Source organism: Amphiura filiformis, chromosome 5, assembly GCF_039555335.1.
Source record: "Amphiura filiformis chromosome 5, Afil_fr2py, whole genome shotgun sequence".
NCBI lineage: Eukaryota > Metazoa > Echinodermata > Ophiuroidea > Amphilepidida > Amphiuridae > Amphiura > Amphiura filiformis.
In genome coordinates this window covers 55,151,482-55,223,570 of record NC_092632.1, presented here as the reverse complement: position 1 = coordinate 55,223,570, position 72,089 = coordinate 55,151,482, and the positions used below count along the sequence as shown (strand labels likewise).

Sequence of the window (72,089 nt, the reverse complement as noted above, 5' to 3'; positions counted from 1 at the left end):
AAGGATTTGTAGTAACTGGATTGGTCGCCCATTCCTTTTTAAAAGGAATTTTAATTCTCCCCTGTCTCTTTTCCCTGATAAAGGGAGCGATATACCAATCATTGGGGCCCCTGTATCCGTACCTGGACGCAAAGCGTGACCAAGAATGGGTGGGTGCATGCGGCTCTGGACAGCAAGGTACCTGAAGCCTGGACTGTCGCCCATGATGTCCAGTGTAGTCCGGTCATTTGAGATGGCTTATACCCCTCCTGCAAAAAAAAAAAAGGGGGGGGGGGGTAATCAATTTTTAACGGGTACGGCCCCAGAATTATTTGAGGTGGCTGGTTTTAGGATATGAAGGAGTACCGATCAAGATCAAGGAACTTTTTAGGCTTTCTGGTTGAAAATCGCCTGAAAAAAAACCCCTCAAAATGTGAGGAATGAGCAATTGGAATGAGCAATTTAGGGGTCTATTAATCAACTTATATACTTACGTATATTTCGAGGGTCTTCGGAGCTAAAGGCTAAAGTTTCTACATTATTTTACGGCATTTTGATGATAATATTCCAGAAGGGGGGTCTTTGGGCAGCCAAACCTGAGCCTATTGACAGACACATACCATCACTTTTAAAGTTGACTGAGTGCCCCACCCGGACGTAGGCCTACTGCATTCGCGTAAAGTTGATTGAATTTTGGGCAGACAGTTAATTTCAACTTGAAACAGCAGTTATGACCCAAAAGTTTCCCTTTCTGGTTTAGTTACGCAGTCTTGATGGAGTGGAATATGTAGCAGAAGATGGCGTAGTATATACACAACAAGTAGCCTCCTGGGGACTAGACCGAGTGGATCAGAGATACCTACCACTAGATAACATATTCACTCCTCCAAGTAAGAATATAGGCCTAAAGATAAATCTACATAATTTTTATTTATTTATTTTTGTTAGAAAATGCAAAATCTGGGACGGTCGAGCCCGGGGGTCGAGCCCGTAGAAATGGTTGCGTATTTTTGTTCGTCTCCTCAACCTATTAAAAGTATACAGTGATATAGTTCATCGGAAAGTACACTACAAGATTCTTATTGCGGCCGCCTGCATATAGGTACATGGTCGCCATGGTACCTAACTAATGCACACAAAGTACCTATAATACATGTAGTACCAATGCTGCTACTGCTCATGATCTACCAGCAGTGGTACTGCACACGTACTACACTGCACTGGTACTCCTGTGGTACTGCTTAGTACCAGCAAAGTACCTTGTTAACGCCGTGTACAATTCAAATTATACCTGGCTAGGCAGCCTAAGAATTTTGTTGTGTAAATAATGCAATGAAAGATAATTGGCTTCTAACATAATGATAAAGAACAGTTATGGCTGTCCCCCAGTTTAAGGGATGAAGGGGAGGGGGTCGGGGACGAGCATATTTTGCGCGTGCGAAAAATGTCAATTGCAGACTGTATTCGCCCCAAATGAAGGTGTTTTCTGCTACGTGATGGGCCAGTGCTGGCAGCGCACAAAATTGCAATGGCCAAAACAGAGGTTTTTATGTGCAAAAAAGTAAGATGTACAGGGCAGTTGCTTGATTTGTTCTTTTAATATCTGACGTCCCCCTGGGGGGGGGGGGGTTAACGTGTCCCCCGAATCCGTCGTTCCCTCAGTGCAATTCCCCCTCATCAGATTTCACCCTGGCCCGCGAAAAAAATGTTCTAGTACCGTCACTGAGCTGGTCGCAGGGCTGAGGAGTAGGCTAATATTTTCTGAACTCCACATCGGTAAAAAGCTGCAAAATATATTCGAAAATATAATATTTTCACCCATTCCTTATGCAGGGACTGGATCTGGTACGACTATATACGTCATCGACACAGGAATACTACATAGCCACAAGGACTTTGGTGGAAGAGTAACGAATCTCTACGATTTCGAACCAGGAGTAAGTTATAAGGGGAGTGGGGAAGCAGGAAGCAACGGGGGAAGCAACTTTCAAGGGCAAACTTTGATGACGAAAATAATCAAAAATGGGGAAAAAGTTGAAGAGAGAATCTAACTTTCATTTCATTATGCATGTTATGTCAGATTCGAATAGCCCTACCGGCGTTTTGTTACAGCTGAGACAAATATATACTAAATCTCAGGTTAGTTTCGCTTGTTTATAGTCGTTGCAATCATATGAAATAGTAGTTTTTATCTGTTGTTGACAAGCAGCTACAGGTACATTTTTCAATCCATCACGACAAATCTATAGTTCAGTACGTCTCAGTTTAAATCAGAATTTCTGTTAAATGTCCCAATGGGTCAACAGGGCTACTAGACATCGATTAGAAGTTGATTTCCGGTTGTGTGTGTGTGTGTGGGGGGGTCCAGGCACCGCCTCCATTATAACATTATTAGCTATAGGCCTATTTATATTATCATTTTGGGGAACGTGACGTCTTCCGAGAAATACCATAGAAGCTTGCAGAAATGTTTCATTTTGGTTTAAGGGGGTACTACACCCTCGATAAATTTATGTCTATTTTTGCATTTTTCTCAAAAACTAATAAAACAGTGGTAACAAAAGTTATGTATATTATAGGGGCAAGAAATTCAATTGCTACAATGGAATTTCAGTGACTCAAAACAAGCAGTTCGTTATTTATGATAAGAAATAAGGTACCGTTAGGATGTACCTCATTTCCTATCATATATACTGAACCGCTTGTCTTGAGTCACTGAAATTTCAGTGTAGTAATTGGATTCCTTGCCCCAATAATATACATAATTTTTTTTACCAGTGTGTTATTATTTTTTGAGAAAAATGCAGAAATGGTCACAAACTTACCACAGGGGTGTAGTACCCCCTTAATTGTTCAGTAACAACTCCACTAAATTCTAGTTTATACATTTCTCCAAGACAATTTTTAAAACCGTCTGATATTTCCTGCATTTTCGTTATGTAGAATAACGGCGCAGACTGCAATGGACACGGGACACATTGTGCTGGTACTGCAGCTGGTAGTACATTTGGAGTCGCAAAGGGTGCTGATATCAAGAGCGTACGTTTCATGGGATGCACAGGGTCTGGTTTATGGACTGATATGCTAGACGGTAAGTAGACTACTTGCCGTTATAGACGAATCCAATTTCACGCATTCCTACACCTCAATAGCAGCCATAGCTGGGTCCCCGTCGGGTATATATATATATATATCCCACCTAAAATATGAAATGATGCGTCCTTGGCGGGGATTTTAAACTGCATTTCATCACCCGTGTCATGTAGAGAATAGAATGATGAAAGTTTACAACACAACCGGTCCGCTAGATTAACATTCTAGAGCTTTCTAGCATGCTAACCACTACACCACGGGTACTTGGCATGAGCAGGACTGTATTTTTTGAGGATTAGATGATGAAGGTAGCGCCGAGTTAAATATAAACCATTTTATTGCAAGTTATATTCTTGAGAAATTTTCACTTACAAAACACGTAATATTTGTGACAAAGGATAGATTGCACTATGTCACGTGCAGCGAACTACTCAATCATGTGATTAGAATGAAGATTCTGATTGGTCATTTAGTTGTACGTAGCTTTTATAATAAGCTTTGCGTTAACTAGCTGCACGTTATGACCCCGACGGCTTGCCATACATGTACGGTGGCACGCCCAAGGTTATAGCAAGCCTTCGAGGTCATAACGTGCAGCTAGCTACGTTAACATGCTATGGTAGCTGTGCTTCTGGAAACACGTTTGAGCGGACACTAAACGGGTGTCATGTAAAATATGATTGAATGTCATTATCACATTTTTAGCTATTTCAGTATTTGGCTATGTATGTGTTCTTTTTTTAAGGACTGGATTTGGTTGTGGCTGACATTACACCCACAATGCAGAAGGTGGCCTCTATGTCTGTTGGTGGTGGCAAAAACCCTTTTGTAGACCAGTATGTGGCTGATGCAATCGCTGCTGGTGTAGTAGTGTCGGCTGCAGCAGGCAATTCCAATGCCAACGCCTGCAATTATTCACCATCTGGGGTGCTAACGGTGAGTAACCATCATAAACTATGTGCCCACAAAGTTCTGATACTTCTCAAGTCTTTTAAGACTTAAAAAGGTGTGAAGTCTTTTAAAAAAAGGTTGTGACAAAAAGATTTAAAAAATTTGTTTTAAGGGGTGTCAAAGGGGGTATTTGTAAATATGGTCTTAAGGGGTGTATAAAGAGGCATTTAAGAAATTAAGAACTGAAAGCTGGTTCAAGCCACAGGGTCAATCTTTGTGGTTTGAGAATGGCTCTTGTAATGATGGGACTATATTAATCAGTTTCCCCTGCCTGCCCATTTCACCCAATTTCACATAGTCCAATGTGGTATTTGAAAAGGGTCCCCTTTTCATGCAGATTTCAAACATCAGTGATTAGGGTTGGTAGTGGCTCAGTGGTTACGGCCTTGGACTCATAATCTGAGAGCTTGCTTTACGTGCTTGTGTTCGAGTCCCTGTCCCGCCACCGTGTTGCGCCCTTGGGCAAGGCACTTTGTCTCGCTTGCTTCACCCCACCCAGGTGCAATGCGAAGCTGTTAGGGGTAGTCACAGTCGTTGTACTGATGAACCCTGCACCATTTGTAGGCAGCAAACATGGTTCCGACATATTCTAATAACGGCGGAATAAATGTAAAGCGCTTTGAGGCTGTTTACGGCATAAAGCGCTATATAAATATCTACATTTTAAAATTTTTTTTATTTATTTTGACACAGAAATGGGTAGGTGTTTCAGTTGAAAATATGAGGGCCTGCTCAATGATGACAACACATGATAGTATGTACTTTGCTTCTTTTTTTAAAATACAATTCCTTCAGGCCATTACTGTAGGTGCAACCGATGATAATGACAAAAGAGCATCATATTCCAACTATGGTAACTGTGTGGATGTGTTTGCACCAGGCACCTCTATTGTTAGTACATGGATAGATAGTGACACATCAACATATACACTAAGTGGTACATCCATGGCATGCCCTCATGTATCAGGTAAGATTTATTTGCTAGCGAAGTCACTCCCTGGTAACGGGATCACACACCTTTTGGAATTGATAGTACATCAGTGCCATAGACTTTGTGTTGCGATCATTTCCATTGTGGTGCAGAACTCAAAAGCGTGATCCAGTTGACATAGTGATAATTGGATTACACGTAACACTTTGCTGGCGAATACCGAGGGTAGAAAAGTGGAATTCTTTGAAAACCTTATTGTCACCGTTCCCTATACTCAAGACAGGATATACTCCCTGCTCAAAACACAGTGACCGCTCCAACAAAGTTTGGGGTTTTAGCAATTCTTGGGGTAAAGCATGATTTGGCGTACTATAGAGTGAGTATTTTAAAAAAAGGCCCTGGGGTACACGCAGGGCTAGTAGAAAGGACATTTCATGCTCATGGTTATATAAAAGTATATAATTTACATGTTTTAACTTTTTTTTCTTTCTTTTGATTATTACTACACACAGGTGCCGCTGCTTTACTGTTGGAGCGTGGTGTAGCCCCATCTAATGTCCCCGATGAAATGGTAGCAACTGCAACTGGGGTAGTCACTAATCCTGGATCGGGCAGCCCTAATTTGATGCTTTATGTTAACTAAGACAGACACCAGATGTCATTAAATGTGCATGCAATTTAGCTTTTAAATTAAAGTAACTTGTGATGTGATGGCCTGTTATTATCCATCGGCAATATCGTAACTGCAAAAGATGCTATTTTCACGATAAACGCATCATCAAGTCTAAGCTTCTTAAGGGCTGGGGTATGAACGTTTGGACAGTATTTATTTTGGGACATCAGAGCACATCAGACATATCGAATTGCATTCTGAATACGAAGAATGTCATTCTGATATCAAATAATTTTGATTTTTGAAATTCGCAATTTAATACACATTTTATGGCAAATCATTAAAATTGATATTTTTGATATTTAACAGTACTTGAAGTAAACTTTATAAATCTGATGATTTATACTTAAAGTGTATGTAGGTGGGATGAAAAGCCGACGATCAATTGAAAATGTTGACCTTTTTCAGTATTGAAGATATGGATTTTTTTTCCCAAAACACCAAAAAAAAATAGGTCTTTTTGGGAAAAAAATCCATATCTTCAATATGAAAGGTCAAAATTTTCAATTGACCGTCGGCTTTTCCTCCCTGCTACATACACTTTAAGAATATATCATTAGATTTATATAATTTACTTCGAGGACTGTTATATATCAAAATTTGAAAAATATCAAATTTTTATAATTTGTCATAAAATTTGTATTATATTGTGATTTTCAAAAATGAAAATTATTTGATATCAGAAAGACATGCTTCAGATTCAGAATGCAATTCGATAGGTCTGAGGTGCTCTCATGTCCTACAAAGAATACTGTCGAAACCCAATAAACGCTCATTTTAGATCCCTTAATAAAATGCTTACAAACCTTTTTAATTCCGAGGATGTAAACTCATGCCAAATAAAGACTAAGATACAATGGATAAATTTGACTCAATTGTAAAAGATACAATGATCTACTTTTATTTATAATCATTCAGCAGTAAGAAAATAAAGTCAGTAAAGACTAATTTGTGTTTATTAGTGCTACTTGTGTGACAATTTTAAGAATGGTTTTGTAGCTTTTCCATTGTTAAAAATCCACTGTACAACTGTGCACCGTAACTAGCAAAGATATGAATTAGGTTTCCCTATTCTTACATAATAATAAGATAGTAAAATAAAACTGGAGAGTGCTAAAATTGCAAATTGTAACATGTTTTTGTTCCGGTAAAGTAATTTTAGTAGCCATCCAATCAATGGCACAGAAACAGCTACAGGAATGATGATTTGTAATTATTTGATACTTTTAAACTAATTCACACAAGGAAAATGAAAACCCACTCAGAAATTTTCGTGACTCATCCGAGTTCACTTCTTCAGCTGTTGTGACTGCTGGTTGACGTTAGCGGTACTGGAGTCACGTGATCGATCTTGTGATATCGATCTATGTGACTCAGAAGCATGCTCCAGAAGAAGGATGATTTGTGTTATTTCTACACAGTAATTGGATAGTGTAAATGATGTGAACGAGCTGCAACGCAGAGACGTTCTGCAACTTTCTCTGATATTCCTTATTGCTTTGAGTTTACAGAAAGCATAGGAGAATATACTGTATGACTTTACATCTTTACATATAGAGAGTTGATATATCCATAGATAATGATAGAGTATCAATCATATATGCATGCCATCTTTCCCCCATATACCCTCAAACCCAGTCAGTAAATAGTAGGTTGTTCTGGTATAATGGTACTTAGCACTGCACAGTATACATTACTACATATATATATTATAGCCACCGTATAGCCTTAAATGTATTGCATCCCGACTTATTATCATGTAGCAGGTCGTACACACAGGTGATTAAACTGGGATTTATGATGTTATTTTTATTCTCTTTTTATAGGAAAAGACTGTAAAACAACAGCTGAAAATAGGCCTAGTTGTATTGAAAAAAAAATTGGTAAAAATCTAAATTGGGTGAGAAACTCTTAATTCTGATTAAATCAGAAGTGGCATCTCTGTTAGTTATTTGTATTGCTTGTAACAAAATGTATGATGAAAAAGCTTTTGAAAAATTTTGTCAATCACTCCAAAAAACGAAATGTGTGCAGCCTACAAGATAGCCTAATATTATCTAATTCTCATAAAAATGACATTTGATGTCAAATGTCCAGAGACTGAATAGGCAGAGTCAAAGTCAAAGCTACTAAAAACTTACTATTAGCCTTGACTTTAAAAACAGCTATGAGGTATCCTCACTGGTCAAAACTAAAATATGTCTCATTCAAAAAATACCCTTCAAACTTTATTCTCAAGAGAGACCTCATTAAAATGTGTATACAAAATCAATCTTGACCACATTATAAATATTAATAAATAGTAAATACAAGTGTCTCTTGACACTGTAAAAGAAAAGAAAAATCCACATTGGGCCATTCCATTTAAAATCCACACTACCCCTGTGGAAGATTTAGCTAAAGTCTGACACAGAGGGAGTATAAGTTTCAAATAGAATAGACAGTTGGGTTAACTTCCATTTGAAATACTCACTCCAGTTGTGTAAGATATAAGTAAAGCCATAATACAGGGGGAGTGTAGGTTTCAAAATGATTAACCCTGACCAATTACATTTGAAAAACATACTCCTCCTGTGGAAGATATTTCCAAAATCTTCCACAGGGGTTGTGTGGATTTCAACTGGAATAGCCCATTACCACAGGTAAGTCATACAGTACCAGTAAATCTTACTCACTTAATCTTGAATATGTAAAAAGTTTCACTCCATAAAAATATGATCAAATAAATATGTCACATCACATTAGGGCTGTTGTCGACAATTTTGTAGACAAAGCAATGTTTCTGATTGTCGACAAGGATTAATCAATTGTTTACAATAACTAATCATTTAGAAAATTAGAGAAAAGCTTAAGATATGCTTAACATTGCCATGATTTATCATGAAATAACTGCATCAGTCTTCTATTTCATTCGTAAGTGGTGCAGATCATCTTTCCGTAATAAATTCCAATAATCGGATGATGCATAATTGCGTATATGGGATATATGGTAATATTTTGATGCATAAAACGATGCATAACATGGTCTCTGAACTTAATATTTTGACTTTATTGATGTATTGCTTTGTCGACAACTTGTTCATGTCGGACCTTGATACATGACGATTGTCGACAATGTAAATTCTATTCGACAACAGCCCTACATCACATGCATAAAGCTATCAATATTGGATAATCAATGGTTTTCTTGTTTCAGCATTTCCATTCCACATAATATCTTGCAAGTTACATGATCTGTTAATGTTTTTGTCATATTAGGCTATGGCAAGTTCAGTTATGTCTTCTGCCATCATGTAACCAAAACTATGTAACTATATAGGTACAAACATTTGGCGATGACATGTTGAATGGTCAATTTTTTTATTTTTTTTTTCATGCAAGCTTAGAAGGGTGAAGATAAATTGAGACAGTGTGTTCATAGTACCCAATAATCTCAGATCTCTTCAAATAATTTATCATATTTGATCTTAATATAAGACCTAAATGTTTTTACAACTACCCTACACTACAAATCCAACACCAGCTATTACAATATACAACTTTCATTCAAGAAAACATCCTATCAGTGGCAAACCCAGGGTGAGGGTGGGTGGGGGATGGAGATTCGCACCCATCTCAAATGGCAAACCCAAGGTGAGGTAGTTGGTTGGAGATGGAGGTTCGCTCCCATCTCAAATCTGCCAATTGTAGGCAAAACACAATTAATCAAATCCTGTATTTGCCTTCATCCAACATAGAAATTCTATGGAAGAGTTAAATATGGTTTTGCACTTTGGATAGGATAAAGAACTTATGATATGTAAATGCAAGTGAACTCCACCCAGACTAGTTTTGCCAGGAAGTGGATATCAATATGACATATCCCAATCAACCTGCTGGATTGAGCATTGAGCCCAATGCAAGCTGGTTCATACAGGCAAATGATCAAATCAAGATGATGTAATATATCTAGTCAAATACATAAACACCTTTCCATGCTTTCACAGGGTCAGGCCTACACTACAGACCCTTTTTGGCCGTAACTTAGCTAGGACCCAGGCCCAGGTCTTCCATATAATCCTACACCATGTAACCTTTATAAATAATCTCCTTTTATCTACCCAAAAAACAAATAAAACATTATCCAATAATTACAAAAATATACAACAGAACAGCAATTTCAGACAAATTAAAAACAAATTAAATAGGCCATATATATACACAGCAGCAAACAGTACAAGTGAGTTGTTAAGTTGAACCTATCTACAATGGGAGATACTTTGATGTTTAGTGGCATGTTATTTCAGACCATACACAAAAAGGCCCATCACCAATTACGCTGCTGCTCCTAGGGACAACTGAACTTGACAAGTTATTTCTATCGTTCAACATAAACCCTCTCTTGGTGGAATGTAGAGCTTCAAACAATCAGATTGGTGACAGACCATCCAGTGACTTGTTAATATGTGACACGATCTGGTCCATGGGGGCCAAAGGTGGCAAATTTGAAACTAAGATAAAGGCAAAAATATGGAGTAAAAAAACAACAAAATACATAAGAAAATACACATCACAAAACCTCATAACTTTAGAACCAAGTATGCTAGACATTTGGTGTTTTCAGTATATGATAGCCTAATGTTACTACAAGGTATTAATTATAGTAACTCAATTTTCAAAAATGCCTCCTTTGGCCCCCATGGAGCAGATCGTGTCACATATATAAGAGGATTTTGAACATGATTTGTTTTTGGATAGGGTGCCAGTGGAGTGAGCCAAGATGATGAGTGGTGGCAAGGGATTTGGAATACAATGCGAGCAGCTCCATTCTACAAGAGCTGGAAATGAGCAATATCAATAGACTTGTGAGATAGAAGGGCATTTGCATACACGGGCGTAACTAAGGGCTGTGAGAAGTCTTGCTCCCTGGGAGATGCTGGCCACCATGATTTTTAAATTTTTAGTCTTTTTTTTGTGCTTTTTAGCCAATTTTTGACAACTTTCATCAAATGTTGCCGCTTGAAGAGTTGCCTTGAAATTTCCCCCCTATAAAAGTCCTTGCTACGCCACTGTTTGCATAGTCTAATTTTGAGGAGTGCTCGCATTGCATTACTACAAGTTTTTTGATTGATTTGTAACAGCACATATACACAGATATTCCAAAGAAATTAAACAAATAACGTAAGGAGGTAATGTGTGAAGACATTCATTGTGGAGTTAAATATAAACACTTTTCTGATTGTTGCTGAAGGTGTTATTTCAGTGCTACCAATGGAAATTGTGGTATTGAAAAGGGGATGCATGTTATGTGGGCATGAAGCTAATAGCAATAAAGTTTTAGAATTATTGTGTTTGAGCTTGTTTGAGGTATATAAAACAAAACATTGACTGCTCTTATTTCGGAAATGTTGAAAACTACCACGGTACCACCCCAAGATGACCTTGACACTTAGGCATACTAATGCCAGAAACCTTGCCTTACACACTTGTACGCCTTCCAGATCACCACAGAAAATTGCAAATACTGAAATATCAAAAGCAATACTAAAATACCAAAAGCAATAAAAGCAACACTCAAATACCAAAAACAATACAAAAGAATAAAGAAAATTCAATATCTTATTGCACCAAATGATTACAAGCCTAGTAGGTAATAGTATCTCCAACGGACAAGGTACAAAAAACACACCAAGGATCAAAAGATGATACAAGAGGATACCTAGAACATATAAAAGCAGAAAGACTTGGAACCAGGTATACCAACTTGATGTGGGGAACAAGACAAAGACATAGAAAGATAATAACTATTGCAGTATGCAAACCATGGAAGTGTACTAACATTGCAATAGTAAATATCCAAAACCACAGAGAAAAGTAGACAAAAATTAACAAAATGCAGCCAAAGTCTGCTTTACCCTGGGGGACAAACAACAAAAATATGCAACATCAAAAATTGAAGCTAGCTACATGCAGGTAGCAAGCACAAAAAAACATATTCAATTTCATGATAACTAATTATATCATGTAAACCTCTTCATCCAATATCAGTCCCAAGAAAATGCTGCATATGGAACATGAATGAGTATTGCATAATAACACATGTCGTCACTGGGCGGGAAAAACCTCATATGTACTTTTTGCCTTTGAACATGGATGTGAAAACCCTTCAATATAAGGTCTACACCCAGGGGCGGATACAGGATTTCGAGAAAGGGGGGGCACACTCCTGAAAATAACAAAATATAATAAATGGCCACGGCGGTCATCCCGGAGCGCTTATGCTTGCGACGGGGGGTGTCTGAGGGGGATGTGGCCCCCCTCAGAAGTGAGAAACTTTTGGAAAATGAAGACACAAGTGAAGCCATTTGGTGGACCATTTTGTCAACATTATGGTGTAAAATTTTAGTTTGAAAAAGCCTAAAATTTGCAAAAAGACGGCCCAGTTGAAGCCATTCGTGGACAAGTTTTGACCTCTTTTGTAAAATTTGCTTTATATGTACCCATGACGTTTCGCGACATGGGGGGGGGATGTCTGAGGGGGATGCCCCCTCAGAAATGAGAAACATTTGCAAAATAAAAACCTAATTGAAGCCATTTGGTGGACCATTTTGGCACTATTATGGTGTAAAATTTGAGTTTGAAAAAGCCGAAAATATAACATTTGCGAAATGACAGGCCAATTGAAGCCACCTTTTTTCACTGTTATTGTATAAATTCAGAGTGCTGGGTGTGAAATACAGAAGCAGCAGACAGTTGTTTATACAGGCAGGGGTGTCTGATGTTCCCCCTCCGAAATTTGGAAATTTTATGAAATGAAGGTCCAATTGAAGCCATTTGGTGCATCTGTTTTACACTATACGAGAGTATATCATTGCTTTTTAAAACAAAACAGGGCCCGAACTCAATTTGTAAAATGTTACACTGACACTTTAATAGGCCTATAAGACTTGGAGATTCGGCATGGATCGAAGTCAGCATGGAGTCCGTATTAATACTGACTTTGGTGACAAAATGTGACGGGCCCTGCATCATCGACGGGCCATCAGAAATCAACAAGTACTGCCTAAAAGAATCCAGCCTATATTAGGCCTATATAGGGCCTACTTTTGATATACCAGACTGTGAGCTACTGTGCGGTTTATTTGGCATGGGCCTACTAATTATAATGCAATTTAACTTTTCCCTTCTCCTTTTCTCTTCTCTTTTTCTCCTTTTTTTCCTCTTTCTCTTCTCTTCTCTCTTTTCCTCTTTTTTTTGGGAGAGGGGGGAGGAAGGGGCGCCGCCCCCTGAATCCGCGCCTGGAGAGAGTGCCACCCGGTGTATGATACTCACTACAGATTTATTAGGCTATAGGCCCAAGATTTTTTTTTTCTTTCTTTTTACGTTGTGCCGTTTTCTTTTTTCTTTCTTTTCTTTTCTTTTTTCCCTTTCTTTTCTTTTCCTCCTTCTCTTCTCTTTCTTTTCTTCTTTTTTTATTTTATTTTTTGGGATCCGCCAAAGGGGGGCACGGGCGGCTGTGCCCCCTCTAAATCAGCATGTCTACACCTACAAGGCTTTATCCATGTTCAAGGGTCAAAAGTACATATGAGGTTTTTCCCGCCCAGTGATAATGTACTCTTCCAAGGCCAATGGCTGTACTGGGTATCTCATCCCATGTGGTCAGTTTGGCTGGATGAGCAAATCCACAAGGTCAGCTAAGGTGCCATATTCTTTAATGTGGGGGATGATTTTCTTGTTGGTTTAATTTAAAATGGATAGTATCCGATACGGTACAAAATTTTAAAACAAACCAAATCCAAGAGTACCAACTTGTTTCATTCATGTGGATACAAATCAATTTCTACCATGACATTTTAGAAAGAAATTAAGATTTCATGTGTACAGTTAACCATTTGACAACCATGTACTGCTGTACAGCCAAGGTCAAAGGTTTTACTGTCCATATTTGGCATTTTTATTATACTTAAAGGAGGATTTCGTGATCCTAGCATCCTCTATTTATGACATTTTTCAGTAGATACCACGAAAAAAAGCTTATTCCCAAAATTTCAGTTGATTCCGATTTTGCGTTTGCAAGTTATGCATGATTTAGTGTATTACACTGCTCCATAGAGGTTATGCAAAAGCATGATTGCAATCTACCGCGACAGTTCGTCTCACACACATAACAAATGCATTACGATCAAATAGGTTGACGACAACGTTTGATTGAATGCACTGCACTGCGCCATGATTACGGTGAAGGACACCGGTTCAAATCCTTTGTTTGGAGCCAATCAATAATTTCACGCACAACCTCTATAACCACTGTTGTAATTTCGTTCTGGTATACCATAACTTAATTCAAATTTGGCGATATTTTTGCTAAACGAATTAATCTGCAAGAAATATTTGGTACATAAACATTATGTAGCCAGGGGTATCCAGTGGTATAAAAATCTCAACTTTTTTGGAGAAAAGTGGGGGGATGAGGCTGTGGATCACGAAATGCCCTTTTAATATAATTAGGCAATAAATATATATATATCATGTTACTCCAAATACACAATTCAGACTATAGGTAAATGAAATAATTCATGGCCAAGCTCGAACATACCTGTAGCGTCCATGTAGTGTACTAAGCGTGTACGCAATGTAAGGCGCATGCATGCCTTCCTCTGTACCGCGCTAAGTGCATGTGTGTTTATCACGGAGCCACTAGCGTTCTGAGTGTTCAAACTTGGCCAAGAATTACCTAATTTACCTGTAGTAAGTCAATTATAGTATCAACAATTTCAAGCAAGGTGACATTCCATAATTCATGTACACGAGAATTGAGCAAGCCCGTCAACAAGAGGCTGTGTACATCCCCATACACCTACTGAAGGACTTTATCGGTCATATGATAGATTAGGTCCAAGCCATTTCTCTGTCTCACTCACATCCACCTGTTTTCGACTGGAATAGTCTTCAACCTACAATAGAGAAAATACATCACAAAAATTATGACCAATTAAAATCATCCACAAATTGACTCATGGGCTAATATTATATAGTTGATTATCTCCAAGATTGGCCAGTATGTATTTACCACTAAATAAATGCAGAGTTCTTACAGTCCAGCAAGGCCCGTAGAGCTAGCACAGTGAACGCTCGCGGGCAACCCAACCCAAACCTCCACGCGGTGTCGGATGGATCACGCTAACTTGGGCAATGGGGAACAGGCGTGGATGCGAGGAATTCAGCTGGCCGGAGGTTCATGTTGAGTTTTGACCACGGTCAGCTATTTCCTTGGCTGACTCGGCCTGGTGTGGCTCTGAGAAGATACCGTTTGGTTTGAAAGGAAAGGCAATGGAATCACCGTACAAGGCATGTTCAGAAGACAACGCAAAAGCATACGTTTAGTAACGAGTACATCATAGCATAACTAAGGTGCAGTGAAGCAGAGATAGAAATCGTAGTATTGAATGGGATCGAACAAAGGTATTGTTCACGAGAGAATTGTACAGCTGGTGGTGCACATAGCCGTAGCAGCTGAAAGCACCAACCCTCTTCAAAAAACAAACAAACAAACAGAGTTCTTACATTTTACCAATTAAGACTTCATTGGCAAGTTCCACAAGTAGCTCAGTGACTACGCAATGCGTAATATACATCCCCTTGTATTCTGTAGTTCGGTTTATGCTAGTTAGGTATGAGATGCCCTCTAAATGACCTTTGACCTCATAAATGTGACCTTTGACATCCCCAATCAATTCATGAAGTCATACTCTAACTGTGATCCAATTTGTAAAATGAACTCACATCTCTTGACATTACACATGTCATATAGTACCCTAGAGTTATTGGGACCAAGACCCATTGCAATCGATCATAGCACATAGGACACTGGACAAATGAACAATGCGAACTTTTGGTGCCCTGAATAAACAATGACATCACTTATCTCCTAAATTACCTTTGATCATACACTGCCCCTGACCAAAGGGTCATTCATGCAAGTACCATCAACATTCATGAACTACTATACACTGTAAAGCATTCAGAACATATTTGTAAAATGACATTAAATGGCCCCTAGATGACCTTTGAGCTCACCGGACATCACACACACCATTGCACCATGATCATTTAGCCTAAGTCCTGCAAAGCATGTAGGAGAAATTGTTAAAAGCTTTTTGCACATACGCAGAGCCACATACCCCCACACAGGCAACAAAAGTCATTTCAGAGTTCCCTGATGACAATAATAGAAACTCATTTCCATGTAACTTTAACAGACAATTTAAAACACCCACCTGGTCTTTAGTTACTTTTCCTACTGCAAAATAATAAGATTTTGGATGAGCAAAATACAGGCCAGACACTGAGGCTGCTGGAGTCATGGCCAGTGATTCAGTCAGTTTGATACCGGTGAGTCCTTCTACATCCATAAGTTTCCACATGGTTTGTTTCTCAGTGTGGTCTGGTTGGCTGGGGTAACCTGGGGCTGGTCTTATTCCCTGCAGAAATGAATGGTTAAAACAGTTTTAAGCAATTTGTGAGCTAACATATAAGAATCCAACATATACTTAAGATCTCACATATATTTTCTGACACTCTGTAAAAATACATTCTATTAGCAAAGGTGAGTATAAAAACATTTTACTCAGTATTTAAATTTTTACTTTAAATGAATCAGATTCTTCTTGGCTTTACTTCTACTTTCCATTTACCTCATATTTGATTCTATGCAGATCATGTGCATCTAGAGCCTCGGCTTTGTCATAGCCCCAGAATTCCTTTCTTATTCTCTCATGAAGCTCCTCTGCAAATGCCTGTAATATTAAAGAAATTAATTCACAAATTAAGCCAAAATGATTTACAAGACTACTTGACATGTATTATGATCACCAATTATTTCTTGGATGAAATTGTATTTGTAGATATATATTCAGCAGTAGCATATTCCCAAAATAAATAGCCACGTTAATGGAACTGGCATCAAATGAAATGTACCCAAAGTCTGGAAGAAATATATTTAACTTTTTTTTTAAAGGGTACTGGCACTAAATTTATATCAAATTCAAAAAATCAAAACTATAAGTTCATTTCATTCTAAAACAAAATTCTATAATAAAATTTCTTTCAGATGAAAGTTTTTTTTACATTTTGACAAAACACTGCGTAGCCGTAACATATTTCTTTATGTGTGCTTGTTTTCACACCATCTTAGTTGACTGAACTACTTTAAAGTTACTTCAATTTGGTCTCATTGGGTCGGTTTCTTGAAGCATGACTGGTGGTCAGGTTCAAGCCCAATTAGTCCTATATACCAGTGCTTACAATTTCACATCATACATCACCTAGAAAGATAAATCAATCAAATGGATCCACATTGGTAGGGCTAGCCTGCTGGCTTGGGAAGCCTGACCACTAGCCAAGCTTTGAGAAATCCGACCATTATGTCCATGCCTCCCTCCATGTTAGATTACATAAGACCCAGGTTTATAAGTATGGACAACATCATAGGACTACCATTTCCAGAAAGAGAGATGAGGGTTGAGACAGAACTGTTTTTGGTAAAAATATGCCTCATATATAGTACTCACTTCTGCTAGCCTATCTGCTACAGCCTTGGCCATGATGCTGCTATAATCATCCATTTCCTTCTCATACTTGGCACACATTTCTGCTACACCAAATCCTACTGACACAGCAAATGCACCAATATAATCAGCTACACCGCTATCCTTGGGTGCGATGAAATCTGACAGGCAGGCATAACCCTCAGTCACTCCAGACTCCTTCTCTGCCTGTAGTGAAATTAATACAGAGTTTGAAATCTTCTGAAAGGACATGCATGGTCATCATTCTTCTGCTGCTGTTTCACAAGCCTTGCTCAAATAAAATGATTACATAGCGGGTAGACAGCCTAATATGTCTTATGTTTGATTGCACGGCTAGTGATGCAAGGCAAACACAGGCTTAAATTTTTGTTTTGATTTTTTTTTTTAAATTTGCAAATTAGATCATCATCATAATAACAAAGATGTAAATTGACCCCCAAAGTATCCTGTAGTTTTTAACCATGGCCTACCTATCGTAGAATATCTGAAATTCTATCCATTCAAGAGATCCGGAAGGTCTGAGGGCTACTTTTACACATTAACAACCCATTACTAATTTAAGTAAAAAGTCATTTTTTTATTTGGTGCTACAGTGGTTAGTGACAACCTGCTGGGAAGTTGCGGATGTGGCATAGTGCACTAGTATAAGTCATATTTTTTGTACTTTGCTTTACATTCCATTCAGTTTTTTTGCATTAAGTACCAGCTTCATGTGATTGTGTTAATACCTGTTGTCTGAGTCCATAGAACACTGCAGCTGGTTCTCCCTCCCTAGGAATGGCATTTTCTGTAAACACATGAATATCATCTCCTATACTATATGCTGGGTAAATGCCAAATACTCCACTGGCTTTGAGTAGTTTCTTGTCAATGATCTGACGTAGCATAGTCTGGGCATCATTAAACACACGCTGAGCCTCTTCACCTAAAAGAGTACCAAAATCATTCAGACATGTTAAAAAATGATGTTTTATGATGAAGTAACTTGAATGGTATAATTGTGATCAATCAGGTAAATTGTAACTCAAGTTGATTATGAGATATGATCTGAACAATTGTTTCATTATTGGCAAGGCATCTCAGCATACTTAAACTAAATATACAAATACAAAGTAAAAATAGAATTACACAGTTTGTAATTAAAGGTGCTTGACCAGATTGACAGTTCACCTCCCCTTTACCCCACCAAATGGTATCAGGCCTGGAAAAGGGTTCTTTATGCAATATGAACAAAAAAATGGAATTTCAGGCAAAATATGCAAATAAGCTTATAATATTCATAAATATGCAAATAATGTGACATAAAACTGAACAGCATCTAGGCTATCATACTCTATCATCCTACAAATTCCTGATAAAGAACGCTGATATCAATTGTTAATACAAGACAAATTAATGCATGCTTGAATCATATTTTGAACTTTGTTCTCAAAATTACAAAAATATAATTCATAGTAGGCTGAAGATATGCATATTAACTAACACAAAGCCCATTCCAAAGGTGACCACCAACACAGTAAGCTGATGTACACCCTGTGTCTGTGAGTGCGAGTCAAACCAAGGCAAAAAAAAAGAAAAGAAAAAAAAGGCAGGGATTAATTTCTTTTTAGAATATTAGTCCCACTAGTCAGTGAATGATGAAGGTACAGCCTTGTTTGTACCTAAGCTTGTAGCCCTAGTGCTTACCAACTGTCGGGTCCTTGAATATCTTGGGATAGCCTCTGTTGGGATATTTCCCTCTCAGCTGCCATACATCAAAAAATGGTTTCCAATCTATATAAGGCACTAGTCTGTTTAGGTCATAATCTAGCAAAGATTGAGTGCCTATGAATGCCGGTTCAACTGTAAAGCAAACAACAGGTGTTAACAGTTTACTGCTAAATGGAAGAGTGTAAAACATATCACACTTCACTTGTATTTAGTAGGTATGTGCCATACATTTATTCAAAGTAAGGTGTTGGGTACAGATGTATCCCCCCCCCCATCACGAAAAAAGTGCAGAATCAAGATTACCAAAAAAAGAAGGGGGAAAATAGGAAGAAAAAAAGGCTAGTTGAAAACATTTTGAAAATCAAGATTGCCACTATCTGCCATACGTTGTACCTCAGAGGTATCTAAATAGGTGGGATGTTTTAATCATTAAAAATGCATGGGACAATTTATATTATTGAGGATGGTATGTATTATTTGACTTAATATATGTGACATGATCAAGAGGAATGAGTCGCATGTCGGCTATTTTCCTTTTGAAGTTTTTTACATCATTTTCTGGCAGTTAACAAATGCTACATTTTGATGCAAACCCCATCAAAATCGGATATCTGGTTACCGAGTTATGAGCAATTTATCACTGGCTGAAAACAATATAAAACAAAAGAATTTGAACACTGTTTTTGCCAATATCTCAGAAACAATATTAGCGACATCCGACTCATTCCTCTTGATCATGTCACATATGTGACACGATCTGGTCCATGGGGGCCAAAGGCGGCAAATTTGAAACTGAGATAAAGGCAAAAATATTGAGTAAAAAACAATAAAATACATCAGAAAATAGACATCATAAAACTTCATAACTTTAGAATCAAGTATGCTAGACCTTTGGTGTTTTCAGTAAATGATAGCCTATTGTATGTATAATGTAATAATTACAGTAACTCAATTTTCTAAAATGCCTCCTTTGGCCCCCATGGACCAGATTGTGTCACATATGTCAAGGGGGGATACAATAAGAGAAAGCTAGTATTAGTATATTACACATGGTTTTACCTGGTGGTTCCTCAGTCTGCCAACGGATGTCAACTTTAAGTGCTCTGGCATCTTCTAAAGACAGGTATTTTCGATCCTGAAATATAAGACATACTAGGCATCAGTTTTACAAAGTGATTCCATTTAACCAAATAAACATTGCTTACATGCCAAATTTTTAGGGAGGGTTGGTAGGTCAGCCATTTTTTTTAATGACACATTCCTGCACATACAACAATAAAACTTCAGCCACATGGAAAGATATGTGAAAGAATACATACTCAAACAGGCCTTGCTGTTTGAGGCGAGCGATCGCTCTCAGACACCACCACTCATCCAAATTCAATTTCTAGTTAGCGATTTTCCACTTGCCATAGACACTAAATATTGTTCGCAGCGAATCACACAAAACTGAACTACATTCAAGTTTCAGCACTTTCAATGTATTCGATTTATCGTAATAAATTTGCCTTAATCCCTGAAAATGAAAGAGAGGGTGTCAAAATTAAGTGTTTCATATTGGTATGAATAGTCTTTTAGACCAAGAGTGATTCAACCACTACATACTAGTGAGTGATTCAGCTCTGAGAGTGATTTGACCACTCACCTAGCATGGTGCTAGCAAGTGACTGACCACTCACCTTTAAAAAATCTAGATGGCAAGGCTTGCTCAAACTCATGAAAAGCAAGTTTTAATCTGTCTCTGTGATCAAATAAATAAATGATTATTAAATGTTGAAGGACAGTAGCATAGCCAGCTTATCCAGACCAGGGAGGCACAAGGGCAGCCTAAAGATTTCAACACTTTATGAAGGGTGTCCTCCCAAATTGCGCCAACATTATAACAATTTGAATCTAAAGTGAGCAAACTGAGTATATCTGGGTTCAAACAGACCAATAATCCAGGCATGAGAGTGGCTTCACTTGCAAAAAGCTGAAGTAGTACCAAAAAGCTGAAAAACAGCGTGAAATTGGCAAAAACAACCCAAAATTTGGGCTGGAAATAAATAAAAAATGCGTAAATTTGAGCAGCCAAAAAGCTGAATCAGCTTGGAGAATACTAGTATGTGGTGGTACATCTGCCTGTACCATGGAAGCATGGGCTCCCATACCATTAGGCTATGTTTACATACCTTGAGTGAGTCATAGTGCTCTTCTCTTATCTCATCATACTCTTCATTGATGTCTTCCATTAACTCTTCTTTCTGTCCCTCATCCATCAAAGATGAACACTGGAAGCATGGGCTCCCATACCATTAGGCTATGTTTACATACCTTGAGTGAGTCATAGTGCTCTTCTCTTATCTCATCATACTCTTCATTGATGTCTTCCATTAACTCCTCTTTCTGTCCCTCATCCATCAAAGATGAACACTGGATGCATGGGCTCCCGTACCATTAGGCTATGTTTACATACCTTGAGTGAGTCATAGTGCTCTTCTCTTATCTCATCATACTCTTCATTGATGTCTTCCATTAACTCCTCTTTCTGTCCCTCATCCATCAAAGATGAACACTGGATGCATGGGCTCCCATACCATTAGGCTATGTTTACATACCTTGAGTGAGTCATAGTGCTCTTCTCTTATCTCATCATACTCTTCATTGATGTCCTCCATTAACTCTTCTTTCTGTCCCTCATCCATCAAAGATGAACACTGGATGCATGGGCTCCCATACCATTAGGCTATGTTTACATACCTTGAGTGAGTCATAGTGCTCTTCTCTTATCTCATCATACTCTTCATTGATGTCCTCCATTAACTCCTCTTTCTGTCCCTCATCCATCAAAGATGAACACTGGAAGCATGGGCTCCCATACCATTAGGCTATGTTTACATACCTTGAGTGAGTCATAGTGCTCTTCTCTTATCTCATCATACTCTTCATTGATGTCCTCCATTAACTCCTCTTTCTGTCCCTCATCCATCAAAGATGAACACTGGATGCATGGGCTCCCATACCATTAGGCTATGTTTACATACCTTGAGTGAGTCATAGTGCTCTTCTCTTATCTCATCATACTCTTCATTGATGTCCTCCATTAACTCCTCTTTCTGTCCCTCATCCATCAAAGATGAACACTGGAAGCATGGGCTCCCATACCATTAGGCTATGTTTACATACCTTGAGTGAGTCATAGTGCTCTTCTCTTATCTCATCATACTCTTCATTGATGTCTTCCATTAACTCCTCTTTCTGTCCCTCATCCATCAAAGATGAACACTGGAAGCATGGGCTCCCATACCATTAGGCTATGTTTACATACCTTGAGTGAGTCATAGTGCTCTTCTCTTATCTCATCATACTCTTCATTGATGTCCTCCATTAACTCTTCTTTCTGTCCCTCATCCATCAAAGATGAACACTGGAAGCATGGGCTCCCATACCATTAGGCTATGTTTACATACCTTGAGTGAGTCATAGTGCTCTTCTCTTATCTCATCATACTCTTCATTGATGTCCTCCATTAACTCCTCTTTCTGTCCCTCATCCATCAAAGATGAACACTGGAAGCATGGGCTCCCATACCATTAGGCTATGTTTACATACCTTGAGTGAGTCATAGTGCTCTTCTCTTATCTCATCATACTCTTCATTGATGTCTTCCATTAACTCTTCTTTCTGTCCCTCATCCATCAAAGATGAACACTGGAAGCATGGGCTCCCATACCATTAGGCTATGTTTACATACCTTGAGTGAGTCATAGTGCTCTTCTCTTATCTCATCATACTCTTCATTGATGTCCTCCATTAACTCCTCTTTCTGTCCCTCATCCATCAAAGATGAACACTGGAAGCATGGGCTCCCATACCATTAGGCTATGTTTACATACCTTGAGTGAGTCATAGTGCTCTTCTCTTATCTCATCATACTCTTCATTGATGTCTTCCATTAACTCTTCTTTCTGTCCCTCATCCATCAAAGATGAACACTGGAAGCATGGGCTCCCATACCATTAGGCTATGTTTACCTGCCGGGAGCTCATCATCATACTCTTCATTGATGTCTTCCATTAACTCCTCTTTCTGTCCCTCATCCATCAAAGATGAACACTGGAAGCATGGGCTCCCATACCATTAGGCTATGTTTACATACCTTGAGTGAGTCATAGTGCTCTTCTCTTATCTCATCATACTCTTCATTGATGTCCTCCATTAACTCCTCTTTCTGTCCCTCATCCATCAAAGATGAACACTGGAAGCATGGGCTCCCCATACCATTAGGCTATGTTTACATACCTTGAGTGAGTCATAGTGCTCTTCTCTTATCTCATCATACTCTTCATTGATGTCTTCCATTAACTCTTCTTTCTGTCCCTCATCCATCAAAGATGAACACTGGAAGCATGGGCTCCCATACCATTAGGCTATGTTTACATACCTTGAGTGAGTCATAGTGCTCTTCTCTTATCTCATCATACTCTTCATTGATGTCCTCCATTAACTCTTCTTTCTGTCCCTCATCCATCAAAGATGAACACTGGAAGCATGGGCTCCCATAACATTAGGCTATGTTTACATACCTTGAGTGAGTCATAGTGCTCTTCTCTTATCTCATCATACTCTTCATTGATGTCTTCCATTAACTCCTCTTTCTGTCCCTCATCCATCAAAGATGAACACTGGATGCATGGGCTCCCCATACCATTAGGCTATGTTTACATACCTTGAGTGAGTCATAGTGCTCTTCTCTTATCTCATCATACTCTTCATTGATGTCCTCCATTAACTCTTCTTTCTGTCCCTCATCCATCAAAGATGAACACTGGATGCATGGGCTCCCATACCATTAGGCTATGTTTACATACCTTGAGTGAGTCATAGTGCTCTTCTCTTATCTCATCATACTCTTCATTGATGTCCTCCATTAACTCCTCTTTCTGTCCCTCATCCATCAAAGATGAACACTGGAAGCATGGGCTCCCATACCATTAGGCTATGTTTACATACCTTGAGTGAGTCATAGTGCTCTTCTCTTATCTCATCATACTCTTCATTGATGTCTTCCATTAACTCCTCTTTCTGTCCCTCATCCATCAAAGATGAACACTGGATGCATGGGCTCCCATACCATTAGGCTATGTTTACATACCTTGAGTGAGTCATAGTGCTCTTCTCTTATCTCATCATACTCTTCATTGATGTCTTCCATTAACTCTTCTTTCTGTCCCTCATCCATCAAAGATGAACACTGGATGCATGGGCTCCCATACCATTAGGCTATGTTTACATACCTTGAGTGAGTCATAGTGCTCTTCTCTTATCTCATCATACTCTTCATTGATGTCTTCCATTAACTCTTCTTTCTGTCCCTCATCCATCAAAGATGAACACTGGATGCATGGGCTCCCATACCATTAGGCTATGTTTACATACCTTGAGTGAGTCATAGTGCTCTTCTCTTATCTCATCATACTCTTCATTGATGTCTTCCATTAACTCCTCTTTCTGTCCCTCATCCATCAAAGATGAACACTGGATGCATGGGCTCCCATACCATTAGGCTATGTTTACATACCTTGAGTGAGTCATAGTGCTCTTCTCTTATCTCATCATACTCTTCATTGATGTCTTCCATTAACTCCTCTTTCTGTCCCTCATCCATCAAAGATGAACACTGGATGCATGGGCTCCCATACCATTAGGCTATGTTTACATACCTTGAGTGAGTCATAGTGCTCTTCTCTTATCTCATCATACTCTTCATTGATGTCCTCCATTAACTCTTCTTTCTGTCCCTCATCCATCAAAGATGAACACTGGATGCATGGGCTCCCATACCATTAGGCTATGTTTACATACCTTGAGTGAGTCATAGTGCTCTTCTCTTATCTCATCATACTCTTCATTGATGTCCTCCATTAACTCTTCTTTCTGTCCCTCATCCATCAAAGATGAACACTGGATGCATGGGCTCCCATACCATTAGGCTATGTTTACATACCTTGAGTGAGTCATAGTGCTCTTCTCTTATCTCATCATATTCTTCATTGATGTCCTCCATTAACTCCTCTTTCTGTCCCTCATCCATCAAAGATGAACACTGGATGCATGGGCTCCCATACCATTAGGCTATGTTTACATACCTTGAGTGAGTCATAGTGCTCTTCTCTTATCTCATCATACTCTTCATTGATGTCCTCCATTAACTCTTCTTTCTGTCCCTCATCCATCAAAGATGAACACTGGAAGCATGGGCTCCCATACCATTAGGCTATGTTTACATACCTTGAGTGAGTCATAGTGCTCTTCTCTTATCTCATCATACTCTTCATTGATGTCTTCCATTAACTCCTCTTTCTGTCCCTCATCCATCAAAGATGAACACTGGAAGCATGGGCTCCCATACCATTAGGCTATGTTTACATACCTTGAGTGAGTCATAGTGCTCTTCTCTTATCTCATCATACTCTTCATTGATGTCCTCCATTAACTCTTCTTTCTGTCCCTCATCCATCAAAGATGAACACTGGAAGCATGGGCTCCCATACCATTAGGCTATGTTTACATACCTTGAGTGAGTCATAGTGCTCTTCTCTTATCTCATCATACTCTTCATTGATGTCCTCCATTAACTCCTCTTTCTGTCCCTCATCCATCAAAGATGAACACTGGATGCAACAAAAAATAACTGTATCTTAGAAACAAACAAATATATTATAGGAGGAGCCAGAAACCTGATGTAACAATTTAACACGAATAACCATCATAATAATTAATATACTAGAAACAATTTGTTGAAAAGGAAAAGGGTAATCACTTATGGTGCTATGATTGCCCTTGCTTCATTTGGTTTAAAGTTTATTTTGATGAAAATCAACCCTATCAAACGCTACAATATCATTAATCTAACAGGTTTACAATTCACATAATTGTTTTAATTTGATTCTAAATGGGTGATAAAGTGTTTAGCCAGAAAATGGATGTTTGGGAAATAATACATCGCATATACAAAAGCTATGCAGCACACAAGAAATGCCCTTCTCACGTCACTTTTTAATTTTAAAATTCACAAAATAATAACATTTCTCGGGCTATTACATTAAAATTTGATATTCTCAAAATTTAGCAGTCCTTGAGCTCCGAAACATAACTTCCTTTGGCAGACGGATTGTGAAAAAAAGTTTTGCTTGGTTTTTCTACATTTAAGGTTATTAATTATTTTAAACTGTTGTGATTTGGTAGTTCACAGCATCTTACGAATGGTAGTGAGCTTTGGCAAAAAGTGCATTGCTCAATTCATAGCGAGTGTGTAGAAGAATGAAAATATCACAGATATACTTTTATAGGTGCTGCGGTTCTTTAGTTACGTTGTAAAGAGGACTGAAACAACAACACTTTTGTAAAACGTACATAACTCATTTACAACAATAAATTAAGCAAGTTTGCAAAGTATACGATTTGTAGAATGAACTTTTGCAAAAAATCAAGGTGTTGTTTTTCAATAATATATTGATCTAGATAATGAAAATCAATTTTTAGGTTGCTTCGACCAACAATACCTTGTCTACCCTTAAAGACTTTTGTCAGTAAATAATGAATCATTTTTAAAAACATGGCCAGCAAATGATCCCACTCTTCATTCAGTAGAAAGGACACTTTGTGGTATATATTTTTAGAAATACTTACAACTACAACACTCTTGGAGGCATCTAACACATGAATGGTAGGCTGTGAATAACAAGGAGCAATCTTCACTGCAGTATGCGTTTTTGATGTTGTAGCGCCACCTATCAGTAGTGGTAATTTGAAACCGAGACGTTCCATCTCTTTGGCAACATGAATCATCTCATCCAAAGATGGAGTAATCAGTCCAGACAGACCTACAATATCTGAGAATCAATGAAAATAATAGATTGAATGTTGGCAAGCATAATATGAGAGGAATGAAGACATGGGAGAAGATTTACTCTCAACTTGAATTGAATTGTTTTAAAAGGGGCATTGTGAGATTTCACAAAAATTGCACCTGCAATTTTGGTCAAAGTCCAGCTTTTAAGGTTAGCCAAAGGGTTTTCATGCGCTTGATTTCAGAGGGGCGTAAGTTCATAACAGAAACAGCCATTCAGAAAATGAACAAGCGTACCGGGACGTATAAGCCTACTTTAACAATTAAAATAGAATATCGATCCACGGTCAAGACATGAAACTTGGCTCAAGCCGTTTTCGGCAATTTTCATGAGGATTTTTTGATCGATTGGGGGGCACTTCCTCTGGCCCCCATGCCCGCCCCATGAAGCTACTTCACACACCGACATCGCCTGGCTAATAATTACTTGGTACAGCAGTGATACTAAAATCAATCCCCGGGATCGATACACGGGAATGTGCTATGCACGATGTTGATATTCAGGCGAAAATCTTTGGATACCGGGGTAGAAAATGATGAATATCTCCGTAAATGATTTCGTATAAAGAAGCCAGATCATCCAGACGTGGTTCCTTGCACTTGAATATACATGTTGAACAGATATGATAGTTGTTAGCTAGCTTCTTGAGGAAAAAGCTTGCATCTTGAACTCAAAAACTGACAATAATTCTGATTTTATATGTGCCGAATTATATAGCGCAGTGTATAGGTCAATCGTGGAGGTAGTCTAAAAGCAGTGACCTATGGCATACCATGCTAACTCACACCATAGATTTTTGATAATCTATGCTCACACACAGCGAGGTCAGTAGCCTTAGTCAGATGTCCTTAGGCCCATTATACGCCTCAAAACTATTAAACAGGTCGGAACAAAATGGCCATGCCATTGAAGATATCGGGGCGATGACACTATGCGCCATCGTCTGGAAAATGTGTTGATTTCAAATTTATAGAGCCTTGTTTTATCTTTGATGAAATAAATAAATAACATCAACAACAACATCACAAAGCAATTATTTGTAAATCGAATTTGGGAATATTCAACAAGACAGACTTAGCAGGCCTACAAATTTCTGAATTATATAAAGTGAAAACAATCAATCACTGCAGTCAGCGAATCAATCAAATATACAAAAACTAAAAAAGAAAGGAGCAAGAAAGAATAAAGAAATAGTGAATAAAAAAAAGAAAGAAAAAGGAAGAAAGAAAGAAATAAAGAAAGAAAGAAAGAAAGAAAGAAAGAAAGAAAGAAAGAAAGAAAGAAAGAAAGAAAGAAAGAAAGAAAGAAAGAAAAAAAAGAAATGAAAAAAAAGTAAAGGAGAAAGAAAAGAGGGAAGAACAGAAGTAAAAATGAGAAAAGAGTGGAAAACCACAAAATTCAGCCACACAGGGACTCGAACCCACAAAAAATGAATCATAATAGATTCAAAGTCCAACGCTCTATCCACTCGGCCACACATCAGCTTACGCAATTGCTTGTCCTCGAAGGGGATATATAATTCTAATTTGACGCAATGACGTGATTACAATTGCGTCCGCATAATGGCTCTTAGAATAAACACACAGTCGGCGCTGAAATTTTGGATGAACCCGATGGAGAAAAACCTTGTTTTTTGCAAAACTAGCTTCAATTTGGAGTGAAAATCAAATGGAATAGCAATTGGCAGAATGTAGAGAAATAATGTAGGTATTCAGATGTCTAAATTAACGTCCCGTAATCAAGATATTGATAATTTCACAAACCAGCTTTTTCTCAAGCAAATTCTCCAAAATTTCCCCCCAAAATGGGCTTTTAAAATTCAATCGGTACTGTATTTGGTTCTTCCCCCATGGCAACGTTATTTCTTTGATCGATTTGTAGTACAATACAAAAGAAGAAAAAACAATCACTTTCGGCGTGGTTTTATCACGGGCGCACATTTGAAAAAAAGCGTCATGGAGCAGCGTTTTTGATCTTGTGAACATGATGCGTAAAAAGGCTTTAAGCGAAGGATTTTCAAATTTATTCTAAAATTTGTATATAACACACACAAAAATGTTAAGCTACATCCAATGCACCAACATTTCACTCGCTCACGAAATTTGATTACTGAGAAAACTCTGTTTTAGAGAACAACTTTATACGTCTTTTATACGTTTCTTCATGTAACCTTAAGGTGCAATGTTTGTCCATATACTAATCAGCATCTGAAATAGTTAGGCTTAAATCAGCATCTTTCATGTAAAATTTTATGATTTTGTAAATAAAGGCCTATCGAAAGTGTAAAAAAATAAATAAATTGCTTTATAAATAGAAGTGAAGGATAAATCATTAAAATTGTCATTAGGTATTTTTGCAATGAAAATTTGGCAAAAAAACAAAATTGAAGCCCCATTCAAATACATGTGGCTAATTTCTCTATTGAAGTAGAGATACTATTCAATACACGACTTTCGGTTTAACCAGTAGCAGGCTATGTTAAATGGATTGAGAAATGTGTTTTTTCATACCAGCTTTTTGTTCAATCGCTGTCTGCAAGATTTTATCACATGGGGTCATAACTCCAAGATCAATAACCTTGTAGTTGTTGCAACCTAACACCACAGCTACAATGTTCTTTCCAATGTCATGTACATCACCTTTCACTGTCGCTATCACTACAGTGCCACTGCCAGCATCCTATAATAAAACATACAACAAGAAAGGTACACTGTCAGGGTTATCCTCATGACAAAAGCATGGTGTATAAGACCAAAAAAAAATAATGGTTTGTCTCAAAGCTCACGAGTGGTTTGAAAACAAATGCGAAATGCGATTTTTTGTTTTTTTATTCCCGACTTTTTTCATGGTATTTGGAGAAAAATATCTTAATTTAGCCAAATTTTTCTGGAAAAACTATAAAAAGAAAACAAATTTGTAATAAAAAAAATTCCGCATTTCTTTTTTTCCAAATCTCACAATTTTACAAATGCATGTGCGAGCTTTGAGACAAACCTTTTTTTTTTTGCCTAATGTAACATCAATCACATGCCCATCGCACACATTTCATATGCATCCGAGTACCGAGGCCAGCCTCATGCAATTTTCTTGTTGTAGGACAACAGTTTTCAAATGGACAAATTATATATCAAAATGTTCAGAAGGGTTAAGACCAACCTTAATATGTTGTGTATGAATAATTTAGAAGTAACAACCCTTTTACTTAATGCATTTCTGATACTTGATAGTCCCCCTTAAATAAACTATAATATGCTTTATATGACAGGAATTAACAAAAAGAGATAAATAATTTGAATTCATATACTGGGCATACATCATTTGACAGGACAAAAATGACATAAAATTGATTCAGTAGTTGCTGAGATGTGAAAGCTCTTTTTTTTTTTGCTTCATGTGATATCAAGGATTCTCGAGTACTAATATACTATAGCATAAGCCACTCCGTTCGCGCAAAAGAAGTCAGTCATTCAGCCTATGCGCCTTCATGCATGTGATGGCATAGCTGTGTAGGAGTGTATCACCTGTGAAAGAGATGATGCATATTTACGTCATCGTTAAAAAAAAAAATTAAATGGCGAAAAACGGCGAACATTTGGTCAAATCTTTCCATTACTATCATATCGTGAAAAACCAAATAGCTGAGGAGTTAGCTCAATATACTAGGAAAATATTCTCTTCGATGACCCCATGACGAGACTGGCTAAATAAGCTGTATTTTTGCTGGAAAGGTTCCGAATAATTGGCAGTCGATGTGCGCCATCTTGGAAAAATTTAGGGTACCAAACTCCCCAGCAACTGTCAATCAAACTACCGTAAACTACGGGATAAGTCCGTTTCACTATTGAAGTAGTACGCACAACGTTGTTGTGCACATGTACACGTAAATTTTAGGCTAAGCAACTAGTACGGTACCAAACTTCCTAGCAACCGGTACCAAACTCCCTAGCAACCGTCAATCAAACTGCCGTGGAATGCAGGGAATGCCGGCGAAGTGATTTCAATTTTTATACAGGGATTGAATACGAGTGTCACGGCCCTGGTGATATTTCTATTCCTGTCCTCTCAATCTGTTGCTGGGAATTGCCAGATGGCCACCTGTCCTCCAAATGAAGAAACACATCATTACTAGGCCAATAAAAAAGTATGTTTGCCCTTTCAGCTCAAAATTTATTTGGGTCGGTAGATCGAATTTTTTTTCTTTTTTTTTAAGATCCCAAAGAATGTTTAAATCTCACTGGAACACACTGAATTTTTGAAAATTATTCCAACTTTTGTTCTGATACTAGCAAAGCTTGGTGGAATTTATGTTACAAAATAAAGCATATTAAAAAATCACTTGGCAGCGTTTAATGTTTTATAATACATCCCGGTAGGGAATTCCCCGGTATACATCCGGCTGTCATTTTCACTGTGTATGGCAGTGAATCAGTGTTTGTTTTACAGCATTCATTGATGTCTATAGGTGAATAAATTGGGTCTACACCTTTTAAGATCTAAATTTCACCAATATTTAGTGATGAGAACTGCATCAAAATATTTAAAAAGCTACATTTCCACTTTGGGAAAGAAAAAAAAAGCGACTGTGATTTTGAATTTTTTGGGTCGGTCGGGAAAGGGCAATCACACTTATGGTAATAAGACAACTTACATCTTCCTCTAATACAATGCCATCAAGCAATGCTTGTTCTCTCCGTTCTTGCTTCTCCTTTTCTAAGAATGGAAGGAGATGACCAACAGCTTTCTTCATCACTCGTGCAGACTTGATAACTTGAGGTAGAAACATTTTACCAGCACCAAATAAATCTCCTACAACACTCATACCCTTGGAACAAAAAAAGTTAATAAGAAATGTTAAGAGTCTTTCTAATTCTGTAACCGAGTATGCAAGCCTCATAATTATTCCATGTAACATGCACACCCTTCATTTGTGTCATGGTTTCTTCCAAAGACTGTTTAAGGGGGTACTACACCCCTGGCCAATTTTGTGCCTATTTTTGCATTTTTCTCAAAAATTATAGCGCATTGGTGACATGTAAGATATATATATTATAGGGGCAAGGACTACAATTACTACACTGAAAATTCAGCAACTCAAGGCAAGTAGTTATTGATTTATTGATCAAATATTGGTTTTCCCTCATTTTTGACTGTAACTCCACAACTGTTGTCTGTGCTGAAATAAAATTTCCAGTGCAAAAGTTGTAGTCCTTGCCCCTATAATATACATATCTTACTTGTCACCAATGCGCTATAATTTTTGAGAAAATACAAAAATAGGCACAAAATTGGGCAGGGGTGTAGTACCCCCTTAAGGCAAATAATTATGTGCTTAGCACCATATAGCATAACGCCATATTGGGTCAATATAAGCATTGCACTGTATATGAACTAATATGAAATGATACAAATACATGAATACAAAACCCACCCAAGTCCATGGAAAGTGATTTTGAGAAAACTAAAATAAAACTGTATCATTTTAATTCCTTCAGTAAATAGGGCAAGTTTTATATGCAAATGAGTAGGTTAAACTGTATTAGGTATGACGATTCGCATTTCAGGGACTTTGTGAGGGTCATTTTGTATGCCATACTTGGGTGGTTTTTTGAATCACATAGTAAGTGTATTCTTTACCCTTTGCCCTTTTTTTCTTGTTCTGTGCCCAATCTGCTTCATTTCTGCATTTTTACCACTATTTCTTCATCGCTGTTGCTATCACCTCAATTTAGCACGTCGGCCATCTTGCTTTCTGTTTGCGAGGGCACTATAATATGTGTGCAAAAACCACCCAAGTCCTGGACTTGGGTGGTTTTTGGATTTCACATGCTCAATAGACGCACATAGAGGGTGGATTTGTGTTGTTCTTTTATACACATGATAGGCCTATGTAAAGGCAACAATTTCCCATGCTTAACTCAATTTGGCTAAAGTATGGACTTGGGTGGGTTTTGTATTCAGGTATTCATATATCAAGACCTAGTTTGAAACAAACACATTTCTGTTTGCTCTTTAGTCTCAATATTTTCTTTATGTATCTGTTCATAGGATCAACTTGAATAAATGATTCATTTCCAAACCAGTATGATTTTTGCAAGGACAGTGCAGATACACCCATGTATACAATTTGTCCACAGCATCCATTATAACCCCCTCCCCCAATTGAAACATAATTTTTGTCCCATGCAATATATAGACATAGATATAGCACTAAAAATTAAAATATGACATTCTCTACCAGGATTTTTTTGACAAAATAATAAACAGGGAAATCTTCATATTCACTTGTGAACCCCACTTAATGAATGTGGAGCCATGTGTATTAGGCCAAAAAAAAAAAGGTTTGTCTCAAAGCTTATGCTGCGTTTTGTAAAATCGTGCGATTTGACAAAAAGAAATGCAGAAATTTTTTTTATTTCAAATTTTTTTTTTTTTTAGTTTTATCCAAAAAAAAACGGCGAAAATAAGACTTTTTTCTCAAAATACAATAAAAAAAAATAGGAAAAAAAAAAAAAAATCGCATTTCGCATTTGTTTTTAAAATTCTCGTGAGCTTTGAGACAAACCTTTTTTTTTTGGCCTTATACCCCTGTTGTGATTGTCATTACATGTACTAAAATACACACACCCCACCTATGAATTAACATCAGCTACAGTGGATGTTGACCCATCATATTAAGATTTCACTTTTCAACTGCAAACCTAGCCCCTACATTGGGAAGTATGGTCAGTTGCTATAATGCATTCATACACTCTTGGATAGCGAGAACCAATCAGAGCAAACATTAAAAAAATGTGAACCATGCACTGATTGTGTATAATGCACTGGTGTGCACTCCCCGTACTACGCGCAGTGTTTTCAGACTCGTTCATTTTTCTTGCAGGTTGATGCATTTATATTTTTAGTGACAATATTGTTATAAAAATAGCAATAATCATTGGATTTTTCTCTCGTGTATGAAATAGATTAATCAATGCTTATCACTCGCTGCTCAAGAAATTATATAAAATAATGCACTCCCCACTGCGGGTTTAGTGCATTAGACGTATCAACATCTCAGTACGCGTACATTATTTTGTACCATTTCACTCCCAACAAGAGATATGCATGCATTTATTAACCTATGATTCTTAGGCTGTTTTGGACCTAAAGACATTGTCCACAAACCATATCATTGTTTGCCGGTGTTTATAAAAGCACAGTCACACACACACCTGAATCTACATACCTTCATAAGTGGTCCTTCAATGACATTTAGCGGTCTGGGATACAAATCCGTATTCTGTCTGGCTTCCTCTGTATCTCCTATGACAAACTTATCTATACCCTGTACAATGAAAATCAAAATATGATGTGACTTTGGCTACTGCCCTCTGCTTTTTTCCAGGAATTACTCATTCATTAAATATCATTCACAATAACCAAATTATTCACACTCTGCAACAGCGTAACGTTCATCACTAAATAGTAAAATTATGTGAGGCAATCTCTGCATGTCATAGTGTACATACAGTACAGAGATTTTTTAAAATTTATTTTAACTCTTTATTTTTTTTCTCGGTTAATCCAGATAATTTCTTCCTTTTACAAAAAACAAATTCCAGCTAAAACTGGAAAAGTGGCATCTCTGTTGGTAGAAAACTTAAATTACACAAAACAAATTACCCTACCTTAACAAGTGAATGCGCCAGCCTAGATTCAACCGACTCATTTCTCCAGCTTAAGTCTTCAGTTGCCTTTTTGCCACCTTTACCTACTGTCTATATAAAAAACAAAAGCCAGGGAACAATATTAATTCAGTTTCTATAGTTTGTTGTTATTCTGTTAAGTATTGTCTTTATGCTGGTTTGCGTGGTTTATGATGCAAGGTGAATGCTGGCTTGTGTGGTTGGTGTTGCAAGAGCAAAGCTGTTTGTGCGGTTTGTGTCACACATCAAATGCTGGCTTGTGTGGCAAGCATTGCAAAAGGAAAGCTGGCCTGCACGGTTAGTGTTGGAAGGCTGTGGCTGGAAGGGGGATACTGAACACCATGCATAGTAAATGCTTCTTTGTTTGTTTTCATTTTCAGCGTATTTTACACCTTGACCTCAAATGACCTTTGACCTCAGTGTTTGATCTTGAACACCACCATTACAGGAAAGCTTCCATAGTGCAGATATCATGGCCCAAGTTTGGTTGCAATTTTTAGATTTGAACTGCTTATGTGAGATAGTCCAATTGATATTTGCTGAGCCTAGAAATGTTCTTTCCAATGATTTTTTTGTTGTTGTTGATTTGCATGCCCATGGGGTCATAGAAGAATGTCAGCTTGGTTGCCAGAATCACAAGTTTGGGCAACTCTGGTAAATTGCACAAATCCAAAATGGCTGCCACCTTGAAAATTCAACTTTTGAACCACTTGTCCTAGAATGAGGTATAATACCTCATATAAGGGGTTTTGGGGTGTGTATAATCCAACAAAGGACAAGTTGTTCTCCCTAATGCCTATCTGATGCCTTCAAACATATTTTAACTAATATGCCATAAGAGTGTTTTTTTTTAAAGTGTACAAACTACATCAACTTTTAGTTGTGCCCAAAGATGAAATGGACAAAAAAGATGTTACGGGTCCTGAAGATGATTCCTTGAGCATAGATGGCCTAGCTCAACCTCGTCCAAGGTATCTCAGTGCATACACAGAGTCCCCAGGACATAACATGGACCTAGTGAAAGTGCAGTTCACTAACAGAGAACCACAGTACTTCCTAAGAGGATTCAAAGAGGCCGTTCGTTAACAAACTTTCTCTGAATAAGGATGGGGGTGCTACATGTTATGAAGAGTCTATGATCCAGTTCTGGTATCACAAGAGGCATCAAATTGATCAACAAACTGGATCACCTCTCCCAAACCTGACAATCCCCCTTATGTAACCTCATAACTTACCTCAGCAAATTCCAGCAGTTTTTCTGTGGCTTCTGGATCCTTATTCCACAGTAAATCTTCACATAGTCTGAGCAACTTAGGATCAATGTCATCATAGAGAGGTAAAGCACCAGCATTCACTATACCCATGTCCATACCAGACTGTAGTGACATATAATATGTACGGTATTTATTTTAAGGGCAGAATAAAGGGAGACACATATTTTGTCCACGCTCAAATTGAGATTTCTTGATACTTATGAATGTCACCAAGATGTTTCTTTCACTCACTTGAAACTGATAAATACACCTTTTTAATATTTCATCATATTTTTTTCTTAATTTAAAAATAATTATTTCACTCTTTTCCAACTCTAAAAAAGTAACATCTCACGACAGATGAATTAACCGCCCTCATTCGACCAAAAGTCGCCAATGATCAACAAAAAGGCATTCCTATCACGACATCATAGGACTTCTTCTGATGAAGATGTGTGTCACACATCGGAAATTCAAGGTTAGTTGAATTTTTATGCTGAAAGTCAGTTTAAACTTTTAGAAAAAGAGCATCTCACAAATTAAGAGTTTACCTTGATAGCATGGTACAAGAATACACTGTGCATGGCCTCACGGATGACTCCTTTACCACGGAATGAAAAGGACAAATTGGACAAACCGCCACTTATACGTGCTCCTGGTAAGGTTGACTGTACAGAAAGGAAATAACATTATTATGAGTTATCTTAAATACACATTTCTATTTAATATCAGCCTAATTAGTTATTAATTTGACAACTTGTGCAGTAAATGTTGCTAAAGATTGCAAGACCGAACAAGTCAGTTGCCGATCTCATGATCAGACCCTAGACAACGCTCTAGACTGACCACAACTGATTTTTGTATAATGCAGCTGTCCGATAGCATTTTGCAACACTAATGATTTGCATGATGCTAACTAATTATTTACTATAGCTCAGATGTTACTCACCTTGATCATTTTAGTAGCTTCAATGAAGTTAATTCCATACTCATTATGCTCCTCCATTCCTGTTGCTATGGTGAGGATGTTTGGATCAAAGATGATGTCATTTGGGTTAAAACCAACCTTGTGTACTAGCAAGTTATATGACCTGGTGCATATCTCAACCTTTCTATCACTTTCTGTTGCCTACAAAAGAAAAATTGTCAAGTTAAAAAAAAAAAAAAAAAAAGAATCCTAATTATATATTGTAAAGCACAATATGTTTGCGACACAAAATTTTCGCACTTTTAAATGAACTGTCGTTTATGCGGTATATAATTATCATGAAATTGATAAATTTTGTGAAAGGAATACAGGAAAAAGAAATATTTGTGTGCTTGAACATTTTGTAAATCCATCATGCCACTAACATTTCTTATGTATTCTTGGAATGCCTCTACTACCTGGCAGCTCTGCAGTGAACACCACATTACAAATCAATTGGGTTCATTTAAACAAACTCATATTTACCATGAAAACTAATAAAATAAGCCTGCTTTTCAACACACAGTATTCAAAATTCCCACACAAAATTGTCTCAGGCAATGATGTCATGGTTATTTGTGCTGAATTGTTGTCAGCCTTCTTTGTATTACTGGGACAAATTGTCCTGACAATTTTGGCGCCTGGGAATTTTGAATATCGCGTGTTGAGAGACACATTGTTTTTATTCAGTTTTATGGTCATTGTGAGTTTGTCTTAAATAAAACCATGTGATTCATGCTTGATAATTATTTTTTTACATATGAGGCGTAATGTTGTGATTGCTGGATACTTCCTTTAAGAACATTACTGTGTTTTTCAATGTAATCTCCAAACAATCATTTAACCGTAAAGATGGCTTGACAAAAGATCCCTGGAACAGAGGAACAAGTATTTTGAATGTGTGAATTTGTTTATGGTGGCTTATTTCCCACATGGTAAAATTTGTGTTGGTATTTTAGACAATGTTGTGTGTATTTCAATGGGAATTGGGCAAATTGCATCAACAAAATCCCAAATATTCAACAAGCCATTTGAAATGTGTTCATTAGGCCCATGTATAATAGTGATATAAGTGATTTTAAACAAAATCTAAGAGGGTTTGATTTGATTTGAGTTTATTTAGCGTATTATCATACAGTCAAAACACATATTGCACAGAACATACAAAAACACAATTTTTATCAAATACAAATTGAAAACATAAAATGTTGACATGATAATATGCCAAGGATGTCCCTTAAAGTCAGAGACTTATTTCCAAAGGGGTCCTTAAAATACACAATAAACAATGAAAATATATATATAGGGTGACCAGCCAATCTTTTCTGAAAATTTGGTTGAGTTGATATGGAATGACTCATTAGCCTCTGGCTCTCTACAGACATGTTCTAAGACTAACCTGACCCGTTTCATCAAAAGCCATGACAACCACTGCTGCTCCATGTCTCTTGATGGTTTGTGCCTTCTTCAAGAAGTCTTCCTCTCCTTCCTTCAAACTAATACTGTTCACAATGCATTTACCCTGTGTGCATTTTAAACCTGCTTCTATCACTGCAAACTTGGAGGAGTCTATACACAAAGGAACCTACGGGAAGAAAAACAACTTAAATCATAATTTTTCAAACTTTTGACATCTTTTATTGAGGGTATATACTAATGAGTACTGAAACATCTGAAACATATGGGACCTCTTGGATGCAATTGGGTTGGATTTAGACAAGTCAAGGTTTTCTTACCCTACTCCCTCTAAACTGACTGTGATGTACATGGGCAGGCATGTTTATATGAATGTGGGACCCATATGAAAAGCTGCAAGTCAACAACCACAAATCTCTGACTAAAGGAACAGTATATTTAGTCCAAATTTGTCTTTAAATCTGATGCAAGGAGCCACCTTAAAAAAAAACTTACTCCGAAGAGTTGCTGCCAGGTTACGCGAAGTCTAACCTCATGTTTTTATCAGATCTTATGGTCTAGTGCGTAACTGTGAAGATAAACTTGGGGTACCTTTTATGCCTTTTGTGGGCAGTCAAAGTGCTGTTACATTTGAAACAGGATTACTTGACATATATAAAAATATTCTATTTCATATGATTCAAATCGGCATGGGACCTATTTTTATCTGACATGGGATACTTTTTTGATGTCACAAAAAGTATTCAACATCAAATATTCTATCTAAAATACAGAGTATGCAGCAACCCTTATGCTCAGTTATGTTAGAAATGTGACATGGCTTGATCTGGCAATATATACTATATACTACAACAATGATTTTTAAAAAAATGTTGAAGCAACAACTTTTGCAATGTGCATGTTGAATACATTAAATGTGCTTCAAAAATGGGGGGGGGGGGAAATAACAAGTTGAGTTCAATTCAAGGCTCTGTTCCCATAAGTATAATTTCTTAGTTAAGTCACTCCTACCTTGCATATATCAGGTTCTGAAGAAACAAGATTCACAAATTTGGTCATAGCTTTGACACCATCCAGCATTCCTTCATCCATGTTGATATCAAGTACCTGGGCACCAGCTTCTACTTGAGCTTTGGCAATACTCAATGCCTCCTGCCATACACACACAAATTAAATGCAATCATAGTTACTCTCTTACATAACTAGATGGACCGCGGTTTTCGGATGTCGCGGTTTGTCGACCGTGATGCCTCCACCAAAGGGAGTGATGTGGCACGTACTCACAAGTTGATACAAAGCTGGGTGACCCCGGATGACCCCAAAATGACCTTCCAAATATTTGGCTCTAAATGTTGACTGTACCCACCAAGTTTCATGTACGTATGACAGTTTTTACTAATTTGACCTCAGATGACCCCTGAGTGACCTCCCAAAAAGTTGGCTCTAAATGTGACTGTACTTACTCACCAAGCTTCATGCCCATATGATAGTTCAAACTAATTTGACCTCAGATGACCCCTGGTGACCCAAAAATGACCTTCCAAAAATTTGGCTCTAAATGTTGACTGTACCCAATAAGTTTTATGCCCATCCAACAGTTTTTACTAATTTGACCTCAGATGACCCCTGGGTGACCCCAAAATGATGTCCCAAAAATTTGGCTCTAAATGCTGACTGTACTCACTAAGTTCCATGCCCATATGATAGTTTTAACTAATTTGACCTCAAATGACCCCTGGTGACCCCAAAATCACCTCCCAAAAATTTGGCTCTAAATGTTGACTGTACCCACCAAGTTTCATGCCCATATGATAGTTTTACCAATTTGACCTCAGATGACCCCTGGTGACCCCAAAATGACCTTCCAAAAATTTGGCTCTAAATGTTGACAGTACCCACCAAGTTTCAAGCCCATCCAACAGTTTTTACTAATTTGACCTCAGATGACCCCTGGATGACCTCGGATGACCCCGAAATGACCTTCCAAAAATTTGGCTCTATTTATTGACTGTACCCACCAAATTTCATGCCCATACGACAGTTTTTACTAATTTGACCTCAGATGACCCCTGGGTGACCCTGAATGACCCCAAAATGACCTTCCAAAAATTAGGCTCTAAATGTTGACTGTACCCACCAAGTTTCATTCCCATATGACAGTTTTGACTAATTTGACCTCAGATGACCCCTGGGTGACCCCAAAATGACCTTCCAAAAATTTGGCTCTAAATGTTGACTGTACCTACCAAGTTTCATGGCCATATGACAGTTTTTGCTAATTTGACCTCAAATGACCCCTGCATGACCTCAGGTGACCTTGACATGAGACCCCCAGTCTCCGAGAAAAGAGGTAAATAAGGAAAATGAGCCCCCTGACCTCAAATGACCTTTTACCTCAGTATATGACCTTGAACCTCACCCAAAAAAAAAAAGTAGCCAGAGTTTTTGACCATGACCCACCTATCCTGAAAATCTGAAGTCAATCCGCCCATCCATGCCCAAGATATGGCATCCGGACGGAAGCACGGAAGGACGGACATTGCAAAAAAATGACTGCACACAGTGGCTGAATTCAAATCTTACTATGCAGGGCACATTATAGTGCTTGCAATACAACAAGTTAGATACAGTGTGAAAACCAGAACATATTTTAATATTTTGTGGTTTTCACAATATTAGCCTTATATAGCAATATTTGCACAGTATTGAAGATACACATTGTTTCCCCTAAAGACCTAAAATTTATGTCTTTTTGTGGAAAAAAAATGCATATCTTCAATACGAATTATCAAAATTTTCATATCATGGACGGCTTTTCCTCCCAGTTACATACACTTTAAGTACATATTATTAGATTGATCAAGTTTACTACGAGGACTATTAAATATAAAAAATATAAATTTTTAATAATTTGCATTGAAAGTTGTATTATATTGCAAATTTAAAGCTTTGTGAGTATTTTGTGATCCTAGCATCCTCTATTTGTGACATTTTCAATAGATATTCATGAAAAAAGTGTATTTCCAAAACTTTGGTTGATTCTGATTTTGCGTTTTGCGAGTTGTGCATGATCAATGCAGTCTTGTGCTTCATTTGAATGGATCATTTCTGCGGAGCATGTTTATCTAATTGTGGTCAAGACAGCTGGAAGTGGCCATTAAGACGAAGTTCCCATCCCACAATGAGAACACAAGTCTTTAGATACCTTAATCACTACCATATGGTAATAGATCTCCACTTACCTCATATTGTCCATTAGTGATAAGCTTAGCAAATTTTCTTGAGCCTGCGACATTACACCTCTCTCCAATATTAACAAATAGGGTATGCTTGCCCACAATCATGGGCTCCAATCCTGTCAAATATACAAAAATATATCAGAAAACAGAAATGATGGAATTACATTATTTTGTTACTGTGCAGAAATGCCGAATTTAACAGTACTTTTTACTTAGCAGGACACATAAAACACACTTGAACTGCCAGGTAGTTTTTTGTCCCCTGCAAACTGACAAATGTCATCAATTGTCACTGTTGCCTATTTGTTAATACGTCTCAACCAGCAACACATTGTAAAAACTGTTTTTGTGTGTTCCCAGTTGCCCACATCGCACATACTTTCAAAGTATAAATCCTTCCTCACCTACCCACTGAGAGTTCCTGAAATACAGCTGGCAAAAGCATGAATCTAGTCTGAAGAAGGCATGCAGCAAAGGAGGTAACTGAACAACACAAACAGAAAATCTGTGGCTTGCTGCACAGTTTAACTGTGTAGTGATCCATCCTAGATCTGAATCGTCTGATTACCGATCATACCAAAAATAATGCGCCCTACCTCTTGACAAATTAATTAGGGTGCCCTCTATAGGCAATTATCAACACTGATTGATAGCAATAGTTTTAACAGAGATACAGGAATTACATTTACCTGATAACATCATTGCCTCTGGGTGAATATCAGCTGGTGGAATTCTAGGTTTGAAAGGTTTCACAGCTTCTGCAATAGCCTTGATATGTGTTGGTGTAGTGCCACAGCATCCACCAACAATATTGACTAGACCATCCCTGGCAAATCCAGACAGATGACCTGCCATCATCTCTGGTGTCTCATCATAGTCACCAAATGTATTGGGTAATCCTATAAGAAAGACATTATAATACAAGTAATAATTCTAGGGGCATAAACCCTTGTTATACGAAAGCGAACGCTTAAACAATCAATTATGGTTGACCCCAGGGTGAAAATAAGTGTGAGATGGGAGATGTTTGGCCCTCAGAAACTCTGAAATGGCCCATCTATCTCAGATTTAGTTGACCAGAGGACACTTTTCTCACAAACTGGCCCCCTGGATAGTGAACCAAAAATATCAAATTCAAAGCAACTAGTGCTTATTTAACTCATCCAGCACATCTTTTATTGGCCCCTTGGTGATTGGAAATGGCACCTGGTTCCTAGTTAAATTTGTTGAACTAGGTGCCAATTTTATGTAAAAGTAGCCCCTGGTTGCTCACTCCTTATTTTCACCCATTGACACCTTTCCCAATAAATGTTGGAGCTAGGTAATATCCCATGTTTAATAATTATCAATGTTTGTAAGTCATGAAAACATGTGACACGCATTATTTTGTTGCATGTAATTATTTCACGTTTGCACAAAATGTTTTCAATTAACTTACACAAGATAGGACCTTTTCAATTATGCTGATAGTAAGAGATTTTTGCATCAAAACAGCAAGTGGGTTTATTTGTTAGGTTGATCTTTTGATTCACAAACAATTAATTATGTTTTGGCATAAGTTTTTAATTAATTTTGAGAAGTTCAAAGACATGAGACATCAAAAATATCATTAAAACATAATTCAAGCTTACATAATGAATAAATGTCGGCATTTGTGAAGTGCATTTCCAACTTGTTCAAAGTGCTTTACACCATTTTTCCACTGCCACTGAGATAAATCATAATAACTTCCATTTCTAAAAGGGCACAATTATAGTGCAGCTCCTCTCAGCATTTTGATTGTAATTATTTCCTTCCCATTACACCTGAGTGTGGTGAGGCAAATGAGATAAAGCGCTTTGCCATGCACAAAATGATGGCTCTGCCAGGGTTCCAACTGGTGCACCCTCATTAGTATACATTTACCCCTTCAATCAATAGCATGATGTGGCCAATGGTGTCAAATGGTTTCAACAAATCTTACAAAATACCACTGTGTGCTCTTTTTTTAGTTGTTTATAGCTTTGCATACCTTCAATGCTAAACCTATATTGTCACCCAAGTAAAAATGGTTTGAATTAAACACATTGATTTCTATTATGAAGGTGTGCTGGTGAGATTGACTTATCTATGATCACTGATCAATTCAAAGATTGACAAACCTTGTTTGAACAGAATATCAGTATTATAATTTGTCCTTTTATAGTTTGATCAGCTCGTAATTGGCGGGCCTTATAACATCGCAGATTAATATCAATCATATTTTGAGAATTGTCTTGTGACATCTCACAAGAAGCATTACGAATTATTAAATCAAGCACTATACTGTTTACTTTGGGCTCTTTTTGAAATTCCCTTACACAGGAAGGTGTGCGCTATCCTGCAGCTTTCCTGTGCTAGCCTTCTTTTGTTAAAATCCTGTGTGATTATAACACTGCAATTAGCCACTTCACTGACTTAAATTAGGAGCGCTTTCCTGACCAAGCTTTCCTAAGGCGCGCGCTTAGCGAGGGGAATCCTGCCTTCTTTTTGTGTGAAAACGTGGTACGGTATTTCAATATGAGCCCTTATTTTTAAACACACAAATAATAGACCAGGCAGGTCAACTTTAACACACTTAACGTGGGTCTACTTTCCGGCGTAGTGGTAAAAGCCTAATAATTCCTGCCGATTACGAGCTGATCAAACCATAGATAGATATCATGATCCTTACCTGCATTGGGATAGCATAATACGTATGCTGAGGTATTCAGTCCAATATTCTCTATAAAAGGTCTCATTTCAGTAGCTCCTAAGGCACAATTCAACCCCAGACAGATTGGCCTAGCATGTGACACACTCACAACAAAGGCATCACCCGTCTGACCTGACAATGTCCTTCCGCTTTTATCAACAATGGTTCCTGATACCTATGAGAGAGAAAAGGTTAAACCAACTATTGATTATGAACGTTATTATACTTAGTTCTCTGGGTTAATAGGATGAACAAATTTGAATCTTTCCCCAGAGTAACCAGTGCACATGAACGTTCATTCGAACCTAATACCTATAGATTTATATCTTCTGCTCTTCCCCAGCGTGCCTCTTTAGCTCAGTTGGTTAGAGCGTTGTGCTAGTATTACGAAGGTCACCGGTTCAAATCCGGCCAGATGCACTGGTTGGGTTTTTTTTTCAACGTATATGTGCACTGGTTACTCTGGGGAAAGATTAAAATTTGTTCAACTATTGATTGCCCTAAATACTTTAATATTAACTACTGTTTTAGGTGATGCAAAAACATGGTGAATTGTGGTAACCATGCCAGAAGTGTAGATGTATGTACTATCCTATGGGCATATATATACATGTTTGCTTCTCATATCAAAACTGCTGGAGCAATACAACTCAAAATTTGGAAACATACTCGTTTAAATGGTATGCTTTAATCCAAGATAGAACACAGAACATGAAAAATCGGACCACGCCTCTTTAACTAAAACCTCTCTATTCATGAACACTTGTGTCTATGTTGCATGGACAGAAGCCTTATACTTTGGAAGTGGGAGCAATTTTAGAAACTTAAAAAATATATCCATACATCCTTACATGCAGACAAATTTTGAACAGATAAGTGTCCCCATCATATACATTCGCTAAGACGACACAAAATACAACAGCATGTTCATTCAAATAATGGAACCTGTTGCAAGCAATCACATCCCATAAATTAGAAAACAAATCATGTGTACTTACAAATACAGGTACTTCTTGGTAATCCGTCTCAAACAGTTCTTGTATAGCATAGAGAGCGGCCTTTGAATTAAGGGTATCAAAAATAGTCTCTACCATCAGAATATCTGACCCTCCATCCAGTAAACCCCTGGCTTGTTCCTGGTAGGCCTTGACTAGTTCATCAAATGCTGCAACACAAATTAATTCAAATATTAGGCCAGATAATCTGTTCACAAGGATATTTTTTCACATGTATATATTGTGCAAATTAGCTACTTATTACCATATTTTGCGACAAAAACCTGGAACATGAAGACTGCCAATTGCCACCCCTCCACCAAATCACACAACTATATGCCTTTCCAGTTCCAAGAAATTGCACTCTCAACCTCGACGGATGGAAATAAAAAGTTATTCTGTATTATCATGACAACAAACTTGCTCTCTACTTACTAATATTTCTATATTCTGGCTGCTCTACAGAGGGTGAAATAGATAATGTTCTATTGGTGGGTCCCAGAGCACCAGCTACATATCGTTTTACACCAGTCTCCCGGGTCACATCATCTGCTGCTCGTCTTGCCAGTTCTGCGGAACACTTGTTTAATCTATAAGCCTTGAGACAATGAAATCAACATTTGAATCACAGTGTAAATGCCGTGCAACAATATATATTTCTTTTTTTCATTACTTTTTGCCAGACTGATCAAAGGACAGGTACTTTCATTTCAACCAAAATCCCATTGTTTCTGCTCATCTAAGTCAAACGATCATCAAAAAGCATATTTTGCATTTTTATCAAGCAAATATGAGTGTGCTAACTCCTAACATACCCTAGAAGTGATAAAACGGACATGATCTAATAAGGGTTAATTGTTACATTTCGAACAATGACGGGGGAGTTAGCTACATGCATCTGAATGGAGATAACAATTAACATAGCTTGTGGAATTATACATCCTTCTTACTTACCAGATGTTCCATAGCGTAGTCTGCTTGTGCAATGCTTGTGCCACTGAAAGTATTTGTCTCCACAAAATCAGCCCCAGCCTCTAGGTAGTCCTACAGAATACAAAAAAATGGTGTTATTTCTTGTACCTCATCCTTGATTGCTTACAGAGCTATCTTCTTATTAAAAAAAGAGTGATGATATCATAGCAATTTATAAACATCAAGTAGGACTAGTAGGTAATGGCAAGTTTGTTCAACACAACAAGAGGATACCAATTGAAACGTACAACTGAAAGGAAAGAGCAAGATATTCCAACTTGATGCGGGGAAACAAGTACAGAACACAGACAGGATATAGGCAGAGAAAATATCTTACCCTTCCCAGAATCCTTTGCAACATAATATATCACCCCATTTCATCAAATGATACTCCCATTACTTTATACAGGCACAAATTGTTTTAATAGACTGGCTACACATGTGTCGATAGTCAAAAAGTAAACATATTTTTGCAAAATCTGGATGTGCTCTGTTCATTGCCGTACATGGTTACAGTAAATAAATTACTACAACAAAAACATAACTATATAACAGAAGTGACAAACCTTATGAATTTGGTAGATTACATCAGGCTTTGTAAGACTTAATAAATCATTGTTTCCTTTCAATGGTTTGGAATGATCTTTAAATTCTTCACCTCGGAAGGCTGCTTCATCAAACTTGTGTCCTTGTATCATGGTGCCCATTCCACCATCCATGATCATGATTCTCTCCTTCAATGTTTTCTTGATCTCAGCTGCCACATCTGTGGTTGATAAATATAACTGAATGTCATTGAAATAACAATATAATTGACATCAGCAGATCAGCTTGATAAGTTGGTGTTAGAAAATTGTATGAACTATACTGATCATTTGGCAAAAGAAACGTTTCTGTGTTTTCCTCATATTACAGAGTGACACAAATTGTGAGCAAACCTAAAAAATATAATTCAAAAAAATGTGTTTGAATGATTTGCCTATTTATAATGGGCTGTGTGATTCGATACTCATTTTTGGATAACGTTCATGTCCATCAACTTTGAGCTCAATCGGAGAATTTATTAAAAGTTGAATCATGTCGCAGGATCACTCAAAGTGGGAAATCTTAGACATTTTTGTATTGTATCTTTAGAAGTAATTTAATGATGATAAGTACATAATTATATGTATACATTTTCAGGAACTAAATAATGCACAGAATCCAACTAGCATGGCAGATATCTGTAAAAATGAGCAGTTTTTGAGAAAAGTGCCAAATTTGATTTTCTATGCCAATTTTTTCTGGTCCACCATAACAACTTACCTTAAATATCTAAATCGATGAAAATGGCATAACTGTGTTCTGAAGACACAAAACCAGTAACGGTTTCTTTTGACTTCTTTTTCTCAATTTTGAACTTTAATAGACACATGAATGGCTGAACATTAATGGCAAGTTTATAATCTAAGCTATGCCCAATACAATTCACCTACCATCTACTCTATTTTCATTTTTATGTGATACATCATACACCCCGATGTCAAATCCGTCACTATGTGATACATCCAAAGATATTGGCACACTTGGATTCAGTACTGACAATTGGGTTTGTTTACCTGGCTTCCGCTGAATGGGTTTCTGGGAAACAGTTTCTGTAATACGCTGTTCTGGAAGACATTTAGAATCATGTTTTTCAGCACCTTCTGGACTACTTTTGTTGACTACATCTCCATTGTTTTTCAACTTCTGGCCACCCTCATTCTGTATCTACAGACAAACAAATACAAGGAATACAATAGTAGCAGGTCTAAGGTGAAACAACCTTAGATTAGATTCTTTCTCAAATTAACTTATTTTATTATTATTTAAAACCTACACATCTCTTTAATCTGCAGAAGTTGCTACACATACGAGGGGGTATCAAAAAGTTTTTGAAATCGCCCAGAATTGAAAGAGCTATATCAATGAAATTTTGTCAGTGCAATCACTGGTCCTTATGTATACTATGGTGCAAAAATGGTCTCATAAGTATGTTTACTTTTTTTTTTACAGGTGGCGCTAGATGCCAATAACCTGCTACCCCAGTTACTGCGCATAAACTGCAAGATTGAGAAAATTGAGGCAAGCAGCATTATTAAGATCCTGCTTTTGAAGGGTTGCAGTGCCTAGAAAATCGATGATGAAATGAAAGTTACCTTCAGTGGTGATTGTGATATGTCACTTTTGCTTTTTGGAAAAGGAATTTTTATTTCATCACAGATTTTGTGGGCACTGTAACCCTTAAAATGGAACTTAATCATGCTACATGCCTTAATTTTCTCCATTTTGCTGGTTATGCGGTTACATAGGCAGGTACTGACATCTAGCGCCTGTAAAAAAAAGTAAACATACTTATGAGACCATTTTTGCACCATAGTGTACATAAGGACCAGTGATTGCACTGACAAAATTTCATTGATATAGCTCTTTCACTTCTGGGCGATTTCTAAAACTTTTTGATACCCCCTCGTACACATAGTTGATAGTTGATAGCATGTAGTGAAATCTCTGTAATATTGCCGTCAGTTTGCTTCACATATGTGACCATCCATCTCAAACCGCTCGTAAAGTCGGCAAATTGTATTTCGAGTTATAGTGCAAAATATGCATAGAGGTTGTATTCATATGTCCCTAATATTTGTCCGACATGTTTCTCATTTTAGTCCAGTCAAACACCAATCTTTAATCCTATTGTTGAAGAGGATAATAAGCTTATACCATGTATACTTATGTATAGCATTAGTAAAAAGCTTAAGTCTTTGTTTGCTTTGGCTAAATCCTGTTCAAGTGGTGGATTAATCAACAATTAACAATGAGAGGACATTCCTGAACCTCGTTCAGATGGGGATGATTTGAAGTGACCACCAATTATGACCATTTGATATTTAATACCAGGAATGTGGAAAAAAAGAAATAATGTAGTGCCAAAATAATGTACCCTTTTACTGAAGGAGCAAAGTTTAACAAGTTATAACCCCGCTTCTGGATATTGTTTGAAGTCAAATGATATATCATTGTAAAGCTTATGATATATATTTTCTAAACACGGAATAAGGCAAATTTGACCAGGGGCCGACTTTACGTACATCTTCACCTCACCAGGTGAGTGCAATTTAGTTGTATCAACCATTTGCAGAAGGTTTTTTGGGTTTTTTTCACTCCCAGTGTATTCAAGAATATAAAAAAATTAAACATACATGTACCTGATTCATCTCTGCTCCTCTGCCAGTGACATTCCCTAATTGTTTAGCTCCTATGATAATAAATAAATTTATGAAAATGAATGATGATAGTAATAAATAGAATTTAAGCATTACCAATAATAATATATATTTCACCTATTTAGTCAGGATTTTAAGTCATTGAAAACTTGGAATTTTCCCACTGTTTTAAACCCTGGCTAAAACTAGTAACTTCATCCCTAAAGCTCCAGGAGGTAAACAAACCTTGACTTCTTCTTCGGAATAGCAGATAGAGAAGAACAAATGAAGTGGGAACAGTCATGGCTAATGCCACCTTCTGTCTTGTGCTAAGATTACCAAGCCCCATGATGGTTCACAATCCAATTGTACTAGAAGAAATCTTCATGAAGGGTTACAGGTAGCCTTCACTTTGACACACAATTCTGCACAAAAAATACAAAGAAACAGGTTTTAAAAGAGTGGTATTAATCTCCTTTCCCTTCATACTACATTGCCACTATTCACACTATAAATCTGAAATTACAAGCATTCATTTTTGAAAATAAGGAAAATTATAATGAAAGAAAATTGGGTCGTGAATAGGTCCTCCAGGAGTTGTTACAAGGAAACTAATATATCTTGATTCAATTTAACTTAATTAATGTTACAAATATGATGGTATTATTTTGTACTTAATTATGTCCTCTATAATTTTAAAAACGCCATGTCATTTGGATTAGGCCAAAGAAAACAAAGGTTCATCTCAAAGCTTGCGCACGTATTTGTAAAATTGTGTGAAAGCCATGATTTGAAAAAAAAAAAATGCAGAATTTTTATTGAATTTTTTAATTTCAATTTTTTTTTTATAGTTTTTCCCGGATGAATTCGAACCTGTTATCGAAAATTTTGTTTGATAAACGTCAACAAAAGGTAATTTTTCTCACGAGCAGAACGCACATGTGCAAAAAAGTAGTGCAGCTAAATGGACATTTAAACAAGGCTTACGATTGACTGATACATCATCGCATGTGTATAAAATTAGTCTCAGGCCAGCCAGCCGCCAGACTGTACATGTATATGTGGCAATCACGGTTATGTTAGGATCGACGAGCGTCAGGCCGACACAATCTGGTTGTGTAGGAGACTATCATCGTGACACCCACGTTGGAACCCAGTAGGAACCATTGGAGTACGGAAGAAATATTCATTAACGGGACTGAAGCAATGTGGACATTTCTATGTTTGTACCAGGCAAGTGCCAGGCATTTTTTGACACGGAGACTGACACAAATTCGTCCAAAGGTAAGCAAAGGGCTGGGGATCGCATTTTTAACTTTGACTAAACTGTTTCGAAGTTAAGGGTCGCTAAAAGTAGACCATTTTGGGGGCTGTATTTGGTGTACATGTCACGTTTAAAACCGAGTAAAAAACGACCATTACCACACAGCAATACTTCGTATTGCATGTGTGAGCCACACATAATTGTCTATGAGGAACCAGATGAGATAGGTCAACATTGTGTCCTCTATGCGAGAGAGAGATAGGTCAACAATGTGTCCTCCACCTTTGCGTCCTTTATCATATGGGACGGTGGGTATCATGCTATGGTGGGGATTGTTTACATACATTTCCCCTATAGCGAGTGCCTTCCACACAAATTCAATGGAGGCTGCTGCGAGTGTTTAGCTTTGTTTGCCATGTCAAGTTGGCTCCTTTAGCATTCTGTACAGACTATACTCACTGGGGATGATCTTCCGTGGACTTCCGCTACATGTTTCAGGATACACTTATTGGCCAACTTAAAGTATTATTCAGATTTCCGTTTACAAATTAACCATCGCGTATATGTGCGCGACGTCAAGCGTGTGCATTGGGCCATGTGCAAAATAATACGCGCTGGACAGCTAGCAGTACGCTTACTTTGTAAAACTAAAGGAAATCTGAATAATACTTTAGTGAAGTCTGAAGAGTACTATTCCGTTGTGCGTATGATAACAGTGAATGTCTGTGCTGACAAAACTAAAGTTGGACGTGCCGCGTGCGACAACTAGGTCAACGTTGGTTTAGATGTGTTTGTTGCAGCAGCACCAAAACGAAACGAAACCACATTTGAGATTGAGATATGGCCTATGGAGCAGCAGTTGTAGTAACTACAAATTTCGAACGTTTGAGGACTTGTTCTCAAGTTGTAGAAGGTGCCATAGGGTGGCTGGAGTGTTAATTATTTTCATTATAAATGTCGCAAAATATTAATATTGACAATAATTAATAACCTGTTTCACCTCTCCATATATTCATACATTGCTCACCTGTGTTTACATATCATATTTTGTGGTGAAAAATGATTACAAATGTGTAATTTGCAATCATTTTTGGAGCAACGATTTCTTCGAACCGACGGCTAAGTGTGTATGTGAATGCACATTAAACACATACAAACACATACACAGCACCTGTTGGAACTCCCGGTCGGAGCCGGGAGTTTCGATTATTGGAACTGATGGAGCAGTGTAATACTAATACACATAAATGTAGGTAACTTAGGCAAACCTTAGTTAACACATTTACTAGTCAGTGAATTCGCCGAGACCGGGCCCCAACACAATGCATATTTACATAGAAATTTGAATTTTTTCGAGAATAGGTGGGTGAAGGAAACCTACATAAATATGTTTTCTATACTTCACTTGACCCAAATATATGATTTTTTATGGTGATAATCAAGTCGCACATGGAATTTTAGAGGATTTTGATAGCAGTTCCATTAAAAAAAGCTGCCATCGCCATGAGACTAGATCTAGAAACACCCCCGAAATGCCGTTTTGGGGAATTTTGCTAGCTGAATCTTTTTGATGAAAGTCAATCTTTGCCAAGTTTACTCAAGGGCTTTAATTTGATATATAAAACGATGCAATTTGATGGCAAATTTGAATTCACCTAGGATACCTAATAAATAATCATACATAAACTCGGAAACGCAAAATTGGAATCAACTGAAATTTTAGGGAATAGAATAAGCTTTTTTTGTGGATATCTACTGAAAAATGTCATAAAAAGAGGATGCTAGGATCACGAAATCCTCCTTTAAACACATAAAATATTACAAGCACATACCATGCACATACACAGCACCTGTTGGAACTCCCGGTTGGAGCCGGGAGTTTCAATTATTGGAACTGCATGCACGTACAAGAGAAAGGTAGTCGAATTCTGCTACTTTAATAAGACTAAAGTACATTACAATTTTTAAGCTTACTTAAAAAGCACTTTATTATGGCTATAATAGCTATCAATGTAATACATACTATGAGCTTACATCCTTTTACAGGGCACAGGCTTACTTTTTATGTATGATTCATGTATTGCTGGTGCGGCGACATTTACCCTGGTATTTCCATGCTTACATGTCACGCATATAACATAGACTGGATCCTTCAGTCTTTCAACAACTACGCACGGTCATCGGGTTGTGCTGTTGGTGAAGACTGAACTGTTCTGTGTTCCAAATCAGGAGCAGTGAAAAATGAATATTTAGTAGAATTTGATTACGTCACTGTTTCAGCGACTATGTATCTCATATCATGCTACTATGGGAATATAAAGACAAACGGAGCCCTGATCTGACACTTTTGAAACCCGACATTTGGCTGATTTGGCTAGCTTTCGTTCGCTATACATAAAGCGGGCTTGAAAACAAACAGCTGAGTACCGACGCAGGGAATAAACCTTTCTTGCTTGCAATTTGGTAGCTGATGTTTAAAAAAAAAATCTGTTGCGTCCGCCATTAGTGGTTTCTACAATTTTTTCTTTTTTTAACCAAAATAATGAACTTTGCACGATTTTTAGTCATCATGGTGAAACTTATGTGGATTTGTAACACATTGAGGCCATTGCACACCGACAGATCGCAATATTCAACTTGATTTTGAGAAGGAAAGATGGTCACACAAACCCCGCTCAGAGCACACACCGGGACCACACAGTCATGCAGTAGTGACATGCACCGACTATATGCACAGCACAGCTTCGGTATTCACGGTGGTCATGCATGCATGGTATAAAGCAATGTAAGTATAAAAGCTGAAGTTATTACCTAGCTGGGGGGTTTACGCCCCCCAGCTAGGTATTGTAATCGTTCGGGTTCTTCCGCTGGCAACAAACCACTGTAATCTTCCCGTTTTCTTCCGCTGGCAACAAAGTGAAAATGCACATGTTTTTTTTTACCCTTTGAGTATGAAACCCTGACTTGATGCTATGTAAGAATTATTTGACTAGTGAAGATATTGTTTGGTCTTTTTGAATCATTGTTTTTTTTTAGGAATGAATGTGTTTGTTAGTTTGTTACTGTAATTTGTTATTTAACCTAAGGCACTTAATTAGTTGAAAAGGTAATTAATGACCTGTTGTTTCTGCAAGCCCAGGGAATATATGTGTGGGAGGATTGATGGCTAATATGATTTTGGATGTAGTTAGTTGGAATTGAAAGGTTGTTGCAGAAAACTTGGATAATAGTGACAGTAGTTTGTGTAGGAAGCAATAGTTGAAATAATGGCATATGGGCACATGAACAAAGTGAATAACTTTAGGTGATTGCAAAGCCAAAGGTTTTCTTTAAGGTTGAATGTCAATGCAGTGGAAATAAGCAGTAATGGCATATTTATATAGGTTTTTTAATAGAAATTTGATTTTGATATGAACCATGCAGGTGTGTTAAAGGCACTCCTTAACAGTAATTGTAGTATAAATTTATGGGTTTAATATTATGTTTACTATTAAAAGTACTAGTATTAGGCTCTGGCTTATCTTTTGATTTTGATTTTGCACCCGTATTTTACAGACTTTGGTGGTATGTTTGGAAACAGGGGATTAATGAGCCAGGCTTTAAAATGTTTAGCATTTATTTCTGTATGGTTATATGTCCGACCTCTTTCTTTGTATTAATGAAAGTGTTCTCTGGCCTCTTTCTTTGTAATGAATGTGTTTTTGGCTTGATTAGTAATTCCAATGTTAGTACCGGTATATGAAACTATCAGATGTGTTTCCTTTGCAGTAGGAACTTTAATTCTTTCAGTGCCATTATCATGGCAGTTAATATCAAACTTTAACTAGCATTTGTTTACAGGCTCTATGTTTTGCTTAAGTAAATGATTGTTGGGGATTTTCTTGTCTTCTGATGTTAGGGTTTTTTGTTTTATACTTATATCTTAGAGTATGTATCTTATTTTGTTTGATTAAAAACATCTTGCATTAATATATATTTGAATCCCAGTTCCTAATTTGTGCACATGGTTTAAAACATTAACAATTGGTGTTCTTGTATTTTACAGGGAAATTAAACATGGTTTAAGATTATGCGCAACACAAAAATAGCTTGCAAATGGAATAGACCTACATGAATGCGGGATATGAATTCATTTGTTTTCTCTGCCTTTTTTTTTTTTGTTTATGAAGTTGGGGAAAATAGTATAAAAGCCTTTAAAAGTCTAGTAATTGGTAACTGAATATATGAATACAAAAGCCACCTAAGTCCATACGTTGGCCAAATTGAGTTAAACATGGGAAATTGTTGCTATACATAGGCCTGTCATATGCATGAAAGAACAACTCAAATTCATTCTCTGTGTCTATTGGGCATGTGAAAAATAGCATGTATGAAAGAATCACCCAATTCCATGATTTGAGTCTTGTAACACATTGATTGAAATCCAGTATGTATAAAAGTCCACTTGTAACACATTCATTGCTAGAGAATGACTTTTGAACAAAAAATGGGTTTAATAAAGGAAAGTGTGTGGTTTATATTACATGGCAGAATGCTTATCAACATTATACATACCTGTGTGCTTTATTTTGTATAATCTTACTAGTGGTAATCTCATTCTAACATTGTTGTCTTTGTATATGATTCAAAAAACCACCTAAGTCCAAAATTTAAAATGAACCACACGAAGTCCCTGAAATGCTAATCGTCATACCTAATACAGGTTAATCCACTCATTTGCACGTAAAACTTACCATATTGACCAGGTAAATCTAACTGAAGGAATTAAAATGATACACGGGTTTTTCTCTCAAAATAACTTCGCATGGACTTAGGTGGCTTTTGTATTCATGTATTCAACTGTAAAAAGAAGTGCAGGTACCCTTCATGATACCACTGGGTATTATACTGTGCGTGCGCGGCAGCACTATTGTGGTGCCACATTACATTTGATGTAGTATATATGTCATGGACTGTAACATTTGAGCTGTTTTTAGGGGTCAATTGGTCATGGTATACAAGTAATATTGTAAATAATTTTTATTGCACAACCTTATGCCCTACAACAAGTTAAAACTGCATTTCTAAAAGGTTTCAGTGTTAGATGAATTGGTTAGTGCATCGTGGTATGATAAAATTCCTTCTATAATCTGTGGATAAATGTTTATAATCTGTGAGTTAATGGTACCAGTACATTTTATTGTTATCATGGTTATCACCCATTTGCTGTTTTCTGTAATCATGGTGATCTTGAATGAGAAATACTAGCTAGTACTAACAAGGTAAGACTGATCATAGTTTAATTAATTTAATTCTATAGTGATAGTTACAGGACTATTCATGGGTATTGGAATAATTCTGGTAGACCCTGCGCACAAGTATAACCCTAACCCTAAGCAACCCCAATTATAACCCTAACCCTAATCCTCACCGTTTATAAACCTAACCCTAATCCTAACCCTAATTTAAATTTAAATTATAAGGGCTGTCATTTTCTTTGGAAGGGGGTCATGAATATACTGGGGAGTGGGGTCATAGAATTTTTAGACCAATTATAGGGGGTTATAATTTTTCAACACCCAAAATAGGGGTATAGAATTATTAAGGGCTGGTGACTCAAACTTTTCAAGGCTGTGTGTGCATGTATTCTTGCACACAATCTTTCATTATATAATGCAGATATTTTATGCATATAGCGCCTTCCTTACACACACAATTAAATTTTAACGCACTCCACACACTTTCTTTGGTCTAAAGTTTTGATGCGCTCCTCGCCTTTGTTCCGGCAATGAATAATTTGTCTTGAGTCTGTGTAGGTGGAAGTGGGTGGGGGGGGGGTCATAAAATTTTCGACCCATCATAGGGGGGGTCTAAAAAGATTGTGCCCGCAATAGGAGGGTCATAAAATTTTACTCCGTCACCGACCCCCCCACCCGACGAAGAAAATGACATCCCCTAACCAAACCCTAAAACACAGGGTGCACAGGGTAAACCAGAATTATACCTGGGTAATAATAATAATTCCTATTCATGTTTTAGTCCAAGACACAATCCCAGCAAACACAAAATGTTTTTCGACATCATTAAAAGGTTGTCAGAAAACGTTTAAATGTCGGGTTATATAAAGGGTATATTAAGGTTATAAAACGTTTTCATAACCTTAAAAAACATTTTATGATATTCTACTGTTCAGCAAACAAAAATGTTTTACAAAAAACATTTAAATGTCGGGTTATATAAAGGGTATAAAAACATTTTAATAACATTCCAAAAACATTCTTGAAAACTTGATACAAACATTCTAAACAGAATGTTATTTTGTGGTTGAAAAAATATTTTGAGAAAAATGTTTGCCCAAAATATTTTCAAAAACGTTTTAAAAACATTTTCATGACCTTTATATAACCCGACATTTAAATGTTATTGAAAGGTTTTGAAAAAAACATTTGAAGAACATTTTTGTGTTTCCTGGGTTCAAATATTTTAACATAATGTTATTTTAGTATTGACACAATATTTGGCAAAAATGTTTGCAAAAATAGTTTACAATAACATTTTTGAAAACATTTAAAAATATTGTTGTAGTGTGTTTTTCATACAAAAGCGTTTTAAAACGTTATCATGACCTTTATATAACCCGACATTTTAATGTTATTAAAACGTTTTACCTAAACCAAAAGCCAAAATATAACTTATTTAAAACGCGTTTACGTTTTTGTGTTTGCTGGATGTTTATCATCACCGTTCAACATCTTTATTAACCACTCCCGTTTACTAACTGCTCCTGTTTACTCTACTAGCTCCCGCTAGTTTTGAATAAAATAAACACACTATCTGTGGTCATCTTGTGACTCCCTACATTTTGGTCATCAAAAGTATTATGCCCCCCCGTATTTTTCTTTCCGAAAATTTATGACCCCCTGTATATTTGGGATCCTCCTTCCAAAGAAAATAATAGCCCCTAAGGGGTATTTATGGGGCTCAAACTCAGTGACAACAAACCTCACAACCAGGGGGACATTTTGCAGGGGTCATGTCAAATCTTAGAATTGCTGCATTTTCTGGCAATATGTAGGGTACGGAGCTCAAACTCAGTGACAATAAACTTGATGAGAAGAGTAACATTTTGGAATATTTTGCATGGATCAGGTCAAAGGTCAGCTGGGGTCAAATCTTCGACTTTCAATATCTGGACATCTGTAAGGGCACGGGCTCAATCTCGGCGACAACCTCATGACCAGGGGAACATGTTGGAACATTTTGCAGGGGGCAGGTCAAAGGTCAGCTGGGGTCAAATCTTCAATTTCAATATCTGGACATCTGTGAGGGGTACGGGCTCAATCTCGTGACAACCTCATGACCTGGGGAACATATTGGAACATTTTGCACGGTCAGCTCAAAAGACACCATTCTGGGGCCAAATCTTAGAATTGCGTTATCTGGACATCTGTAAGAGGTACAGGGCTCAAACTCAGTGACAACTCATGACCAGGGGTGAATTATGGAACATCTTGCAGGTGTCTAGTCAAAGGTCATCTGTGTCAAATCTTAGAATTGCATTTTCTGGACATCTGTGAGGAGTACAGGACTCAAAACTCGGTGACAACAAACCTCATCACAGGGGAACATTTTTGGAACATTTTGCAGGGGTCAGATACCTCCACAACACCAACATGCCCCAGCTAGGTTTGTGGTCTATGACCACCATTTGCCTCTAGTTTCAATTATTTTCACGTAGGATATATGCATCTTTTACACTAAAACAAGAGCAGTGTCGTGACTCATGACTGATTCAATATTGTAAATGTAATTTGTAGGCAGTCATGAGCATGACGTGCATGACATTAATTTAGATTTACTGGTACCGGTACATGATTTACAAAATGACAAATACAATCATCATCATGCCCTAGGTACTCCTGCTTTTCATCATTCATGTGTGATGTGTTGTGAATGTTTTCTCGGACACGGACAACCGCGGGCGGACAACATGATGTTTGTTTGTTTGGTTAAGGCTGAAAAAAATGACTCGTAACAACGACCAATGTGCTGTATTGATTAAATACAATAAACTAATTACATGTAGAATGGCATGCACGCACTGCCACGAGCCCACGCAGTTGGGCGCAATCGTGGGCGTAAGCAATGCTTAAATCAAATGCTAGTTGTGCATTGCGTAATGCGTGACTGGCGCACGCTTATGTGAATTTATGTGAGAGTGACTGAGTTTGGACTTTATTGACGACGCGTAAACAAAAGCCGAATAATTTCCGCCTAAAAAGGCGCTATAGCTAGCTGTGTACGCAATCCACGATAGACCATGATGAGTCCTGCTCCTGACTATAAAAAGACAGAAGTTTTTTCTGCATTGCGGGATTTTCCGCGACAATCTCAGAATTTAGGAAGAAAAACGGAAAAAGCAGTTTTGCTAAAAAAAGAAAAAATGAACTGAAAAAGCTTAAAAAAAAAAAATTGAAAAAAAGGAGTCTCCGCAATCATAACATTATGCCTTCACGAATCACATGGTTTTATTTAAAACAAACTCATATTGACCATAAAAACAAATAAAAACTGTCGGCTCTGAACACGCGATATTCAAAATTCCCGCACCGAAGTCCAATGACGTAATGGTTATTGTGCTCAATTGTTGTTAGCCTTCATTGTGTGGGACGTGATTGCACTCGACAAATTCAGCGCCGGGAATTTTGAATATCGCGTGTTGAGAGACGGATGTTTTTATTCGTTTTTATGGTTATGGTCATGGTCACTATGAATTTGTTGAAATAAAACCATGTGATTCGTGCTTGATAATTATTTTTCTTACAAAGGCATTGTGATTACTGAAGACTTCCTTTAAATAAGGTTGGTCTGAACCCTGGAATTATGGAAACTTTCGGGCCTCATAACTGCTAAATTGTTGGTCTAAAGTATATAAAAGTATACATATTTTGAATGGCAAAGACTTGATAAGTTCATCTGTGAGGTCAAATTTGGGCCAAAATGCTCATTTTGGCCCAAAACCCCCCAAAAACTGTTTTTTGGCCCACTTCTTTTTAGTGCATCTGATCCTACCAAAAAATTCTTGGGCCAAATTTGTTTTTATTAATTTTTAAAAACTAGATAAAAATATCTAGGAGCCATTTTTTTGCCCAAGAATTTTTTTGGTAGGATGCACGAAAAAGAAGTGGGCCAAAAAAACAGGTTTTTGGGATTTTGGGCCAAAATTGAGCATTTTGGCCCAAATTTGACCTCACAGATGAACTTATCAAGTCTTTGCCAAATTTTAAATATGTATACCGGTACTTTTATATACTTTAGACCAACAATTTAGCAGAACTTTATGAGGCCTGAAAGTTTCCATAATTCCAGGGTTCAGACCAACCTTAAATACCGGTAATAAAAACAGTTTCAAAATTCAACATAATAAATTGTTAATAAACCATCATTTCACCAAGATAGGCCCTATATTTGATCGTAAGGGTTTTTTGTGAAAATTTTTTATCGCAAAATTTACTGAAGCGGAAAAAAGCGAATTTGACATTTTGTAAAGCGGAAAATTTTGGGCTTTTTTTTATACATGTAGTTAGTCCTGACTCCCATCTCACACATGATGACCAGCTGATCATAGTTTAGCCTTTAAGGCATGAATGGGCAAAATGCCAAATTACAATATGTGTTTACACTTCAAATGCACCACCATTGATCTCTTCAACACAACTCACATGCTATACACATCACATATGGATGCAATGATCAAATAATTTATGCACTTTTATTTAAAAGGTGCATGAGTAAATCCATGAGTTTACTTTTGTGTGCAAATAAATGGTATGGTAAAACAATTTCCAAAAATATATTTTGAATTGGTACTTAGGCCTCCCATGTAACTCTGGGGCTAGGATTGCAGCATGGAGAAGCCCAAGTTCAGAAACCAGGAGGCAAAGCATGTTTGTTCTTGTAAAACGTTTCTCCAAATTAAGATATTGTTTCTTGAATTTTCCCAACTAGGTGATACCAGTGATGTCAACTTGATGTGAACTGTACAGGTGCAGCAACTGCTTTCAGGAGATGGTGGCTTTTAATCAGAATGTATAGTGATGAACTCAACAGTACTGGACAAGCTGGTATGTACTATGATTAACCAGGGACTGCCTTTTGAGGAGAGTAAGAGCATTGCTCTCTACTGCTCTCCTTAAATCTGATATAAGAGAGTGATGTTTGATTTTCATGCGTGTATTGGGGGGGGCTTTGGGAGCACCAGCCCCACCCCCGGGTAAAAGCAGGGGGCGGCCAAATCGAAGGGGTCAAGGGGCAGCGAAAGAAGGGCCGGCAAAAAGAATTGGTAAAGAAAAAAGGGCGGAAAAAATTTAAAAAGTATAAAAATTAGAAAAAATTACAAGTACTGGGGGTCACTTCCATTGTGGCCTGTACACCATCCGCGATAATAAAAACGTGTAAAAAGGGTAGTTTTTTGTGACGGTAGGCACGATACGCGTGTATCGTGTTTAGGGTGTCAAAAACATGAAAAATTGGAAAAATGGTAGCAAAATTGCAATTGCTGATACGTTGAAATGAAATTTAAGGGTATGAAATTTGATGCAATGAATAAAATCCCTGTTTAGGCCCGCCTAATTTATGGTGTGAAACAGGTGCGTGTTACCTGTTTAGGGTATCGTTTTAGCCAAGGGTTAGATCCTTGTTTAGGGTGCTTTTCAAAAGTTGATTATCGCGGATGATGTACAGGCCACAATGGGAGTGACCCCAGGGCAAGTACTATACATCAAAATGTGTTGCAATTAGGGTGCTATTGCTTATAATCCTTTTTTTTTTTTTTGCTCTTCACTTTTTCAAACCACCGAAAAAAAAACTGAGGAAGGGACGGCAAAATTGAATTTTCTTCAGCCCCTCCCCCTCCGGAAGGAGCTCTCGAAAGTGACATGGAAAGAAAAAAATAATCATTGAGCCCTACATACTATCCCTGACTTGGTAACTCGGGTCCAATCTGGTAATTTGGGTCCCGGACTTGGTAACTTGGGACCCGACTAAGTAACTCAGGCCCCCAAGATAGTAACTTCAAGTTCAAGCCCCAAGATAGTATCTGACTTAGTGGCGCGGGCCCCTAATTTATAGTCAGGCCTGAGCTATTAAGTCAGGTCCCAAGATATTTTTTTCTTTCCATGTCACTTTTGGGGATCTGTAGGTTGTTAATTTTAAAATCTTGATAAGAAAAACATCTAAATATTTTCAATTGATATTTTGGTTATTTTTTTACAGATGAAATTTGAACTTATTGGAAGGAACCACTTGCAGCAACAAGCTAAAGCAAGAGCCAGATCGAGATGAAGATATAGTGATGATGTGTTAAGTAAATGCTCCATAGCAATCACCTGTGCCATATAGAATGTCGGCGCTTCAACTAAGTTCAAGTGACTTTAACTATTGACAGAAAAAGACATTGTCAACAATCAACATAATGGCTGTTACAGCCTACATGTAGGCCTACGCCTACCTATCAATTAGGTTTGGTGGACTAGCTAGCTGGTAGCCATTGCTTACTGATAATTTGATATTTTACCACAGTGGAACTCATAATTTATAATTATGCTAATGTGGACTACAATTAAGTCAACAAATCCTGGACACAGTGGTAACTAGGCAAGTTACCACTGTAATTGTAATCTTAACTTGCTGATAAGACTTGCCATAACTCGCTGATGGGACTTGCCGTAAATTTTAACTCATCGATGGGACTTCCCGTATTCTCTGCAGGGGCCAGGGGAGTAACTTATCTAACTCGCCATTTTCTTTCAATCTAACTCGCCCATTTTTAACTTGCCATTAATTAGCTGTCCCCTTAGGGACCGTTCACAAACACTTGTAAGGGGGGCCTGATGCAAAAAGGGGAGGCCTGAATTTTTTACCCTCCTTAGGGGGCCCTGAAAAAAATGACCACAAATTTTCCTGGAAAAATTGAGTTTATATGCTTTTCTATGGGGTTGACCCATAATTTTCATGTCAAAAGGGGGCCCTGAAATTTTCGAGGTCTGTAAAGGTGGGGCCCGAAAAAAATTTATGATAATTTTTTTGCATCAGCCCCCCTTACAAGTGTTTGTGAACGGTCCCTTACCCTGGTAGGCTACATGACTTTTGTATGTGCCCATTTTACAGACTGAATTATAATAATTAATTAATAATAATAACCTAGTAGGTTAGACATGTACCTGTATGTATTAAACAGTGGACAATAATTAGACAATGTTAATTTTTAGTGATCCTAGCATACTCTTTTTATATCATTTTTAAGGGCTGGGGTATGAATATGAACGTTTGGAGAGTATTTATTTTGGGACATCAGAGCACATCAGACATATCGAATTGCACTCTGAATAGGAAGAATGTCATTCTGATATCAAATAATTTTGATTTTTTGAAATTACAATTTAATACACATTTTATGGCAAATCATTAAAATTGATATTTTTGATATTTAACAGTACTTGAAGTAAACTTTATAAATCTGATGATTTATACTTAAAGTGTATGTAGGTGGGATGAAAATCGACGATCAATTGAAAATTTTGACCTTTAAGTATTGAAGATATGGATTTTTTCCCAAAACACCAAAAAAAATTAGGTCTTTTTGGGAAAAAAATCCATATCTTCAATATGAAAGGTCAAAATTTTCAATTGACCGTCGGGCTTTTCCTTCCTGCTACATACACTTTAAGAATATATCATTAGATTTATATAATTTACTTCGAGGACTGTTATATATCAAAATTTGAAAAATATCAAATTTTTATAATTTGTCATAAAATTTGTATTATATTGTGATTTTCAAAAATGAAAATTATTTGATATCAGAAAGACATGCTTCAGATTCAGAATGCAATTCGATAGGTCTGAGGTGCTCTCATGTCCCACAAAAATACTGTCGAAACCCAATAAACGCTCATTTTAGATCCCTTAAGTAGATATCCACAAAAGAGGTTTATTCCCAAAATTTCAGTTGATTCCAATTTTGCATTTGTGAGGTATGCATGATTTTGTGTACGACACTGATGCTAAGGCTATCTTAATTAAATCCTGTGTCTCAAAGCTTGTGAGAAATTGAAAACCTAATGCGAAATTGAATATATTCGTGTTCAAAAAATCAAAAACTTGAAATCAAATACGAATTTTGAGTTTTATTTTCGCCTTTTTGTTAAAAAAAATAAAGAGATAAAAAAAATTAATTTTTTGGTTTTCAAAGAGGACTACGCGCACGATTTTACTAACGCTGTGGTAGCTTTGAGACACGGATGTAATTAAGATGGCCTTAGACATTATTTGTTTTAATTTTGTTCTACAGCCTGTCTCAAAAAATTATCTCCTGTATCAATAAATTCAATTATGTATTTACTAGCGTCTCTCAAAAATAAGTTAACTGAGTAATCTGAATACCAGTTATTTCATGTTAAAAGCAGGTTTTTTATTGATTTTTATTTAAAATGCAAATTTTCTTAGTGTATTTTTCCAATTAAAATAAACTGATGCTTGTTTGAATCATATTGACCATATCAAGTTGTAATCCTTTTTTGTGTGTGCTTTGTGCACCATGTCAGTCATGTGATAAAAAAATAAAATGAAAAGAAGTATCATGTACCAGTATCTGTGTGCTTGTTTTCTTTTTTTGTTTAGTCCTTTTGGGACTTACTGGTATCAATATTGGGTGTATTTGTGGGTGATAATTTTCTCAACTAAGCGCATTGGTGACAAGTAAGATATGTATATTATAGGGCAAGGGCTACAACTACTGCACTGGAAATTTTATTTCAACACACTGAACACATACAACAGTTGTGGAGTAACAGTAAAAAATGAAGGAAAACCAATATTTGATCAATAAGTCAATAACTACTTGCCTTGAGTTCCTGAATTTTTAGTGCAGTAATTGTAGTCCTTGCCCCTATAATATACACATCTTGTCACCAATATGCGCAATAATTTTTTGAGAAAAATGCAAAAATGGGCACAAAATTGGCCAGGGGTGTAGACAGTATCCCCTTAAGAGGGAATCAGACATTAAAAAAAACCTATAAACTTGTAAATATAAGATTTTATATAATTAAACGCGATTTTTCATCAAATGAATGTAAACATTTTGAGCCAAGCAACTGAGTAAACAGTTTCCATCAAAATCAGGTCTCTAGTCAAAATATTAATTGGTTTCTTTTGTGATGCGTTCACATTCACTGCTTGTACAAAAAAAGGCATACCAGCAATTTTAAAAACATTTGTGTGCTTGCTGGTATGCCTTTTTTATGTACAAAAATAATAATTTTCATATAAACAGTTTGGTTTTGGTAAAAAAAAAAGCGTTAAAAGGAGAGATTCATAAATACTTTGGTGGGCGGGGTGTTGGAACCTCGGACATCAAAAATTTTGATACCCCTAAAAAAGCGTGGATTTATTTATTTTTATTTCCCTTTCATGGTCTAAACTTTTTTTTATTCCACCCACCCACCCCCCCTTCATGTCCTAAAAAGAACTCATTAGCCAAAAATTACCGTTAGTGTTTTACACCCAAAGTGTGAAGTGCGCAAACTTTCTTGATATTTTGATTTTAAGAACTGAATTTTTGTTCCCCCTTTTTCGGACCCAAAATGTTTTTGATCCCCTATTTCCGCCCCAAGGTATTTATGAACACTTCCTAAGAACATTCAAATGTCTGATTTAATATAGGCCTATAAAGGTCATGAAAATGTGTTAAATTTATTAAAAACTCCACAATAGGCCTATAAACAATTTTTAAATGTCAAAATATTTTTTGTAAATTATTGATTTTATTAAAACGTTCAATGCCCATTATAAACCCGACATTCTGTCTCACTTTTAGCGGTTGCTTTAAAAGAAAGATCTTGTCAGGCACGAAGGAGGGGGGGGGGGCAAAATTCTTTTGTTGAAAGTAGGACAGCGTGATTTTTTGTTCTTGGTTTTTGGGGACTAATATGATACCCAATCAGTTAAAGTCGAGAGTCATGGCTTTTTGTGATCGAGTCTTTTATTAACCAAAAGTTAAAAGTAAGAAAAATATATGTTTATAAATGAAAACGTGTTTCTGTGCCAAAACATTAATAATAATAATGATACGAAGAAGAATATTAAAGAATAACTTGGAATAATAATGATTCTGGCAATGAAAGTGAATAAATAACGAAACCATTCAAACTCGGCTGTTGCTTTCCAAAATCTATAAAGTAGGCCTAGCCTAGGCCTACTGTCTCAGTACCGCTACCCGCTGGCAGATGATAACATGATTGTCCAGACTTCGACAATATGCAAGCCATGACGCAAGCTCATTACTTATTCATGATATAGTCTCCTTCTCTCTCTCTCTCTGTGTCAGGTGGCGCTGTGTAGCGCTGCTGTGGTCTTCACAAGAGTACGCCATCTCACTCGATCTGATGCCAAGTGCGTTGCACCTTGCATTCCCTGGTTAGAAACCAGCTTCACGTCATTAGTCCAAGATGTTGGTGGACGTCCTCTTCCTCGTTTGCCTTCCATAGCCCCTTGCAAAATCTGTTTTTCTACACCTCCATGTTTCCTGACAATATGGCCAAAGTACTTCAGCTTTCTCTCCATTATGCCGCTTCTGATGGTTAGACTAGTACCAATCTTGTCGAGGATCCAGGAATTTGTTCTCCTGTCTTTCCATGTCACTCGTAGAAGCCTCCTGTAACACCACATCTCAAAAGCATCTACTCTTTTCCTATCATTCTTGGTCATAGCCCAAGACTCGCATCCATAAGTGGCAATGGAAAACACAGTTTTCTCCTTAGCCGCCATGTAATTTAGCGCCATGAGCGGGATAAAACTGGCGGCGTTAGAGACTACGTCATATAAACAAGTGCATACTGCGCAAACTCAAGCCCAAAATCTGGGCTTGGAGCGCTCCTGTTTTTTCGTGTTTGGAATTCAGGCCTCGAATAAGGCAACGTGAAGGATTGTGGGTAAATAAAGGCGCCGCCATTAGAGGCCAGATGGATTCAGGCTACATATAACACGTGAAGTCAACACAGATCATGTCATGATGTAAGCAGAAAACAATTAAAGTTGAACATCGCAGAGCGATAGCGATTACATTTCAGCCAATGAGGTAGATCGCTTTTTGCTGTGTTGGGAAGAGCGCACCATCTCATTGGTCAATACAAATCGCTCGTCGCTCAACGATGGAATATAAACTCAGCTTTATACCAGTATTCCAACCGATCAAGGTAGCTATGAATAATTAATCAGGTGACGTGTTTACCAACACATGTACAAATTTGATGTCATTTTGATGACTGAGAATCCGGGGGGGGGGGGCACTCAACTTTGGAAATGGCGGTATGTGCCTGTCAATAGGCCCCCTCTTTTGAAGTCGACTATACACGATGACCCCTTTTTTTAAAAGTTATACCCGATGACCCCCTTTTTTTTAGTTGCGGCTACTGGCAATCCGGGCTGGCAATGACCCCCTTTTTTGGTTGCGGCTCAGACCCAAGCACCCCGTTTTTTCTAGATTTTCTAGAATAGCATCATCAAAATGCAACAAAATAATGCCAAAGCTTTCAAATCTTTTGCTCCATTTTTTCAAAATTATGCCGAAACTTTCAAAATTTTGCTCCATTTTTTCAAAATATTCTACCCGATGACCCTTTTTTTGAAATCTTATACTCAATGACCCGCTTTTTGATTTTGTTTGTACCCTACCCAATTTTATTCGGAGTTCTACTTTTTGCATAATTATAATGCCCAGTGGTATACTAAAATACCACGCAAAAGACTAAGCCTGAAGTGCTTTAATAACAGTAAAATTTAACTTTTTGTATTAAAACCGGGTCGACCCGGTTTTATTCAGAGTTCAACGATCGAGTGCTTGCTAATATGGATGTCAGCTTGTGTGTACACACGTCGAGCGTGATGCTCCATGCAATTACATGTATGATACGATCGGAGAGCGTAGTACACGCATTGTAGGCGTTGGAATATACCTCATTTGTTTGGCTCGAAATTAAAAGGGGATCATGTGATCAGTGAAAACAAACATTTAAATAAGAATCTATTCTTTATGCAAATCACACATTATTGCTTTAATAATAATAAAAACAATGGGAAACATTCTTTCTGGATAAAGAGATTGAAATTAATTAGGTGCTTATCGCACAGGTTTTTTTTTCGGGGGAAGAGGGGGAAGTGAAATTTCAGGGGGGGGCAAAATCAACAAATCTTGCGCAAAATTCCCACAAAAATGGATTTGTTTGTAATTTTGAGTTTTTACACAGGCAAGGGTAAGAGTTCCGACTGGGGTCATTCCGGCCCCACCACCGGCGTGGTGCCACCACTGCCACTAGGGTCTAATAATATGGCACAATTTAATAAGTTTATTTTTGTTTTATTTAATGTGGTAGGCCTATTTACTACTCCCTATTACAGAAAAATACAGCACTAATTTTTAGGAATTACAATTAAATGACAAGACAATCTTATCAAACTTTTAGAATATTCGATTCATAAAATAAACATAATTTTTCAGACAATTAGAAAAAGTGATCTGCCTCACTGCCTGGGAATCAAACCCAAATAACCTTGAATCTGCATGTGACCTGTCACCTGACCAATACCCATCTGGGATACCTATCATAATTCAGCTAGATCCAAGTTTGGCTGCAATATGATTTGAACTATTCACCTGAGAGCATTTAAGGGCTGGGGTATGAACATTTGGACAGTGTTTTTGTGTGTAACACAAAGAGCACATATATTGACATATCGAATTGCATTTTGAATATGAAGAATGTCCTTCTGATATCAAATAATTTTGATTTTTGAAATTCGCGATATAATACACATTTTATGGCAAATGATTAAAATTAATATTTTTGATATTTAACAGTCCTCTGAAGTAAAACTTTATGAATCTATAAATGATATGTACTTAAAGTGAATGTAGCTGGGATGAAAAGCCGACGATCAATTGAAAATTTTGACCTTTCGTATTGAAGATATGGATTTTTTCCCAAAACACCAAAATGATCTTGACATTTTGTCTTGCTTGGTTGTTCACACCAAATTTCATGAACATCCAACAATCTATAGTGATTTGACCCGCATGACCGGCATGACCTCCTTCAGTTCCCAACAAATTTCATTAATCTGCGATAATCTATAGCGATTTGATCCCAGTTGACCCAAAATTACCTTTACCCACCTCATCCACTCTACCTCTACCTCTCCCCTACCCAACTCTCCCACCATATCCTAACTCACCCCTAAGTAGCTCACCTTACCCCAAAAGTACAAAGGGCCTCACACCTGAACCCATTGCTACGATAATTGTTTATGAGAACAAAGTACAAAATATGGATCAAGCATGTTTGTAACGCGGCTGGGCCGCGGGGGTGAATACTGAGAATCCGGAACCTGGAACGACTGGACAAAAAGACAAACTGTACGAAATGCCATCTAAAATGGTGAACTATTGTTATTGAGCAAATTTCACTGGTTCTTAAAAATACTACTCATGGCGGGAGCTTTCGACTGATGCCAGCTTGTCTATCAGTTTGGCAATTGAGCAATTTAGGCCAATCAGAAGTCAAATTTCTTTGTGATATAAAAATCAATAAATAAAACCAGAAAATAATAGGCTTCAGCCCATTTAATTAATTTTGAAGTCACTGGCAGATTTTTCACGTACTTTCCTTGATTCTGAAGTATAGAACTGCACGATTGATAGAATAAACAGGAAGTTCCTTTTTAATTCATAAAACGACGAGTGTGCCTTTAATCCATAACACCTAAATTCAGAGCCACCATCTGCATGGCATGCATGCACATCATAATGCAAGGCTAAGCTTAGCCTTTCTTGAAAACTAGGAACTTCCCCTTTTATATTCTATCGTAATTAAATTAAGATGATTAAACCATTGTTTAACAGTCACGATGAACCAAGATGTCCAAGAGAAGCAGAAGGCCCAAGAGCCTAAGTAAGCTTAAACTTTCCAGGGCCAGGCCACCTACAGGCGCTAAAAGTCGCAAGGCAGCAGCCTAGGCCACCTAAGCTTACCGATTTATGACGATTTGTGACTGTAAAGATGCTAAAAATGGTGCAGTTCTATAGGCCTATCTTCGAGGGAGACAATTAAGCATTCATGGGAACCAAAAATTATTAAACTACGAAGTGGAGAAAGCTAGGCTAGCCTTGAAAAAGGCTCGAAGATGACAACCCACTTTACACTGCTAGTCCTACTGCTGACATGGCTGCATGTCGTCTGCTACATTTTGACCATCATTTTTGGCTGAAAGTTCCCATAAATTGCATTAAATGTCTTCCACATCGAAGCTGAAATTTAGTGAACCAATGTCAAGGAAAGCGAGGCTACGGCAGTGAGTGGCAATCACTTCCAATGCCCGATGAGTCTCATTTCAAATCTGCTGTGACAGAGCTGACCAGGGGCGTGACTGCCCCTGGCAGCGTCAAACCAAAAAGTGAGCAATTTTGGCGAGCAGCCGCTTTTATAGCGAGCAATTTATCGCGAAAACACGCACAAAACGAGAGTTGAGTGAGCAGAAAAATTACTTTCGAGGGCGCACCACCAAATCACTCCACGATTTATGTACCAGTGAAATTCGGTTAAAATAGTCCACCGCTTATTTGAGCTTGTTGCGGCTTTATTTTCAAAACGGATAGTCAAAATTTGCCAATTTTCAGCTCATTTGCTTCCGACAAGTGTCTACATGACAAAATATGAGAAAAAGTCCCAATGTTTTATTTCAGAGATGGAGTTTTGGCGCGAATTTGGACAATGTCCGGTTTCAAAATTGAGTGATTTTTTAGGGTTAAATTTGCACGTTTTTTCTTTGCGGCCAAATAGCAAAAAAAGTAGATGGTCACCAATATATTCTGTTAAAAGAATAATATTCTACACGTGATAAGCTTTAATTTGATACCAAACTTTTTATCTATATTACGTTTTTGCAGTGACAAAACGCCATCCAAACGTGCGTATTTCCTGTGTAATCCAATGGCGCAATCATTGGTGGTGCGCTCTCTTATAAGCGGCTTTTAAAGTGTGTTGCTATGTACGCGCATTTTTACAAAAAACATAGAATAAGGGCAGAAGTCTTAATAAATCATTTTATTTCATTCGCAAATGCTTGAAATAACATTTGTGATTAGTTTTAGCAATAATGTTTTTTTATTTATCCAAAAATACAGGTCTCTGACGTTAAGAAAAGCATCAAAAATCTACTTATATGAGCGCTTTTGCTATAGATTTATACCAAATCAGAATAACGTATAAAACTTGTATTTTTGCTTAAAATGCCAAAATTAGTAGGCCTAGTTTGAAGACAGAGAACGTGAGGGGGGGGGGTAATTTGACTCAATTATGTAAATAGGCCTATATTTAAGGTATTAAAAATATTTGTACACACATAAAGTACTTTTCACAATTAAAAAAAATTAAAATTTAAGAGTATCTTTTTGCATAAAACATTCAATTGTATGTCCAACCTCTTCAAACTTCTGCATGTTGATAAACACGTTGAAATTTGGGTCTTTTGGTGATTCGGAACTGAATTTAGAGCACCATTTCTTCCGAACGGAAAGTCGTAGAGCGATGAAATCTTGGAAAATGACTAGAAACTGTCTCTAGTTTACTTAAAAAAGTAAAAATTGGATTTTGATAACTATTGACGTTTATAAGAGGGCGCACCACCAAATCACTCCACGATTTATGTACCAGTGAAATTCGGTTAAAATAGTCCACCGCTTATTTGAGCTTGTTGCGGCTTTATTTTCAAAACGGATAGTCAAAATTTGCCAATTTTCAGCTCATTTGCTTCCGACAAGTGTCTACATGACAAAATATGAGAAAAAGTCCCAATGTTTTATTTCAGAGATGGAGTTTTGGCGCGAATTTGGGCTATGTCCTAAAAAAAAATTGAGTGATTTTTTAGGGTTAAATTTGCACGTTTTTTCTTTGCGGCCAAATAGCAAAAAAAGTAGATGGTCACCAATATATTCTGTTAAAAGAATAATATTCTACACGTGATAAGCTTTAATTTGATACCAAACTTTTTATCTATATTACGTTTTTGCAGTGACAAAACGCCATCCAAACGTGCGTATTTCCTGTGTAATCCAATGGCGCAATCATTGGTGGTGCGCTCTCTTATAAGCGGCTTTTAAAGTGTGTTGCTATGTACGCGCATTTTTACAAAAAAAACATAGAATAAGGGCAGAAGTCTTAATAAATCATTTTATTTCATTCGCAAATGCTTGAAATAACATTTGTGATTAGTTTTAGCAATAATGTTTTTTTATTTATCCAAAAATACAGGTCTCTGACGTTAAGAAAAGCATCAAAAATCTACTTATATGAGCGCTTTTGCTATAGATTTATACCAAATCAGAATAACGTATAAAACTTGTATTTTTGCTTAAAATGCCAAAATTAGTAGGCCTAGTTTGAAGACAGAGAACGTGAGGGGGGGGGGGTAATTTGACTCAATTATGTAAATAGGCCTATATTTAAGGTATTAAAATATTTGTACACACATAAAG

General features: G+C 37.3%; 2 protein-coding genes and 1 long non-coding RNA gene across 3 annotated transcripts in view; 2 read left to right on the top strand and 1 right to left on the bottom strand.

The window, feature by feature from the left end:
• LOC140151907 (aqualysin-1-like) overlaps nucleotides 1-5,745 on the top strand; it is a 6,801-nt gene extending 1,056 nt beyond the window's left edge. The window contains exons 3-8 of the mRNA XM_072174219.1: nucleotides 740-869; nucleotides 1,813-1,916; nucleotides 2,923-3,070; nucleotides 3,818-4,008; nucleotides 4,819-4,990; nucleotides 5,467-5,745. Coding sequence (XP_072030320.1) covers nucleotides 740-869; nucleotides 1,813-1,916; nucleotides 2,923-3,070; nucleotides 3,818-4,008; nucleotides 4,819-4,990; nucleotides 5,467-5,597 — 876 coding nt within the window. The 3' untranslated portion in view covers nucleotides 5,598-5,745. The remainder of the gene's footprint in view (nucleotides 1-739; nucleotides 870-1,812; nucleotides 1,917-2,922; nucleotides 3,071-3,817; nucleotides 4,009-4,818; nucleotides 4,991-5,466) is intronic.
• Nucleotides 5,746-13,157: 7,412 nt separating this feature from the next.
• Nucleotides 13,158-52,660, bottom strand: LOC140153394 (methionine synthase-like). Its single transcript, XM_072176138.1, has 29 exons — nucleotides 52,581-52,660; nucleotides 49,504-49,682; nucleotides 49,261-49,310; nucleotides 47,635-47,785; nucleotides 46,603-46,802; nucleotides 46,019-46,108; nucleotides 45,500-45,662; nucleotides 45,068-45,234; nucleotides 44,049-44,244; nucleotides 42,046-42,255; nucleotides 41,360-41,472; nucleotides 39,129-39,269; nucleotides 38,101-38,286; nucleotides 36,684-36,863; nucleotides 36,286-36,402; nucleotides 35,717-35,857; nucleotides 34,464-34,553; nucleotides 34,022-34,120; nucleotides 31,445-31,618; nucleotides 29,307-29,475; nucleotides 26,576-26,778; nucleotides 25,459-25,557; nucleotides 19,964-20,039; nucleotides 18,881-19,036; nucleotides 17,923-18,119; nucleotides 17,177-17,380; nucleotides 16,301-16,402; nucleotides 15,884-16,087; nucleotides 13,158-14,560 (listed from the first exon to the last, which is right to left on the bottom strand). The coding sequence occupies exons 2-29, from the start codon at nucleotides 49,604-49,606 to the stop codon at nucleotides 14,477-14,479; spliced, it is 4,065 nt and encodes a 1,354-aa protein (XP_072032239.1). The 5' UTR covers nucleotides 49,607-49,682; nucleotides 52,581-52,660; the 3' UTR covers nucleotides 13,158-14,476.
• A 390-nt stretch (nucleotides 52,661-53,050) lies between these two features.
• LOC140151906 (uncharacterized) lies at nucleotides 53,051-61,958 on the top strand. Its single transcript, XR_011858994.1, has 3 exons — nucleotides 53,051-53,306; nucleotides 60,509-60,624; nucleotides 61,775-61,958. It is a non-coding gene; the product is annotated as an uncharacterized lncRNA (long non-coding RNA).
• The last annotated feature ends 10,131 nt before the right edge of the window (nucleotides 61,959-72,089 follow it).

Bases quoted from the DNA above. Each gene is read 5' to 3' on its own strand.
- LOC140153394 (XM_072176138.1), bottom strand. From the start codon at position 49,606: ATGGGGCTTGGTAATCTTAGCACAAGACAGAAGGTGGCATTAGCCATG. The intron at 46,803-47,634 runs GTAAACAAACCC...TATCAACCACAG, and splicing joins ACCCATTCAGCGGAAGCCAG to ATGTGGCAGCTGAGATCAAG. The intron at 20,040-25,458 runs GTATGTAAACAT...CTTATATTTCAG, and splicing joins AGCACTATGACTCACTCAAG to GATCGAAAATACCTGTCTTT.